Here is a 72,089-nt window from a genome sequence, read left to right on the forward strand (position 1 = left end):
AAAAAAAAAAAAACTTTCACATCAACTAGTTCTTGTTCATTACATGTATATACAAGTCCTTCTCAAAATATTAGCATATTGTGATAAAGTTCATTATTTTCCATAATGTCATGATGAAAATTTAACATTCATATATTTTAGATTCATTGCACACTAACTGAAATATTTCAGGTCTTTTATTGTCTTAATACGGATGATTGTGGCATACAGCTCATGAAAACCTAAAATTCCTATCTCACAAAATTAGCATATTTCATCCGACCAATAAAAGAAAAGTGTTTTTAATACAAAAAACGTCAACCTTCAAATAATCATGTACAGTTATGCACTCAATACTTGGTCGGGAATCCTTTGGCAGAAATGACTGCTTCAATGCGGCGTGGCATGGAGGCAATCAGCCTGTGGCACTGCTGAGGTCTTATGGAGGCCCAGGATGCTTCGATAGCAGCCTTTAGCTCATCCAGAGTGTTGGGTCTTGAGTCTCTCAACGTTCTCTTCACAATATCCCACAGATTCTCTATGGGGTTCAGGTCAGGAGAGTTGGCAGGCCAATTGAGCACAGTGATACCATGGCCAGTAAACCATTTACCAGTGGTTTTGGCACTGTGAGCAGGTGCCAGGTCGTGCTGAAAAATGAAATCTTCATCTCCATAAAGCTTTTCAGCAGATGGAAGCATGAAGTGCTCCAAAATCTCCTGATAGCTAGCTGCATTGACCCTGCCCTTGATAAAACACAGTGGACCAACACCAGCAGCTGACACGGCACCCCGGACCATCACTGACTGTGGGTACTTGACACTGGACTTCTGGCATTTTGGCATTTCCTTCTCCCAAGTCTTCCTACAGACTCTGGCACCTTGATTTCTGAATGACATGCAGAATTTGCTTTCATCCGAAAAAACTACTTTGGACCACTGAGCAACAGTCCAGTGCTGCTTCTCTGTAGCCCAGGTCAGGCGCTTCTGCCGCTGTTTCTGGTTCAAAAGTGGCTTGACCTGGGGAATGCGGCACCTGTAGCCCATTTCCTGCACACGCCTGTGCACGGTGGCTCTGGATGTTTCTACTCCAGAATCAGTCCAATGCTTCCGCAGGTCCCCCAAGGTCTGGAATCGGCCCTTCTCCACAATCTTCCTCAGGGTCCGGTCACCTCTTCTCGTTGTGCAGCGTTTTCTGCCACACCTTTTCCTTCCCACAGACTTCCCACTGAGGTGCCTTGATACAGCACTCTGGGAACAGCCTATTCGTACAGAAATTTCTTTCTGTGTCTTACCCTCTTGCTTGAGGGTGTCAATAGTGGCCTTCTGGACAGCAGTCAGGTCGGCAGTCTTACCCATGATTGGGGTTTTGAGTGATGAACCAGGCTGGGAGTTTTAAAGGCCTCAGGATTCTTTTGCAGGTGTTTAGAGTTAACTCGTTGATTCAGATGATTAGGTTCATAGCTCGTTTAGAGACCCTTTTAATGATATGCTAATTTTGTGAGATAGGAATTTTGGGTTTTCATGAGCTGTATGCCAAAATCATCCGTATTAAGACAATAAAAGACCTGAAATATTTCAGTTAGTATGCAATGAATCTAAAATATATGAATGTTAAATTTTCATCATGACATTATGGAAAATAATGAACTTCATCACAATATGCTAATATTTTGAGAAGGTCCTGTATGTATATATTTTTTAAATAAAACATAATATATATACACACACACACACACACGCTACTGGTCAAAAGATTTAGAATGCCTTTCTCACTTAATGGGTTTCTTTATTTTCATGATTATTGAAATTGTAGATTCTCACCAGAGACAACAATACTGTGACCAAACACACATGGAATTATGTAGTAAACAAAAAGTGTGAAATAACTCGAAATATTTTTATATTTTTGATTATTACACAATAGCCACACTTTGCTTTGATGACTGCTTTGATCTCTTGGCATTCTCTCCATGAGCTTCATGGGGTGGCCACCCCAAATGGTTTTCCAAAGAGTCTTGAAATCTTGAAAGAACTTCCCAGAGGTTCATTGAGAGACGGCCAGAGGTTAATATTTCAGTTATTGCAGCAAGGACTTTAATGATTCTAAAATATAACATATGTAAAGCTGTTTTACAATTTTTGGTTTGCTACATAATTGCATATTTGTTCATTTACTGATACAGAAAACGATTAAATGAACAAGCAGTCTAAAACTTTTGACCGGTAGTGTGTAGTGTCATTTTTTAATGACCAAAATCCTAAAAGAGCTGCTCTCATTCAAATATTTTATTGATTTTGTTAATAGAAAAGAAAATTGAAACTTTGACTGAATAGGGCTCTATTTAGACTATGTTTGTAACTGAGGTCACTTTTCCAACAAGCACAGACAGGATTTGATATACATTTTTGTTTTTTCCCTTTTACAACCTTAAACCTTTAGGATTCTTCTGACTAAGTATAATTTTTCTGTTGGGTTAAGGTGATATATCCGGCAATGGCAGAGAGCAGATGGATATAACACTTTATTGTTGCAAAAGATACTGATGGCATTTGTTACTAGTGTATTCCTAAACATCTGAATGTTCCTGCGAGAAATCTTCGGACTGGAAGTGGAAAATACATAATTTCATTCTAAAAATGCCACAACATGGTGTTCCTTATAATATTTTTGACAGAGTCCAAAGCGTAAGCGGAAGAGTTGTCCAAGAGCCAGAAAGCTTCAGAAAAATCTAAAATAAGCTGGTATAGTTTTTTATAAAACATGTGACAGCTAGAACTATAGGGTTTCTGCAGGGAGATGCATGTATCAATGTACTCCTCACTTGCGTCGGACAGTTTTGACGTGGAAATTGTTCTAATGATGAAAGATGTTTGTTTGCCTGCACTGTGTACAAATGCACCAATTGCTCTGCTGCTGTTGCACTAATAAAGTGGCTGTGAAAGGCCTTCTGTTACTAGGGGAGCCATTTATTCATTCAGTTTCCATTCCTGCTTTATTCTGTTCAGGGTTGTAGGAGGACTGAAGCCTTTCCCAGTTCCCATTGGGTTAGAGGCGGCATAAAATCTGGACTGATCAGTGGTCTATCCTGGGAAAAAGGCAAAACCAAACACCACAGATTTTTCCCTCATACTCAAAGATTGACTGACCAATTACCCTACATGCATGTGCTTGGACAAGAAAGAAAATGAAGCATTGGGAGAAAACCCATGCTGGTAATGAGAAATTGCAAACTCTACTTATTACCATTTTCAGATTTACAAATATCTGTGTAATTTGTTATAACAAAAATCATCTATTTGCCTGTTAGGTAATTCAACTGTTGAAGCAGTGCCACAGGACTGTTGCTTTTGGCTGTGAAAAGCAAAATTGTCTAATTTCCAACATTTGTCAGTGACACTGTTGTGAAATAAGACCACCATCCAATGTTGAGCAAGCGGGGAGAGATTATGGTGAGAGCAATGGTAAAATAATTCCCAAGTTACATTTTGAGCAACATGAAGCTACCAGTTAGCACCACATACTGGTGCCTTTTCAGTTAAAATGGACACTTTGTTGTACAGGTCCTTCTCAAAATATTAGCATATTGTGATAAAGTTCATTATTTTCCATAATGTCATGATGAAAATTTAACATTCATATATTTTAGATTCATTGCACACTAACTGAAATATTTCAGGTCTTTTATTGTCTTAATACGGATGATTGTGGCATACAGCTCATGAAAACCCAAAATTCCTATCTCACAAAATTAGCATATTTCATCCGACCAATAAAAGAAAAGTGTTTTTAATACAAAAAACGTCAACCTTCAAATAATCATGTACAGTTATGCACTCAATACTTGGTCGGGAATCCTTTTGCAGAAATGACTGCTTCAATGTGGCGTGGCATGGAGGCAATCAGCCTGTGGCACTGCTGAGGTCTTATGGAGGCCCAGGATGCTTTGATAGCGGCCTTTAGCTCATCCAGAGTGTTGGGTCTTGAGTCTCTCAACATTCTCTTCACAATATCCCACAGATTCTCTATGGGGTTCAGGTCAGGAGAGTTGGCAGGCCAATTGAGCACAGTGATACCATGGTCAGTAAACCATTTACCAGTGGTTTTGGCACTGTGAGCAGGTGCCAGGTCGTGCTGAAAAATGAAATCTTCATCTCCATAAAGCGTTTCAGCAGATGGAAGCATGAAGTGCTCCAAAATCTTCTGATAGCTAGCTGCATTGACCCTGCCCTTGATAAAACACAGTGGACCAACACCAGCAGCTGACACGGCACCCCAGACCATCACTGACTGTGGGTACTTGACACTGGACTTCTGGCATTTTGGCATTTCCTTCTCCCCAGTCTTCCTCCAGACTCTGGCACCTTGATTTCCGAATGACATGCAGAATTTGCTTTCATCCGAAAAAAGTACTTTGGACCACTGAGCAACAGTTCAGTGCTGCTTCTCTGTAGCCCAGGTTAGGCGCTTCTGCCGCTGTTTCTGGTTCAAAAGTGGCTTGACCTGGGGAATGCGGCACCTGTAGCCCATTTCCTGCGCATGCCTGTGCACGGTGGCTCTGGATGTTTCTACTCCAGACTCAGTCCACTGCTTCCGCAGGTCCCCCAAGGTCTGGAATCGGCCCTTCTCCACAATCTTCCTCAGGGTCCGGTTACCTCTTCTCGTTGTGCAGCGTTTTCTGCCACACTTTTTCCTTCCCACAGACTTTCCGCTGAGGTGCCTTGATACAGCACTCTGGGAACAGCCTATTCGTTCAGAAATTTCTTTCTGTGTCTTACCCTCTTGCTTGAGGGTGTCAATAGTGGCCTTCTGGACAGTAGTCAGGTCGGCAGTCTTACCCATGATTGCGGTTTTGAGTGATGAACCAGGCTGGGAGTTTTAAAGGCCTCAGGAATCTTTTGCAGGTGTTTAGAGTTAACTCGTTGATTCAGATGATTAGGTTCATAGCTCGTTTAGAGACCCTTTTAATGATATGCTAATTTTGTGAGATAGGAATTTTGGGTTTTCATGAGCTGTATGCCAAAATCATCCGTATTAAGACAATAAAAGACCTGAAATATTTCAGTTAGTGTGCAATGAATCTAAAATATATGAATGTTAAATTTTCATCATGACATTATGGAAAATAATGAACTTTATCACAATATGCTAATATTTTGAGAAGGACCTGTATGTGATCTGTTATAAGTAGCTTGTCAGCTAGAACAAAGAAAACAATGCAAGCAAAATCACAATGCAAGCAAAAATGCAAGCAAAAATGAATCATACAACATTGGATTTGTGAATATTGGGCCGGGTGTATTTTTTTTACCAAACTTTATTTCACTGTGTAGCGGTCAGTATTTTTTTAAAAAGGAGCATGTGTTTTTCAACAGGAGAAATTTAACAGTTAGGAAAAACAGATTTTCAAAGTTCCTCATATTCAGTAAAAAGATGACAGAGATATGATCGAAAAGCCTTGCTATTAAATTTATCATCCTCATTGGCTTGATGGTTTAACATTTGCATGAAAACATTTGCTGCATGAAATGGTAGACAATATTTATTTACCTCGTACCTTGTCGTCTTCCGCTTATCCGGGACCGGGTCGCGGGGGCAGCAGACTCAGCAGAGACACCCAGACGTCCCTCTCCCCAGACACCTCCTCCAGCTCCTCCGGGTGGAGCCCAAGGCGTTCCCAGGCCAGCCGAGAGACATGAATATTTATTTAGTCTTGAGATATTCAAATTTGCTTTTGCAACTATACAGGTACATTGAAATAATATAAATGTCATGAAAAATGTATTTGTTGTAACTTATTTCAGAAAGTGAACCTTATATATTAATTAATCACACATTGATTAAAATATTCCAAGCCTTTATTTTTTTCAATTTTGATGATAATGGCTTACTAATAATGAAAACCCGAAATTCAGTGTCTCAGGAAATTGAAACATGTCATAAGATCAATAAAGAAGGATATATTCCGACAGAAATGTCAGGCTTTTGAAAGGTATGTTCATTTCCATGCACTCAATACATGGTCCTCTTTTTGCATAAATTACTGCATCAGTGCTGCATGGCATGAAGGTGATCAGCTTGGGGGCAGTGCAGAGGTGTAATGGAAGGCCAGGTTGCTTTGATAGCAGCCTTCAGGTCATCCACATTGATAAGTCTGGTGTCTCTCATTTTCCTCTTGATAATACCACATAGTTTCTCTATGGGTTTCAGGTTAGGTAAGCCATGGTCAGTGAACCAGCTTTTGGTAACTTTGGCTGTGAGGGCAAGTGCTAAGTCCTGGTGGAAAATGAAGTCAGCATCTCCATAACACTCGTCAGCAGCAGAAAGCATAAAGTGCTCTAAGATTTCCTGGTAGGTAGCTGCAATGACAGTGGACTTCAGAAAACACAGTGGACCAACACCAGCAGATGACAATGCACCCAAACCATCACTGACTGTGGAAGCTTTACACTGGACTTTAAGCTACATGGATTCTGTGCCTCTTCACTCTTCTTCCAGATACTGGATACTGACTTCCAAAGAAAATTCAAACTAGACAAATTTGCATTTCCTGTGAAAATGCATTGTAAATGCTGTAAGCTGAATTATTTAGCTGAAAGCTGGCTGAAACAAGCTGAAATTGACTGCAGAAAATCTGCTGAAATTTAATGAATTAGAAGAAAACAGAAATGCTAAACTCCTGTAGAAAGCTGGCAGAAAGTGGCTAAGGTTGACAGCAGAATATCAGCTGAAATCTGCTAAATTAGTAGAAATAGCGGAAACATTAGCAAAGAAAAACTGTCATCTGATCCATTTTAGCAGGAAGACTATTAGCTATAAAACAGTGTAAAAGGTGAAGTTACCTCAAAACTACTTGTTGAAACAGTTGAAATGCAAGAACTGACAAAACTTTTAAAAAGCAGGAAGGAGCTGTCCATAGATGAGCTGAAAAAGCATAGACTGAAGCAAAAATATAGGCTAAGTTGAAGTCAGTGCTAAAATATATAAAAAATGTCAGAAAATTCAGAAAAAGAATGAACTAACAACAAATACGCTGAAGAAACACAAAAACAAACAAGAGATTGCCTAAAAAAGCAAAAGTGTTCTCCAGCTAAGAGAGAAGAGAGGAGAAAGAGAAGCTAAAATGCTAACACTGGCATATTGGCTATCACTAGCATGAAGGCTGATATTAATTTACCCCATCTACTATGCAAAAACTAATGTATAAGCTAAAATTAGCTAAAATGCTAATGCTTAATACAGCCTATATTCAAAGGTCTATGAAATTGCCCTTTAAAATTATTCACTCTTGTTCAGGTGTTGGAACAGCAGTAGCAGCTGTTTAGCTGGCATCAAATGGTCGCTGTTTTGATGAAAATGGTCTTATCATCATAAGTCACTTAGCAGTGGTTTCATTCTGGTTCTGATAGAGATTGGACCTGGTTCTGATGGAGGTTTCCTCCTGGATCTGATGAAGATTTGTACCTGGTTCTGATTGATGCTTGTACATGGTTCTGGTGTAGATTTGTTCAAGGTTCTTATGGAGATTTTTGCCAGGTTCTGGTGGAGTTGGGACCTGGTTTTGATTGAGGTTTCTTCCTGGTTCTGATAGAATTTGGACCTGGTTCTGATACAGGTTTGTCCCTGGTTTTGATACAAGTTTGTAGCTGGTTCTGATGAAGAATTGTAGAGATTTTTTCCTGGTACTGATGGAGTTTGGACCTGGTTCTGATGGAGATTTGTTACAGCTTCTGGGAGAGTTTGTTACAGCTTCTGGGAGTTTGGACCTGGTTCTGATGGAATTGTTTTTCCTGGTAATCGTTAGTGTGAGCTACTGCAGCATCTTCTCTCAAATGACTCCCACAGTTATGTGTGTCTGTGTATCAAATGTCAGTGAAATTCGACACCTGCTGTTTTTCTAATGAAGGACGTCACTCTGCCCTCTAACTGGCCGGCCTTTTTAACATGGAGTAGCATGCTCCCGAACTACTCCTAATATCTCGGAAACCGTAAGGTCTATCGATGTCATTCTTTGACCGTTTTTATCAGAACGGACAGGGGAAAGATAATGTCGATCTTTTTTTGTTGACAAAATATTATTAAAGGCACAACAATAGATGAAAATAAAGGGAAAAATTAAGAAAATTACAAAAATGCCTGAACATGCTCTCGGAACAACTTTGAATAACTCAGAAACTATAAGGGCTATCGATTTGATTAATGTACTGTATGAATCCGCACGCTTTGCTGAAGCTTTTCAGGTTTCTACAAAATCTGTGTAGGAGGTGTAACCCTGTAAAAAAGTGAATAATTTTGAACATTTTAACCTATGTGAAGGCAGATTTGTTACTCTGAAACAAACCTATATCACGGGAAAACGCTAAAGGGTATCAAAATAATTCCTTTACTGTGAGTGAGAGGATCCATTGAAGCAAAAAACTAACCTGGCTCATGTCTCTACATACTGCCATTTAAGAGATTGGGCAATTCAAAAACGACTCTTTTCACTGAAATTCGCAGTCTGAGAAAAGCTGAGAAAAGCTCTAGTGTGCTGTGTGACAATTGGAGAATTCCATCATTGGATTACATTGTAAAATTGAAATCTTGTGAAAAGTTGCATAAAACGTAAGTCGCGATTTTAGAAAAACCGTAAGAGACATCAAAAAGCTGAATCATTTTAAGATAGCTTAATGTCTTGTGACCCATTTAAACTTTGAATGAAGTTTCTAGCTGAAAGTATGTGGAAGTAGTTAGCTGTGAAAGAGCGCAAACTTTTAATTGAATTTTGCGGAATGTTTGATATTTTCCATTCATTTCAATGGGCTAAAAATCGACACAAAAAGCTGAATATTTTAAAAAGTATAAAAAATATTGATAAAAAAAAGTAATTGCCAGAATGTCCTAAATGAGTTGAACATTTTAAAAGTTGAATTGAAATAGCACAAAGTATGAAGGAGGAGATAGATGCCATAAAAAAGGTTAGATATATGGAATAATAATAATAATAAAGAGAATAAAGAGAAACAGGAACACTATTGTGTGAATGCTTTACAGCATTCACACAACTATATTTTCATCTAAAACGAAGGGATTTCCTTAGCCCAGCTAAAGAATTCTTTGCAGGTGTTTTGAATTATCTAGTTCACCATGAGTTTCCTATATATAACATGTTCATTAAATGTAAGCCATGATCATCAAAATGACAAGAAATTAAGGCTTCAAATATTTTGCAATTTTGTAATGAATACATGTTATATATACAAAAGTATCCATCAATCAATCAACCTTATTTTATAGAGCTCTTTACACACCTAAGTGACGAAAGCACCGTACAGGTCCAAAACTAAAAAGAAAAGAAAAACATAAAAACAAGAAAATGACACAAACACCAACAATACCACAAGTAAAGTTTGGGCCCTTGAGGAAAAGCAAACTAATAGTTTTGTCTACATTTATTGTAAGATTTGACTTATCAAATCCTGTTGCAACAGACTCTGAAATACTGTTAAAACACATGTCATGCTCAACCTACATATAAATAGTGTCATCAACATACATCTAGAAACCTGCATCAGAACATGAATTTGCCAAATAATTTATATATAAACTAAAAATAAGTGAACTAACATCCTCTAAGTGCCATAGTGTATCTAACACTATGTCTTCATCATCTTTGCCGATTTTACCCAAGCACTTTATGTCAAAATCTGTTTATTGCATTCAAGATTTATTACATACACAGGCCTTCTACATCCTAATTGGGACTTTGCTGCTCATTTAAAAGTTTTCTTCTGGGCAAATGTAGTAAATGCAGCCAGTTTGTAATAGCACATATGGTAGCGTGTTTCTTGGGTGCAGAAATTTCCACTTTGTTGCACATTTCCACAATGAGGTTGAAAAACGAGTACTTTGTGTTTGCGTTCAGTGTGAAAAAAAGCATAAACAGATTAAATAGAGGGGGCATAATTGGCTCTACATTAAATATGTTTTGTAATGCTAGATGATTTAAGATTACCCTGGTGTTTAAGCCCTTTTGTTATTGTAAAACCCTCCCATCTTCATTCTGTTAATGTTGACATGCCTTGAGGCAAACACAGTTTGGAATGGCACAGAGCCATATCCCACATTAAGGTTATGTCATCCATTTAATTGCAAATGATTCAAATTAAAATTATTTTAATACGTGTTTCCAAATGAACAATTTAATACAATAAAACTAAGGGGAGCTGGCAAAAACAGGCTGAGAAACTAGGCAATGAAAATGAGAAAAGGAAGAAATGAAAAAAGAAAGTTTTTGTTTTTTTTTGCAGGGCCAGCCAAGCAGTCATTGCTCTGCACAGTTGAGGAGTAGAGATAAGCCACAAAGCAGATGCCTGCATAACAAGTGCTTGCCTTAGTTGCCACATTTCCAAAAGCTGACTCACTCCTCTGATTTGCCATAGGACATGGCTAGATGGCTGTATATGTTTAATAAATTTGGTTTGGTTTTGTCCTTTATACACGTGTGGCTTTGTTTCTGAAGCTGTTCAAGACAAATGGATCCATCATCGAGTGGGTTATAATTTAGATACTAACTTCTCTCAGTTCTCTCAGTGAACAGGAAGGTATTGGAGATGCTTACAGACTAAGATTAGTAGTGTATTGTTGAAACTTTTTAAAAATTATTGAAATATTTGTGACTCTTTGATTTCTATAACAATATATATTTTTTTGATGTTAGGTTTTCCACTTTATTCAACTGCATCTCTTAACAGTGAGACCTGAGATGAGGATAACTCTAACAACTTCATTTACAATATAAAGCCTCACAGAACCATTCATAACTAATAAAGTTTGTCATATTTTTTGTTATGTTACATCCACAAATGTCAGGGTATTTTATGGAAATTATATGTGTTAAGCTGCAACAAAATAGTACATTAGTGTCAGGTGGGAGGAAATTATACAGGATTTTCTTTTTTTTTTTTTATCAAATTCAATTCTGAAAGGTGTGGATTCAATTATATGTATATAATCTAAATTCAGTGTACAACATTTTGTCAAGGCCTTAGAAGTTCTTTTGACAACATCAGAGAACAAACAGCATCATAAAGTCCAAGGAACATACCGGAGAAGTAAGCGATGAAGTTGTGAAGTTTAAAGCAAAGTTAGTGTTACTACTGTACTAGTGAGTGGAAAAAAAGGCATTGTAAAATTAAAAACACATCACCCTCAACACATTTAACTTGGAAAAAAATTGAAAAATATTTATCAATTTTACTTTGTCCTTCACAATAATGTTCTACTTTGTGTTGGTCTGTTCCATAAAATACCAATAAAATACAATGAAGTTTGCGGTTGCAATGGGACAAAATGTGAGAAATGTCCACGAGTTTTAATACTCTAAAGCACCGTAAACAAAATTTGTTTTTGAGATTAGTTTTTTGGTGGATTTAACTAAATACATTTTCTTTGCAAACATCCTGCAGAATATGTGTATTTCAGTTGTGGATTTTCAATATAATAATGACCAAATCCAAGTCTTAAACATCCAAGTGCAGACAGGCATATAAACGATTCATGTCTAATAAGGTAGTGACAGCAATCCATCCAGAAATTTGTCCAGCCCTTGTATGTTGGTGCTACTTGTACAAAGAAAATAAAAACCTAAATTGTAGTATTGAGAAAGGTTCTGGACAATGAACTGTTTTACAAGAAAATAAAGACATGGAAAATTCAGCACTTGAAAGCAAACAATGGGACAGCTCACCAGTGAAAGGTTCTCTACAGTAGAAACTGTCAGAGCAAAGATATTAGGTTAGCATTAGACCACATCTTTATAGCTGAATTGGACCTGACAGAGTTGTACAGTTTCAGTGATTTTTCTGTTACTATTTAGGAAAACACTAAGATGAATGTTGTGTGAACAACCGCTCATTGATTTTACCTATCAAGAGGAACACTCTCAGAGGGACAATGGAAACACTTCTGCTGCGCTGAAGCTGCAGAAAGATTTATCTTTAAAGGTCATTGGAGATGATACATGTTTTGTCTTCAGATATTTTAAAACATTACCAAAATTTGCAGATTCCAAAGCAGAAGATTAGGTCGTATAAACAGAAAGATAACGTTAGACTGTGAAATCACAGACTGGAGAATCTAGTCTGTGATTTCACTTGCTAATTTTAGAGATTTTGTTTTGTTGTACTTGTTCAAAGCTTAATTTTTTTACAATTTTCTAATCACTAGGGTTGTTTTTTTCCCTAATATCCTGCAGAGTGCTAACCTGCACCGATAAAGCATAACTTTATGACCACTGGGTGGCAAAGTAAACACTGATTATCTGCTCATAATGACACCTTGTAGCTCAGTGAGATAAATAAGGCATTTTGTTCTCAAAATTGATGTGAGTCATGGCTTGCTGATGAACAGGGAGTGAAGGCTGACCCACATGGTCTGAATCAAAAGGTGAGCTGCTGTAGCTCAAACTGCTAAAGAAGTCAAAGCTGACTCTTATGCAAAGATGTCCAAATACACAGTACACTATAGGTTGTGAAGTATGGGGCGGCATAGCCACTGAGCAGTCAGGGTGACCATAAAGTTATGCCTGTTCAGTGTAAAATAACATAAACAATTGAGCATTATGCAGGTATACATATCATATGTAATAGAAAAAAATATATGGTTCAGGAATTTTAGAACATCAAAAAAAGTAATTAAGCAACCCATGATTTCTCCTAGGATTTGATGTTTTTTTTCTGCTTTAGTTTGTAAAAGTTCTGTTCTTGTGTTTTTTTTTTGCTATCTAGATGTTTAATTTAATAATTTGTAAACCTTACAGTGATATTTAGATTTTTTTTTCAAGTAGGTTTCTTTGGAGTAGACATGAGCAGTCAACATCTCACCTGCAACAAATGACAGTCAGAGTGATCTGGGAGGAATTTTTAAAGAGTCAAACTAAAGGGTAGTCCAGGGATTAATGATATATATGAACAAAAATCCAAATGTTATCAGGCGTACCCATGGGCATTTTTTATAAATTTAATTTTAAATAACCAAAGTTTTTAAACCCTACATCGGAAATTACAAAATACAAATATAGTAGGAATTATTTTAGTTCTGGATTTAGTCAAGTGTTTACAGAGTGCTTTTTTGGAAAATGAGGCTTATCAGTGACCAATATTGAGGCAAGGTTGATGTACTGCTGTAAAGAACCATATCAATCAAGTAGGTATCTGTATGTAAATTCTAAGCCTCTAGACAGGCACATCAATCTTTTCATTTAAATGCTTATCAAAAATGCTGATTTGTTTTTATATACTGCTAAGTAGCTATACTTTTTAAAATTTGCTTAAAGTATACATCATATAAAGTCCAAAATAACATCTTCTGTTAGCTTAATAGTAGCTTCTTGCTATAAAAAGAAAAAAAGTATTTTTTTAAAGTAAATAACTTTAGGAAATGTCAGAATCATTGTTATAAAGTGTCAGCCTGAGATAAATATCACATTATTGTTTGTGTCCCTTCACTGTGGTTAATAATAAGTTTAGGTTGAAGATATATGAAGCAGCATATGGTGTACATCACTTTGACGTTATCTCTTGCTTTGATTTATTCACACATCAACAAGCAGGCAATTTGTGAACAAGTGAAGGCTGCATGGATTTTGCCATTTGATCTGACAGATTATTAAATGTATGACTCTAAGAAGATTTTTTTTATTGACATTGTGGTTTGTGGACAAACTGATAAATCATCACAGAGCTGGGTGGAGTCAACATCTAAAAGAGAAAAATGAGCAACATTACAAAATCAACTTCACAAATCAGAAACTGCAGATTGTCTCTGCGAGATTTCTGCAGTTGACTTAGGATCTGCTCACTCAAGAAGAAAAAGCAAAGATTTTGTTGATCTTTAAGACAGAGGATTAAGTAAAAACTACATTTTTTTAGGTTAAAGATTAGGTCTGATCCCTTATGTGTAATGTCTATTTGTATCGAGTCAGAGATTAACGCCCACATCATGAAAATAAAAAACAAACAACAAACACCATGAAAAGGAAGCACAAGAACAATGTTCCATGAATAAACATGCCATGTTATCATTGCAACACCTTTATTTTTGTACTCTGACTCAAAATAGATTCACATTGATCAGTGTAGCAAGAAAACCATTTATATTCTGTTTGTTTTTGACTTCACAATAACTGGCAACTCATTTACCCTTATCAGCTCCATTAACTCCCCACATTCAGCAGCCTTAATACCTATGCTGGAATGTGCTTTTTCTCTGTAAGTATAATTTGTTTCATAACTATCCATCTACAATGCTGAGCATATAGCATTTTGTTTTATTTTTGTTTTGGGGTATTACTTATTTTTGTCTTATGTGAAATGAGCTACATTGTAACAATGACATAGCATGTCACACACACAGGAAAAAAAAAATTCAAATGTAATTTCCTGATGCCGACTTTTTTTTCATACCCTCCCTTGTAGCTTTTTTGTGGATCCGATCTTAACTGACAAGCACCGGTGTTTTGCATGCAGAGCAGCAACGTTAAAGACTGAGTTAATCCTCTCTGATTTCCTGCTCCTGTCACTCACACAGTCTTAGTGAAAGCCTCTAAATGTTGCAGGATTGAATGACATAGCACTATTATTGAAAATGTCAGTGATTTTTAAAATAAAATGCACAAATAATCTATATATGAAGATGCATGAAATGTAGCTTTGATATTAAGCTAAAATCCATAATATTTCAAAGGCTGTCCTGACATGGCAAACTATTTGCATTAGACTTTAAATCTCAAGAGCGTAAACCTAATTAGCTTGCAAAATGTGTTTATTTTAATGACAGTGTTTACTAGGGAATTCACAATAGTATACTGATAGGTTATAACTTTAAGGGTTTTTAGATAAAGAAAAGCTACAAAAGAAGATAAAAGTAAGAAGTGGCATTTGCTTTCCAGCTCTTTCTGAGCCATATGGTAAGTGATCCACACACAGTATTTCACTAGATTACTATGTTGGTCATTAATCAGGTGATTAATCACTTAAAACCATGGGGAACAACCTCCAAATTATTTTGCCAGCAGCACTGTGTTGTAGCATAAATGTGTCATGTTCCATTTCCTTGCCAAATAAAACTAGGGGTAGCACTGTTGCCTTGCAGCAAGAAGGTCCTGGGTTCAACTCCCGGCCAGGGGTCTTTCTACATGGAGTTTGCATGTTCTCCCCGTGTATACGTGGGTTCTCACCGGGTACTCCAGCTTCCTCCCACAGTACAAAAACATGACTGTTGGTTAATTGGTCTCTCTAAATTGCACTTAGGAGTGAATGAGTTTGTGCATGGGTGTTTGTCTTGTTTGTCTCTGCCTTGCCCTGTGGTGGGTTGGCAACCTGTCCAGGGTGTACCCTGCCTCTCACCCGTAGACTGCTGGAGATAGACACCAGCTCCCCCGTGACCCACTATGGGATAAGCGGTATAGAAGATAAATTAATTAATAAATGTATTAACTGCTTAAATTAAAAGACATGAAAGCATATGTCAAAGAACAAAAGGTGAAAACAAACAGACATTAAATCCCTTGAAATAAAAAAGTAAAAAAAAAAAACAAGTGCAACAGTGTTTTTAAATGAGATTAAAAAACAAAGTGAATAAGTCTGCCTTTTGTACAAAGACATAGGAACACCAACAGAAACAGAAAAGGATCAAGGCTATTATTAAGACATTTAAAAACAAAGAAAACAATTTTAAATGAATTCAAAAAAGAACTGAAAGCCTTTGAAAGCAAGCCAAAGTTGGAGAAATGCGCTAATTTGTACCAATTCAAATTTGGCAGCATTTTGCACCAGATTCAGTCGAGCTATTGAATTCTGAACTATTCGTTACAATATTTGAGGCGTGAGAATAAGAGTGTGAATTACTCTCTCCAGGTTGCATTTGGCCAGAATAGGCTTGACCAATGACAGCTACAGCAATTTGAAAAGTAAACATTTTCCACGGAGTCTACCTAACTACCAGGTTTCAGGGTAGGATCCATTTTCAATCCAAAGTTTGTGATAAGGCTGGGTAAGCAACCTGCTGGTGTCATTACGTCGAACCAACATCAATGTTATTTTCATTGAATGTCTAAAAGTTCAGTGCCATCTACTTGCTAATATTAACAAGATAGATAGATAATGAGAGGCTGGACAGACCACCCACCAATGTGCTCAGGTGAAAAATACACCTAAGATTCCTCTAAATAAAATTGAAAGGACACACTATGTCTTCAAACGTAGCACCAAGTAGCAGCAAATACATTGAAATAAAGAGAGGTCTAACAACAGAGCCTTGTGGTAACCCCCATGGAATATCAGTTGAGGAAGACAAGCAAGTTAATGCAGACACGAGAGCTTTTATTTGAGAGATATGACCAAAATAACAGAACCTGTAATGGCCCCCCCCAACTGCTCCAGCCTGAAGATAAGAACCAAATGATCAACAGTGTCAAAGGCAGTTGTAAAATATAGCACAAATACAAACACATTTAACATTGTGTTGCCAAAAAATATTGTTACACATTCTCAACTAAGCAGACTTGGTACTGTGATTTTCTTTGAAGCTGGACTGGAACTGTTCCTAATTTAATGTTCACCAAGGAAAGGTATCAATTATCAGTAAACAAGTTAGCTTAACTCCAATTTCTCTGCATTCTGGATGTTCTCACATTAAAAAGGAGCATCCTGAGACATCCAATCCTATCTTGTCAGCTGCCTTGACCATTTTCAACTTGTAATTAATATTTCTTGTTACAAAATGATAGACTCCAGGAGTAGGACTTTTTTTTGGGTGTTCCCCTTTTCAGGGGTCGTGACAGAAAGTAAGTACGCCTTTCACGCAGATTTGAGATTTTACGTCGGATGCCCTTTCATGAGGCATCCGAGAACCAAAAAACCAGGCCCCCATACCAAAGACACAGGCTTACCCCCCGACCACAAAAGGACTAAAATGATTCAATTCAATTCAATTCAAAAATACTTTATTAATCCCAAAGGGAAATTAAATGTTGTTGTAGCTCATTATGAAGGTTTCTTCAAAGAGCCGTTGTAGATGCTGATGGCTGTGGGTAGGAAGGATCTCCTGTAGTGCTCCGTCTTACAGCAGATCTGAAGAAGCCTCTGACTGAAGACACTCTGTTGTTGTAGGACAGTCTCATGAAGAGGATGCTCAGGGTTCTCCATAATGTTCTTCATTTTATGAAGAATCTGTCTTTCCACAATGATCTCCAGAGGTTCCAGAGGAGTCCCCAGAACAGAGCCAGCCTTTTCTATCAGCTTGTTGAGCTTTTTTAAGTCCCTGGCTCTGATGCTGCTTCTCCAGCAGATGATGGTAGAAGAGATCACACTCTCCACAACAGACTTATAGAAGATATGCAGCATCTTGCTGCAAACACCAAAGGACCTAAGCTCAAGAAGTACAGTCTCCTCTGTCCCTTCTTGTAGACGGCTTCACAGTTGCATCTCCACTCTAGTCTGTTGTCCAGGTGAACACCGAGGTATTTATACTCCTCCACCACCTCCACTTCTCCCATGATAGAAATAGTTTTTGACTTATTCCTGTTTCTCTTAAAATCTACAATCATCTCCTTTGTTTTAGTCACGTTCAAAATGAGATGATTGTTTCCACACCATGCCACAAAGCGGTCCACCACCTTCCTGTACTCAGCTTCTTGTCCATCTCTGATCCACCCCACAACTGCAGAATCATCCGAGTATTTCTGCAGATGACAGGAGTCTGTCTTGTACTGGAAGTCTGAGGTGTACAGAGTGAAAAGGAATGGTGAGAGTACAGTCCCCTGTGGTGCTCCTGTGCTGCTGACTACCTGGTTAGACTCACAACCCTTCAGTCTCTCAAACTGTGGTCCGTTTGTCAGGTAGTCTTTAATCCAGGAGATTGTTGAGGCCTCCACCTGAGTCTTCTGGAGTTTCTGACAAAGCAAATCAGGTTGGACTCCAAACTGGTTTTTAATGTATTCTTAACTTTTCTGGAACAGCAATTGCTTCTTTACACTAATTGTTGATGTCTGCTTCTTGGCATTGAGTCAACACACATCTGAATGCTCAACTGCCAGGAAGCATGTTTTTATAAAAGGCACTCACACTTTCTGAATAACATTTAATTGAGTTTAAATAATTAACAGAGTCTGTGAGCTGCTTATTCTGCTTATTTCAAAAAACCTGTTAAGGTTTTGCTGAATTTTTAACATTTCCACATTTTGGATAATTTCTGTGTCAATAGTCAGATAGTGTTTTCACCTTGTAAGGACCAGATGCTCTTTTGATTATGTTCTAATGCATAAAACCTTGGAAAAAATGTTACTTCCCAACATTTACCTCTTTTTACCCTCACAGCGTTACTCTAAATACTGAACCCTCTTCCTACTCTGAGACTGAGCTGCACTGAACCAAGAAAGTCATAGCTTTTTAGGGCTGCTTAGTCTCTAATTGTATAAAAGAGGTTGAATTTAAAGCATCTGTTTCTCTAATGCAATGCATCAAAGTACTCGACTATGTTTAGAATGTTGATGTATTTAATTATGGACTGAAATCCTGTTGAGGGAGTACCCAACCTATTGCCTTCTGAAATTTAAACAACATCCAAAAGGTGTTGGGAAAATGTTGAGGCCTGCTGCACCAGCAACTTACATCATATGCTAAAGATTATCAGCAAGCAGCAGATCTTTTGATTAAAAAAAAGTAAAAAAAAACTTGGACAGATTTCACACATCCATAGCCAATCCTGTGCTTGCAAAAATTAATTGTCCCTGTACTTTGCTGAGTATGAGTTGCTTTAAACCTATACAATTTCACCTTCACTGTGTTTGCCCTTTTGAGGATAATGACTTGAGCCAAAGCTTACATCATCCGTAGATAATTTCATCATTGTTAGAGTTGTGGGAAAGAAACAGTTTTTTTTTTCTGTTTTCCATTGTTATTTTTATCTTTTTTGGTCCCTTTTCAATTAGTCTGTACAGCAATTACATTAAGACTTCAGGTTAAATTTTGCACAATAAAACAGATGTAAAGTAGGTGGCTAGGAAATAAATCAACATTGTCTGTATAGAGAAATGGTTGGTCGGACTTGATTGATTAGCCATCAAATATTGGATTTAACAAAAAGCAGCATCGTTTTCAGACGTTTTTCTTTTACCATTAACACTAATGTTTATTTCTACTATGATACTGTCCCCACTCTGAACTCTCGCTTCTTACCTAGGACTTGATCAGGAAATCATCTGTGTTTTTTTCTAGCTTTGCCTTTGACAGCATCTGTTAGTGGCTGGCTTTCAGAGAAGTAAACAGAAATCTGGATTAATACCAACATCTGAGTGCATGTTCAATGCACTCACCTTTGCTGACACTGAATGTAGGCACAATAGAAAGCAAACAAAAAGATAGATTGCCTCTCTGTATTTGTTTTATTTCTTATGCCGTATACATCTATGTTTATTTCAATTACATTTGCAACACAAATGTATCCAACAAACATAAGGCATGCAGGCCCCAGGAATGTGTCTGTTGACCAGAGATCCTGTTAAGTCAGATGCAAATATTTATGGATAACTCCCACATAAACCTCTTAGTGGAAATCTGTTAAAACCACATGAGAGAGACATGAATAACATAACGCATTTGTATTCAGAAAGGTTTTGGCAGAATATATTTATTGATAGCTCATATATTTTATACTTTGCTTCTAAAAACAAATTTTTTTGGTAAGCAAAACAACAGAAATTAAAATAGTTAAAGAGGGCATTTAACTATGGTAATGGTAATGGTGGTAATTCATAAGGGCAGTGGATGTTGGTTTAGATTTATTGAGATGTTGAGATTGTTCACAGAAACCTTTGAGGACCAAAGTGTGATTGCTAAACCTTAAGAACAATTGAGGGTGTGTTTCAGTTTTAAGAGGATAAGGTTTTAGAGAAAAAAGGCCAATGATAAATTAAGCAACTGAAATAATGCCTCGTGTAAAGCACTAGATTAATGGGACTCAACAATGCAGATTTAAATTTATTGCGGAATTAAACTCCAGTCGGCACTAAGGAATTGGATCACATCTCTTTGGTTCGATACAGATTGATGACGAGGCACAAAACACCAGCTTTATGGTCAGTTCCAGGCATTTCTTGTAGTTTAAAATCTTTTAAAGAAAGGATTTTAAGTTACTTTTACAGCTTATATTTATTCAGTGATCTTTAAAGCATTTTTCACCGTTTCAGCTGCAGTTTTGTTCATGTTTTATACATTATTATTATTTATTTAATTAATTTTATAAATTGGTCACATATTAAACATTTGAACATGGAGTGTTTAAAGAAAAACCACATCACTGTGGTGGTTAGAATGAGATAAACTAGACCTTTACATAATTAAAATTCATAATGTAATCACATTTTGTCTTTTGTTGTTTTCCATTCTATGGCTGTGTCTCTCTATGTTAATAAAAATAAGAAATTTCCAGTAACTCCTTGGAACTGTAGTGACTTTTAACAGCTCTAATGGTCGGTCACAGATAGACATGGACATATTAATATATTCATCATCAGTGGGCAACATATTCAAAACAAGGGGTCCCAGAAACATAGTAATGACACATGTTTACCCACAGTAATATAATGCCTTTAAATTACTATGTTAAGTTTGAAAAAAAAAATACAACAATTTACTTGTTATTCATCAAATCAGAAATATTTATGACAATTAAACTATTTAGAATATTGTTGGGACATGTAATGCTGTCGAAAGTCTGTTAACGTTTCTAAGTGATGTTTGCCACAAGCCATATAGCAGAAAAAGGAGACATGTGGACAATGGTCTTTTGGTCAAATGACACCAACATTTTAACATTGGCCTACATGTAAAGTACAATGTGTAGTGGAAAACTAACACTACAAATCACACTGAACACACCATCCCCATGTTGAGACAGTGGGGAGGCAGCATCATGCTGTGTTTTTTTCTTTCCTTCAATTAGGAGAGGGAAGCTGATAAAAGTTGATGGGAGAATTGAAAGAGCTAAATACAGGAAAACATATTCATATGCAAGATAGTTTAGTCAAAGTCCAAAACCAAATTTAATTTTTCTACAATTATGTTTGCAAGGCACTGTACCTTTAAAATGAAGAATACTGAGAGACTGCAAGATAATTAAGTTTATTTATACTATTACATACAAGCAGTTTAAACAGATTTGTGCCTGATTATGCTAAAACCATTTAAATAATTCTTAGTTAGGATAATAATTCTTTATGTACTTCTTCATCCTTAGAGTATATTTAGTTTATTAAAATAGTTTTGATAAAAACAAAAGTAAAAGATCCCCATGAGGTTTTACCACTGTGGATGTGTGCTATTGAGAACTTTTCTGGAAGTAACACAAGCAGGCCTCAGGATAGAGAATTTAGCAGCATCTCTGCTCTCAGTCACCATCTCCAGCAACTCCCATAAAAATAAAAAAAAATAGTGTTGGTTTCATGCAGCGATGAATCCTGACACTCATCTCCGGGGCTTCATAAAATGCTGCAAAAACTTCCAGTCGCTTGCAATTACTGAATGATACATATTGAGTGCTCAGGGCAACAGGTTGGAGCGACACAAGCCGTGTGTAATTTGTAGTGTGTTAACCACACTGAGTGTGTAAAAATCTTCAGCCAGCAAGCTGGATAGATTTGTATATTGTTATAATCCACGGCTTTGGGAAAGTGCCGTCAGCAGTGACAGTACTGCAGTGATTTCTGTAATCACTTTCAGGTAATTATGCTGGAATGCGCTGAGTGCGGTCCTTGGAGTGGGGAGCCGAATACTTTCTGCAGTGTGTCTGTCTGATCACAGATCCCCAGTGTCACCCACCAAGATCTGCAGCATCTCTCTGTCACTGAAAAGCTCCAACTTGACACATAAATATGGGCACTGAGGGATGCTCTGCATATAATATTTCACACTTTGGAGTTTGCTTTGTGCTTGTCTCCCAAACTGTTGTCTTTAGAGTCAGAAGACTGACTTCATGCAGTTGTTACAGCCTGAGGTTTGAAGGTTGATCCAATTAAACATATAACATTAATCTCAGTGATACCAACACAAGCAAAACATTAGCATCTAAAGTATTTTCAAGCATTAAAAGTGGGAAGGCTTAGGTTGGGTTTTACTTTTTTGGGCAAAAAAAATTATAATTAAACCATCCAGGTCATTAATTTATGACAAAAACATTAAATTGTTCAGAAATAGCTTGAAACCTTTTGAAAAATTAAAAACGGATTGTGTGGAAAGAAGCTGTGATTTTAGACTCCTGTTAAACTTGACATTAAAGTAGCAAAGACCTCTCAACTGCATTAGCCAACAAAATTATCATCATATTGCAAACTAACAAAATCCCTTGCACTATCCCTTCACCATACACTACAACACATGGACAAAATTGGTGGAGCATACACACATATAAACTTCCTGGATTACAGCTCCTCCTTTAACACAATCCTGCTTGAGAAGCTAGCAGGTCTCTGAGTTCCAACCCAAATCTGTCACTGGATTTTGGACTTCCTGACAGACAGACCACAGGTGGTGAGGATGGGGGACAGAAGGTCTGCTTAGCTCACCATCAGCATAGGAACACCCCAAGGATGCTGCTTCAGCCCAAAACTGTGTGCTATATAACCATGACTGTGTTTTCACAATGGAGAAGAACTTCATCAAGTACTGAGATGACATCACCATCCTCAGCCTCATCAGGGGAGGGGACGAAAGAGAATACAAGGAACAGGAGAGAAGAGTCATGCAATTTGGGGAGGATAACGACCTTGTCCTCAACAGGAGCTTAGAGTGGTCTATAGGAAGAGAACCCCTCTATCCTGCAGCCTATCATCGAACAAGGAACTGATGTACAGTGCATCCATAAAGTATTCACAGCGCTGAACTTTTTCCACATTTAGTCACAATGCCAAATGGTATCAAATTAATCTCTTTCCTCAAAATTATACACAGAATACCTCATTATGACAATGTGTACGAAGTTTGTTTGAGATGATAATTTATTGCAAATCGAAAACTAAGAAATCAAATTTACGTAACTATTCACAGCCTTTGCCATAAAGCTCAGAATTAAGCTTAGGTGCATACTGTTTCCACTTCATCATCCTTGAGATGTTTTACAGCTTAAATAGAGTCCACCTGTGGTAAATTCAGTTGATTGGACATGATTAAGAAAGGGACACACTGGTCTATATAAGGTCCCACAGTTGACAGTGCATATCAGAGGGCAAGCACCAAGCATGAAGACAAAGAATGTAGAACTTCGACACAGGATTGTCTTGAAGAATAAATCTGGCGAAGGATTCAGAAACAATTCTGCCGCTTTGAAGGTCCCAAAGAGCACAGTGGCCTCCAGCATTCGGAAATTGACTCTTCCTAGAGCTGGCCGGCTGTCTAAACTGGGCGATCGGGCAAGAAGGGTCTTAGTCAGCGAGGTGAACAAGAACCCCGTGGTTGCTCTGTCAGGGCACCAGCGTTCCTCTGTGGATAGGGGAGAACCTTACAAAAGGACAACCATCTCTGCAGCAATCTACCAATCAAGCCTGTGTGGTAGAGTGACCAAATGAAAGTTCCTCCTTAATAAAAAGGGACATAGCAGCCTGTCCGGAGTTTGCCAAAAGGCACCTGAAGGACTCTCGGACCATGGGAAACACAATTCTCTGGTCTGATGAGACAAAGATTGAACTCTTTGGTGTGAAAGGAAACCAGGCACTGCTCATCACCAGGCCAATACCATCGGTACAACAAAGCATGGTGGTGGCAGCATCGTGCTATGGGGATGTTTTTCAGAAGCTGGAACTGGCAGATTAGTCAGGATAGAGGGAAAGATGAATGCAGCAATGACATCCTGGATGAAAACCTGGTTCAGATCAAATCTGGATAAACAAGGTACTACGCAAAAGCTATAAATACTTACTGTATGTGAATGTGATTTCTGAGTTTTCATATTGGTAATAAATACTTCACATTGTCATAATGGGGTACTGTGTGCAGAATTTTTAGGAAAGAGATTAATTTGATATCATTTGGAATAAGGTTGTAACATAACTAAATGTGGAAAAAGTGCAGTGCTGTAAATTCTTTCCGCATGCAATGTAGGGCCGACCGCAGCAAGTCTCTGAACCTTCACCTCTACAACAGGTGGACTAAACAGACTACTACAACTGTGAAGAAAGCTCAGAGGTGCGTGCACTTCGTACAGCTGCTGAGTAAGGCAGGGCTCAGGTGGCAACCTCTCACTGTAGCGTACAGAGGGCCGGTTAAAGTATCCTCACCATTGGCATCACAGTTTGGTATGGAAACACTACCCAGACTGAGAGGAGGGCCCTGCAGCAAGTCATAAGAGCTGCAGAGAAAAAAAAAAAAACACAGGGCTGTAGGGGGAGGATACGCAGCATCATAAAGGACCACAAACATCCAGCACACACACTGTTCAGATGGAGAGAGTCTGTATGCTATCAGAGATACCACAAACCAGAGAGCATTTTTACAAGCACACCACACGCTTCCCAACTACAGTTAGACTGATAGCTGAGGACATTAACCAGGGACAAACCTCATATTACTTAAATCTTGAAGGCCAATATGTTTAAGCAAACTAATTGCAGTAATGTTACACAGCACTTGCTCTCAATTTCTTACTCCCTCCAGTTACTACTCTAGTTCAGTCATTTCTTGTTGATATACTTATCTGTTTGTGTTTCTTTGTTATTATCAATTTTTTATTCTGTTTTATTTTATCTGTTCCTTTCCCTTGTTCTTTTTGAGAAACGGACACAGCATATACGGACACACTGCTCAAGAAATTCCAATGTACTCCGCTGCAAATGACAAATTAAAAACTCTCGAACTCTTGAAATATATTTTATATTATTTTTGCAGCAACAGGGAACCTAACGTTGAAAGGGTTTCAGCGCTTTCATAATTGCATCTCTAATTGTCATGGACGGCTCTTGGAATGGCACCCAAATGCAGACAGGCAGGAGGCAGCGTGGCTTAGTGAGTAGCAAGGCTTAATTTAAGAAAAACTTACAGGCAGGCATGTGGAAGCAGTTGCAGGCATGGACGTGGACAGGCTTTTCTTGGCAAGGTAAACCAGCATAGACAGACATGGACAACAGACTAGGCATTAATGGAGGAGAACAGAATAAACCAGCAAGGAACAAACAGAAATGAGGAGTATATGTGGAGCATGGCACAGGAGATGCAAGGAGACTGATTGACAAAGTGCAGCTGATTGCAAGTTGACTGTGGCAGGGAGTAAACAAGACATGCCTAGAACTAAACAGCAACACAGGGACACAGTCAAACCTAAGGAACTTCTTACAGATAAAGCAGAACGTAAACCAAAATGCTCTATAAACAGAATACAAGAGTCATATTAAACCAAACCTAAGGAAAGAACTAAAGCACCACCTGGAAAACAATCAGTAGCAAGATCCAAAACACAACCAGAAAAACATAATCAGAATCAGACAAAAACCCAAAACAAAACTCAAACACCTTTAAATCATGACACTAATTGAATAATCAATATTTTGTTGATTGTTTCTGTATATTTTTTTATGCAAAATATTTTTAACTGGATGCTGTCATTTTGTTTGCAATAGATGTGACCCACATACATAGAACACTCCGGAGAAACAGAATATGTAAAGGATGTTTATTGTGACAAAGATAATCAGGAAGGGATGATTTTCCAACTGTATGGGAAGAAGGGAAGATAACTGGTGAAAATAGGGAACTGAATGATATCGAACTAAGAACAATGAATTAATGCAATCAAGAGAACAGCTTACTAAATAGGTGATGTCAGGTCGCCAGGGGAAGAGGCATTTAGGATCCAGGTTTGTAGAAGGTTCTTTAGGTGCTGTTCAGTGTGAGCTCGAAGCAAACAGGAATGAGTTTGGTGTGCAGATGTTTACATTGGAGGGTGGACAGGGTACGCTTATGGCTTGTTCCAGGAGATGAAGGTAGCAGGAAAATTGCCAGCTAGATGCGAATCCAAACAAAGACGGTAGAAAAGAGGTGAAATCCTCAGAACGTAGATAGTCTTGATCCTCCAGAAAGAATTCCGGACACATAGTCAGTATTCAGTGACATAAATCCTGGGTTCAGGTTTACTTAGCCTGCGAAGGAGCATAAACAAAGTTACACAAGGTCAAAGAACAATACATAGATTTAATGTTTGGTTTGAGCTTGTTACCACTGTGGGCAAAACACTCTGGCATTGAAGTGCTGGCAGCCTCCTGCTTAAGTACTCCTCAATGTAATCAGTAGAATAAGTCTCACCTATCACCCGGCACACCTGAGAACTCCAGCACCGTCTGAAAACACTGAACACATGTAGCAAGCACAAAACACAAACAAAAACACGACCCAGATCCTGACAGATGCACCAGAATTTGTAATGTAATAAAATACATTTACTACAGTGCTGTATATGAGATCCAAGTTTTTTTTGTAATTCTCCTTTTTTGTTCTGGAAAAAATTCTGCAGTAATTCCAAAAAAATGTGGTAAGGTATCTAAAATCTCAATAAAAATTGTATTGATTGTAAATCTCAAAAGACAATGAAACAAAAATCTTTAATGAATATGTGGATTGGATGTGTGAATTTGACAACATGTCTTAGTTGTCAACTACTGCTCAAGCATTCAGCATTTGTGGGTCATGGTTTGCTTTTCAAAATGTGAAATTTGTTTTCCTTTTGTGAGGGTCCTGATAACAGGTAGACCTGTTCAGACATGGACTCTCCTTTGCTTTTGTAGCAGATACAATATACAGTTTGAGGGAAACATTATCTAAATATTTTGGAGAACATTTTCTTCAAACTTTTCAGCATTGATGATTTTGCCTTTAATTATGTGAAATGTTGCCCTAAAGTAAGGTAGAAAGGCAGATGTATAATCCCAAAAACGTTTGCGCACAAAGGTTTCCCCTGGTTTTCTAAACCTTTTGACAACATTTTCAATATAAATGAGATGATTGGTTAATAAATGTACTCTTATTTTTTATATTTAGGAACACTTGTTTCACAGTTTGTAGAAGCAGTTCTTGGCTGATTGCTGAACCTGTGTCCACCTTTACTCAAAAAGCCTCTCTCAGAGACTCCTTTAAACCCTTGTACTGATCTGTTGCATTGACTTTTCAGGTCTTTATTTCTTTTATTACCACTTGCTTTCTCAGTCTTAGGTTCCCCCTGCTACAATGTTTTGGGGAATTCATGATGAGCAAATATATTGAAAAAAAGATAATTAAAATTCCCATTTAGAGCCACTGATACGGTGCCTGAGGGGGAATCATCTCATGCAAAGAAATAACTGTTTTTAACAAAATCTCTGGCACTCCTGCAGACAACAGTTTGAACTATTCATCTTTGCAAATAGTTTAGCACTTGTTCTTTTCCTACAACATTTTAAAAGACGGGAGCAATGAAATGTTTGAATAACTCAAGAAGCATTTTGGATGAAAGGTTTTAAAAAAAAAAAAGAGATATCCAGCTGTCTTCATCTTAAGCAGTTAGGACTGTTATGTCCTGGATTACTGAAAATCAGCACCACCATATTTTAGCAATGAACTTAATCATAAAAAAAAAAAATGATAATAGCCTTTAGTTACAGTTCACATTTAAAAGTATGCTAAAGATATAACTTTATCACAACCATATCCGAACAATAATGTAACATCAGGGTTTTGCATAATTATCTGAAAAAGACAAACGATCTTTTAGTCAATGAGTAGTGTGGTATTGTTCCTTTCCCTGTTTGGCCTTAATAATTTTATCTAAGAAATGGAACAGAGCACTTTCCTCTCATAGGCATTTTCATCTAATAGTCATTATTTTTTTCTGCTGAAAAAGCTTTTATATGGATCTAATTTAAAATACACCAAAACTGTTATAAAAATCATTGTTGCAAAGGTTGCTATGATTCTCTGCATTCTCACTGTCTTGGATTGGCCATAGTACCTGGGCTTCATTCACCTACAGTATAGTCTTTCCTGACTGAACCTTTAGATTTAGATTCAAAACACACATGGTGTTTTGAAGGAGAGGTTATTGTATAATGGTTGAGTAATTTATCACTTTATTTACTAAGTTAATGTTGTTAAAAGCTTTACAAGATATTGCCAAGTTCATTTCTTTTACTAATTTAATTGGCAAAGTGGTAGGGTACACCATGGACACGTCACCAATCCATCATAGGGCAAAACAGAGACAAACAGGACAAACAACCATGTACTCACATCTAAGGGGAAGTTAGAAAGTAATATACCTAAAAGTCATGTTTTTGGACTGTAGGAGGAAGTTGGCGTACCAGGTGAGAACCCACCCAAGCACGGGGAAAACATGTAACTGGACTCCATGCAGAAAGACCCCAGTTCATCATTCCAACCCGGGCCCTTCTTACTTCAAGGTAAAAGTGCTTACTACTGTGCCACAATGCAGCCCCAGAACATCATATGAGACAAGTAAAAAAACTATTTTTAATACAGAAATGTTATGTAAAGGTCAAGCAGAGGTATGTGGAGTATCTAAGAATTGTACTCAAGTAAGAGCAGCATTACTTCAACACATTTCTACTTAGGATTCTACTTAAGTAGAAGTAAAAATTTACTTGCTACAAAGGCTGCGAGAGTCTGATTTAATATTTAGAAACTGTGTAACCAGACAGACAAAACAATTTATTTATTCAAGCGGAAGTCAAATGTATGCTGCAGTAAACCTAGAAGTAAAAGCTGCAGAAGCACTTTTTTTCAGAAAGTTACTCAAGTAAATGTAACTAGGTACTAACCACCTCTGTGGCTATGCAATGACTAATACAATAAGGGGGACTGTGGTTTGATCACCCTCACACTGCCGATGTGAAACGTTTCAGGAAAGACACTCTGTTGACACAGACTCTGCCAAACAGAGAAGGAGTTTATATCTATCAGACCCATATAAAAAAACAGATCTGGGGAAATTCTACGTTAAAGTAGGATTCCTCTCGAACTATGACGAAAGCTCCTGATGCGGTGAACTTATGCAGTAATTCACACAAATGCAGTTCCGAGCAAGTGTTGAAAGACATTTTTGGATATACTTTTCAGTAAATCCATATTTCTGTATTAAATATCCTTTTTATTGGTATTTTGTAATATTCTCATTTTCCGAGGAGGTGTATATTCAATTGTCATTTGTCAGTCATAATTATAAAATTTAACTGAAATAAATTTAGAAATCATCTTGCTGTGTATATTGAATCTATATAATATGAGTTTCTCTTTAAAAACTTGAGTTACTGAAATAAATTAACGTTTTGCTCACATTTTAATTTATTGAGATACACCTGTGCATGATTAGTAACAAACGTTGAGATCGTTGAGAATAAATGGCAACAGGTAACTAAATAAGAAACTTATTAATTTAAGTAATATTATATGCCGAAACAGCACCAATCCTTCAAACTGGGTGCAGGGATTAGTAAATATCTAAAAATGAATGTGAAGCATGGGATTCGCCCTGCATTACAACATCTACATTACTAAAACGAATCATGACAGAATAAATATAATAAATGCTTGCTGACAGGGCTTGATGGCACTTTTCAAGCATATGTGACAAATGGTTTCCACTCAGTAAGCAGAGGTGATTTAGAGATGAGGGCTGACTGTTCCACTCAAGCTGTCACATGCAGGCTGGAAGCATCAGTTCCACTGACACCTCTGAAATTGGCTTCGCTCTACCTGCATGTGAACATCAAGATCCAGGGCGACCTTTGGCGGCCTAATCAGCGAGAAGAAAGGGTAAAGTTGGAAAGGACATGAAGGAAGAAATGGTGTTGCCTACAGGAGCATGTTTTGTCACATCAAGAAAGACATTGTAATGATTTATTAATCATGTCATTTCATCAGGAGAAATGTTTATGCTGAGAAACAGAGATGATCATTCTGCCCCACATTGGTTAGTATCTACATGCAACAGCATGCGTTTCTCCTCTTCAAGCATTTTTTTTATATGTGTTGCAATCTTCCATCTTTTTCTCTCATGTGCTTTCAACAAAATCCCCACAGAGCTCATCTGCATATGCTGGAAGGCTGCCTTGAATACCTTAGTCACAGTTAAGCTCCCTCTGTTTATCATGGTTCAAACACTTTCCTTCCCCTTTTATTTTTCACACATTTCCATTAAAGATTTTCTTCTAAAAAAACTCTAATTGGCAGTGATAGTGCTCACTAGTTAAAATTCAGATAATAAATCAGATGCCTTGAAGTGCGCATGGTTACCATCCCCCTTGCAGAGGCTTAAGTGCTTGGGCTTCTTCAATCAAACGCCTTTATAGCACCTAATTTGATTTTCCCTGCTTGGGTGTTCGCTGCAGCTCATACATGATTCTCTGAGAAAGTGTGATACTGTATATTCCCAAGGGCATTTTTTTAACTGCTGTTGTTCTTAAAATGCTCTAAATAACACGCAGCTCCTGGGTTGTGCTATTGCGTTGTCCACCTATGTATTGATATACCAAGTGATATCATAACTGCAAATTGCAGGTATATTAGGATTTTATGTAAAGGACCAAATGCAAGGTGGTACATTTTTTTTTTTTTTTTTTGTATTTAAAGACACAAATCTATTCAAATACAACAATTTAAAAAAATTGAATTTTGTGAAAAAGTTCAATATTTTTTACATTTATTTCAGAAATTTAAACTTTCATGACATGAGTGAAATATTTAAAGACCTAATTTCTTGTCATTTTGGTGATTATGGCTTACAGATACTTAAAGCCAAAAATCCAGTGTCTCAGCAGAGTATACAGAAAAAATTACAGCATATTCAAAGAAAGTTGTGTGGAAGGAAAAAGTGGTAGAAAAATGGGTTTCAGGAATAGGGTTAACTCCAACATTGAGAGGTTTGCCAAGCAAAACATTCAACAACTTGGGTTAACTTTACAAGGAGTGAACTGAAGCTGGAGCAAGAGCATCAGAAGCCACAATGCACAGACTCTACACATGGGCTACAAATGTATTCTTTGTGTAAAGCCACTCTGGAACCAAATGTCTTACCTGGGCTAAGGAGAAAAATAACTGAACTGTCGCTCAGTGGTCCAAAGTCCTCTTTTCAAATGAAAGTAAAGTTTGCATTTCATTTGGAAATCTTCCCATAGTCTGGAGGAAGAGTGGCAATGCACAGAATCCATGTTGCATAAAGTCCAGTGTGAAGTTTCCACAGTCAGTGATGATTTTGCTGTGCCATGTCATCTACTTGTGTTGGTCCAATGAGTTTTCTAAAGTCCACAGTCAGTGCAGCTTCCTCCTAGGACGTTTTAGAGCACTTCATGCTTTCTTCTGTTGATAAGCTTTATGGAGATGCTGATATGGAGTTTAAACGAAAATTCAACATGGAAGACTCACCACCCCCGCCACGTCCAACCACTCCTTGTAAAGGACCTTACTGCTATGTTCTGTAGTTTTAAACTGGTTTATAAGTGTTTATTATTTTGCTGCAGCAGTAACGCAGCCAATGCTTTTATTTTTAAAAGCTCAGAACAGCAAGGTGTCGTAAATCGATTGCCGCAAACGGTACAGTAGCAACGGCGCGGATTCCTGTGTGCACAGAGAAGGTGTGCCCCACGGTTGAATAGGAGAAGGATATTGCTAAGGTTTGATTCCAAGCTGCAAATTGTTTCTTAGCACCTGGTCGAGGAGGGAACAAGGTTGGTATTGGCGTTTAGTGGTGAAAATGTGTATTTAGTTATATTTCACAGAGCATACAGGTTGTTACTAAGTGTAGCACTTACATCTTTTCCCAATAGAGGGTGCTCATGTTCTTCATTAAGTTATGCTTAGCAATTTAAAGGTCAGTCAGTCATTTTCTACCGCTTATTCCATAGTGGGTCACAGGGGAGCTGGTGCCTATCTCCAGCAGTCTATGGGCAAGAGGCAGGGTACACCCTGGACAGATCACCAGTCCATCGCAGGGCAACACACAAACAACCATGCACACACTCATTCATACACCTAAGGTCAATTTAGAGTGACCAATTAACCTAACAGGCATGTCTTTGGACTGTGGGAGGAAGCCGGAGTACCCGGTGAGAACCCACGCATGCATGGGGAGAACATGCAAACTCCATGCAGAAAGACCCCAGGCCGGGAATCGAACCCAGGACCTTCTTGCTGCAAGGCAACAGTGCTACCAACTGCGCCACCGTGCAGCTACAATTTAAAGGTTTCAATGTTATATGCTGTGTAAAGTCACAGGCGGTTGCAACATGGTGTATCTTGTTTTATTTCACAGTACAGTGAAATATAGAAGGCAATATTAAAGGGTTAAAGGCACATACTGTTTGAGTTATTAATAGTATATTTATTTTGTATGTTTATAGCTCTTACGGTGTGTTCACAAGCAAGGCTGCACAATAAAAGGATTGTGAAACATCAGTTTGAGAGACCATCATTTCGACCGGGACGCTACAGTAAGAGCTTGACCCAAGCTGAGAAGATCTTCATTACAAGCTGAGAAGAAGCTCATCCCACGCTCAGCACCAAGGTTCCAGTTCCACGGCTCTAACCAAGGTCTTCTTGGATCCGATGGTCAACTATATCGCCCTGTCGTCAGCATGGAAGCATCTGAAAAGGAAACCGAGTACACAGAGGACCTCCAGGTCAACGAGGAAGAGGAGCCTTCATGCTCTGTTCGTCAAAGGAGGCCTATAGAAAAAATGCAAGCATATCAGGAGGAGGAGGCCCATAAAAAAGCAAAACGACTTCTCAAAGTTTGTGATCAATGGAAAAAACAAGTACGTAGAACACAAGACCAACTAAAGGGAGACATAACAAACAATCAAATGATTTCACTCATGGATATCGTAGAGAAAGAAAGAGACAGTGTCATAAAGTTATATACAGAAATTAGAGAAAGCGTTACTCCCTCTAGTGACACAAGGCGACTTATAGATGCATGTGAAGCAGTCTCCAAAGATATTATCAAGGTTGCACATGAAAGACTCTCAGGCATAGATGACTATGACAGCGGCAAAGTGAAGACACGCTTACGTGAGCTTCTTAACCCAGAGTATGCTCAATCTATTTACAGCTCTTCGGTCACACGCTCAAGTAACCACTCATCTGCTAGTAAGTCAAACTCTGGAAGCTCAGTAGTAGCTGTAAAGAGAGCAGAGGCTGCAGCAGAATTAGCAGCCAAGGAAGCAGAGTATGAAGTGTTGATAGAAGAAGGAAAACAAAAGGAAAGGATTCAACTTTTGGAAGAGAGGCAGAGAAGGGAGCTTGAATCTGAAAAACGTGATTTGGGGAGAATAAAGGCTGAAAGGGAGTTAAAGGCCACACGAGCTAGGCTAATAACTTATGATCAGGAGATAAAGAATGAGAGCAGTGTTCATGTTGACTGTAGCTCAGAGGGATCCCACAGTTTCTTCTCCCATTCCAGTCCCTAACACTAATGTTGTGTCCACCACACCTCCACAAGTAGACATCCTTTACTTAGCCCAAGCCTTACAGGACAGTGTTACCATGAACAGATTGCCATTGCCAGAACCCTCCACATTGACAGGTGACCCAATACAGTTCATTGAGTGGAAAGCTTCATTTGCTGCACTCATTGATAAAAGGAACATCTCACCTGCGGACAAGCTGCACTACTTGAAAAAATATGTAGGAGGTTCAGCTCGAACAACGCTTGATGGCATCTTCTACATAAATGACAGTGAGGCATACCAGGATGCTTGGGATCGCCTCTACCTAAGGTATGGACATCCATTTGTTGTACAGAAAGCGTTCAGAGAAAGGCTGGCAAAATGGCCGAAGATACAAACAAATGACTGTATAGGATTCAGAGCTTTCGCTGATTTCATTCAGACATGTCATGAAGCTTTGCCCCACATAGAAGGTTTAAACATTCTCAATGATTGTGAGGAGAACCAAAAACTTGTTCAAAAATTACCAAACTGGGCAGCCGCAAGGTGGAATCGTCAAGCTACTCAGTATATGAAAGAAAATAGGAAGTTTCCAGGTTTAAGGCACTTTGCTGAGTTCATGTCTTCTGAAGCAGAGATCATGTGCAATCCATTCACTTCATTTCAGGCTCTCCACTCTACAGACTTGACGAAAATCACTAGTAAAGGTTACCAAAAGGAAAAACGGCCCAACTCCAGTGTTCTCCACACACAGGTGGTAGCAGAGACTGAGAACACTAAGCAAAGGTCAAATGTTAAACCACCATGCATACTGTGTCAAGACAATGGACACAAACTTTACAGTTTCCCCCAGTTCAAAGGCAAATCACTTGAGGAACGAAGGAAATACATAAAGGATAAAAGGCTCTGTTACGGACCTGGACACAGTGCAAAGGACTGTCGTTACAGACTCGTATGCGAAATGTGTACCAAAAAACACCCTACCTGTTTGCACAACTTCAACTATGACAACAATAAGTCAGCCACGAACTCAATTCAGACCAACACAGAACAGGTTGCAACTGCCCTGTCTCTAAATGCAGAAACCAACGAACAATGTGTAAGCACTTCCATGATCGTACCAGTATGGGTTTCTTCAGAGCAACAACCAGGTAAAGAAAGACTTGTTTATGTACTCTTAGACACCCAAAGTGACACAGTCTTCATCAACCAAGATGTGTCTAACGATATCAAAGCTAAGTCTACCTCAATAAGGTTAAGGCTCACTACAATGCTTGGTAAAGATGCAGTTGTGGCAAGTGAACGTGTCTCAGGTCTCAAGGTGAGAGGCTACAACTCAGAAATTATTGAACTTCCTCCTGCTTACACTAAAACTGTATACCAGTTAACCGCTCCCACGTTCCTTCCTGTAAAACGGCAAAGCAATGGAATCATCTCAGGGTAATTGTGAATGAGATTCCTACAAGGCTAGAATGTGAAGTTGGGCTTTTAATTGGCTACAACTGCTCCAAGGCAGTAGCTCCAAAGCAGGTCATTCTAGGAGGAGAGAACGGACCCTACGCTGTCCGCACAGCATTAGGCTGGAGTATTGTAGGCCCTACATCATTTCATAATGGCTCCTTTAGCATGTCTGTGTGTCACAGAGTCACAGTCAAAGAGCTCCCTTTAATGACTCCAGCTGATGCTCTCAAGGTTCTCGAGTCAGACTTTAAGGACAATAACAAGGATAACAGATCAGTGTCTCAAGAGGACATTCTCTTTCTGAATACATTAAAGGAAAGTATTTACAAAAACAATGAAGGACATTATGAAATGCCACTACCATTTAAGGAGAGACCTTTCTTACCAGATAATAAGCAAATGGCCACTGTGCGACTTCAAAGCCTCAAAAACAAACTGTCGAAAGACCAAGGGTACAAGGAGCAATATGTAAAGTTTATGCATGAAATCATAGAAAAAGGTGATGCAAAGGAAGTGCACGGTGAAGCAAAGGAAGGAGAAAGGTGGTATATTCCCCACCACGGGATATATCATCCCCAAAATCCACACAAACTCAGAGTAGTCTTCGACGCCTCAGCAAAATACAAAGGTAACAGTCTCAATAACCATTTGCTGTCAGGCCCAGATTTGCTGAACAGTTAAATGGTGTTCTTATCAGATTCAGACAGTATCAGGTTGCACTGTTATGTGACATTGAAAACATTTTCCACCAATTTCATGTGTACGAAGCAGATAGAGACTATTTGAGATTTTTATGGTGGAAAAATGGCAACCTGGACACTGAGCCCCAATACTTTAGAATGAAGGTGCACCTTTTTGGCGCCACATCCTCTCCAGGGTGCGCCAATTATGGTCTAAAACATCTTGCGAAAGAAAACGAGACACAGTTTCCCCTTGCATCTCAGTTCATAATGAAAGATTTCTATGTGGACAATGGTGAAACAAGTACTGCAAGCATCAAGGAAGCTATTCAGCTCACTCAGGAGGCTCAGACTGTCATGATGTAGGGTTGTTTGGTGTTTGGTTTTGGGTTTCTTATGTTTTTCACAGTTGAGGTTTTGACTCATGCTTTTGTTTTGTCATCTTGTTCATATTTTGTCAAGTTTGGTTTTCGGATCTGGTTATGCTTTTGCTTCATGTTTTTCTAGTTTGTGTTCAAGAGTCTCTGTTTTGCTCCAGTCACGTTTTGTTCTGTCAATTAAGTTAATTCGGTTCACCTGCACCATGTTAATCAGTTTTGTTGCTCCACCTGTACCATGCTCCATTTATACACACTTGTTCTGTTTAGTCTTCACGGAAACATTTTTCACTTTCATGCTCATGTCAAGTTTTGATGCTCATGTCAAGTTTTGATGCTCAAGTCTTATTTTCGGATCATGCCATGCCTGTCTCGCCTGCCCGTTGTTTTGTTCCTGCCTCCTGCTGTGAGTGAGTTTTTGTTTTTTGTCATTAAAACCTTTTCACTTAAAATCAGGCTACCTGCTCGTCTGCATTCTGAGGTCCAATTCCAAGTAAACCGTTACACAGACACTCTGTGCCTCAGACTGCACAAATTTGTAAGCAATGACAAAACAGTGTTAGAAAGCATTCCAGCATCTGAACGTGCCTCTCCACAGCAAGCATGTGATCTAGCCTTTAATGACTCTAGACTTGAAAGAGCGTTAGGCATTCATTGGCACATTGACTCAGACACACTCAGGTTTCGCTTTCGTCCCAACGATCAACCTACTACAAGACGTGGGATCCTCTCTATGGTCGCATCTCTTTACGATCCATTGGGATTCATCTCCCCCTTCATAATCACAGGCAAAAGAGTGCTTCAAGAGACATGCAAACAAGGCACTGGCCTTCAAAGTGAACGAAGGCCAGTGTGGGATAACTGGAAAGATGATTTGAAGAACCTGGAGAAAATCACAATACCACGCTGTTATGTTCCTAACGGCTTTGGCCAAATAGCAAAAACAGAGTTGCATCATTTTTCTGATGGAAGCTCATATGGTTATGGTCAGTGTTCATATTTAAGACATGTAAACAAAGATGATAAAGTGCATTGTGCTTTGGTTACAGCAAAGACCAGAGTTGCTCCCATTAAAGTAATAACAATACCAAGACTCGAACTGACAGCTGCTGTTGTCTCCATTACTGCAAGCAACATGTTAAAGGATGAGCTTGGATTGACACAGATTGACGAGTATTTCTGGACGGACTCTAAAGTAGTTTTAGGCTACATCAATAACGAAGCACGCCATTTTCATACATTTGTCTCCAATAGAGTTAAAAAAATAAGGCTCAACAGCACTCCCCAGCAGTGGAGATATGTTTCTTCTGAGCAAAATCCAGCGGATATTGCCTCCAGAGGTTCAAGTGCAAGTGACCTCATTTCATCAGATTGGTTCAAAGGGCCACAATTTCTGTGGAATAAAGAAATTCCTCCAGCTGCAGAGATTGATATGAATGTGCCACTCGGAGATCCAGAGGTGAAAAGGGTACAAGTTCTGAACACTCTCATAACAGAGAAGAAGGGTTTATCAGATAAGTTGAGAAAGTTTTCCTCGTGGTACAAAGTCACTCAAGCCATAGCTCGACTAATTCACTGTGCCAAGAGAGATAAAACAACAGGCCATAGTACAGTCCAAGAAAGACAAATCGCACAATGTGTTATTCTAAGAGACGTACAAGCAAGTGAATATGCAGAGGAGATAAAGACGCTCAAGCATGGAAAGGCAATCCCTCGCAAAAGCAAACTGTTCAAAATGGACACTTTTCTTGATAATGATGGACTCCTTAAGGTGGGACGAAGGCTCAAAGATGCTTTATACTCCTCCGCAATGAAACATCCAGTATTAGTTCCAAATGGTCAACACATCACTCAGCTAATAATAGCTCATTTCCACAGTAAAGTGCAACATCAAGGTAAAGGACTGACAATCAATGAGATCAGGTCAAATGGAATTTGGATTCCAGGCATCAACAAGGCTGTGACAAACTTTATACACCAATGTGTAAAGTGTCGCAGACTCAGAAGAGGCACAGAGGAACAGAAAATGTCGGATCTCCCAACACAGCGCTTAGATCCATCTCCACCCTTTACATTTTGTGGAATGGACTGTTTTGGTCCCTTTCTGACCAAGCGAGCTCGCAAAGTGCACAAGCGTTATGGACTTCTTTTTACATGTCTTTGTTGCAGAGCAGTGCACATAGAAATGTTAGACGACATGACTACAGACGCCTTTATCAATGGACTCCGCTGTTTTATAGCCATAACAGGAGCAGTCAGTGAGATAAGGTGCGATCAAGGAAGCAACTTTTTTGGAGCTAAAAACGAACTGCAGGAAGCTTTAAAGCAAGTCGATCCTAACCGCATTATCACATTTCTTGCCGACAAACAACGTGACTTCAAAATGCATACTCCTCATTCAAGCCATACAGGAGGTGTATGGGGAAGACAAATCAGGACAGTTTGAAACGTTCTGTGCTCAACAGCTTCGCTTTCGTCAGGCAGAATGGATGACGCATCATTAAGGACATTCTTCTATGAGGCGATGACCATTGTGAACAGCAGACCTCTTACAGTGGACAACTTAAGTGACCCAAACAGCCCAGAGCCGCTGACCCCAAATCACCTGCTTACTATGAAGTCTAAGGCAGCCCTGCCACCACCAGGTAAATTCATCAAAGAGGATATATATGCACGGAAAAGGTGGCGGCAGGTTCAGTACCTAGCAGAACAGTTTTGGTCACGTTGGAAGAGAGAGTATCTATCCAACATCGCAATAAGGCAGAAATGGCATACTCCAAGGAGAAACTTAAAGGTTGGAGATGTTGTCATGGAGAAGATGGGCTATTTACCTCGCAATGAATGGACATTAGCACATGTAATAGACACAGGGACTGACAAAGATGGACTTGTAAGGAAAGTAAAGCTTCGCTTTGGAGACAAGAAGATGGAGAAAGGACAATATTCCAGCAAACCTTCTATAGTAGAGCGCCCTGTACAGAAACTGGTTCTTCTATTTGAGGCTGTTTAACTACATTCTGCAATTTAAGGTTCATCCTTTTTTATGGACTGTGTTTTTGTTTACTTTAAAGGTTACAGGTCATTCCTTCATTAGGAAATCATTAACGCTCCTTTGTTTGCCTGTTAAGCTCTAATGATTTGGTGGGAGTGTAAAGGACCTTACTAATATGTTCTGTATTTTTAAACTGGTTCATAAGTGTTTATTATTTTGCTGCAGCAGTAACGCAGCCAATGCTTTTATTTTTAAAAGCTCAGAACAGCAAGGTGTCGTAAATCGATTGCCGCAAACGGTACAATAGCAACGGCACGGATTCCTGTGTGCACAGAGAAGGTGTGCCCCACGGTTGAATAGGAGAAGGATATTGCTAAGGTTTAATTCCAAGCTGCAAATTGTTTCTTAGCACCTGGTCGAGGAGGGAACAAGGTTGGTATTGGCGTTTAGTGGTGAAAATGTGTATTTAGTTATATTTCACAGAGCATACAGGTTGTTACTAAGTGTAGCACTTACATCTTTTCCCAATAGAGGGTGCTCATGTTCTTCGTTAAGTTATGCTTAGCAATTTAAAGGTTTCAATGTTATATGCTGTGTAAAGTCACAGGCGGTTGCAACATGGTGTATCTTGTTTTATTTCACAGTACAGTGAAATATAGAAGGCAATATTAAAGGGTTAAAGGCACATACTGTTTGAGTTATTAATAGTATATTTATTTTGTATGTTTATAGCTCTTACGGTGTGTTCACAAGCAAGGCTGCACAATAAAAGGATTGTGAAACATCAGTTTGAGAGACCATCATTTCGACCGGGACGCCACACTCCTCACTGTCTGCTCCAATCAACGGCAGTCATCCTCAGCCAATCATCTCCCAGGGCATCACTTTTAAAGACCCTCTGCATGGAAAACACCGCTCTTCTGCTGAGCTTCGACGATCAGCTGTGACATGTCCGACTAGTTTCTGGCGACTTAACGGTTCCTCGTACTGTTTGTGACGAATTCCGCCCTCCTTCCTCCTCCTCCGCTTGTAGGAGCGCTTGACTGGCCTCCTGCCTAATGGCTCCTTTTCCCCTCGTCTCAGCTCCGGGCATGTGGAAAGCACCTTAAGGACTCCTCCAATCCATCTACTAAGTATTGCTGAAGTCGCCCTGCCATCACCGCGGCTCCCGCCGCTGTGTCACCCGGCCCGGCTTCTCCAGTGGTTCTCCTCCGATCTCGTCTCTCAAACCGATCTTCCCGCTTCCCAGGCTCCGACGTCTTCTTCTACGCCGGTCATCCCACAATCTTCCCTGCTTCATTCATCTTGTCCATGAATTCTCTCCAGAGTTTCATATCTTCTTTACTCAGCTCCTCTGGGAGTTCGCCTCCAATTCTGCCACATCAGCATTTCCTTCTCGCTCCGACAATGTACAACTCGCTCCTGGCTCATCCCACTGACATTCAGCATCGCAACGCTCTTATCGTCGACCTTCTTTTCAAACATGGCTTCCAGATTTTTCTATCCTATTACAAATCCTTCTCTGCCAAAGCTGCGTCCAAACTCGCTCAATCAGGAGCTGCCTAGACTGGTTTATTCTCACCACTGAATTTTGTCATGATGTAAGCTACCTCTGATTCTTGCGGCTCAGTTTGTCTCGTTTCAGTTCTTTACGGTCCATACCATCTCAGTTAAAAGTGATGGTCTCTCAAGCGGATGGTTCTCAATCCTCTCGTTGTCAGAGCCTTGCATGTGAACACATCATTATTGCTAAAAAATCTACTAAACGTAAATACCTTAAGTAACTCTATCAATATGCTGCTTTGAATGTTTTGCTTTATTATTTACCATGAATTTTACCTTAAATATTTACAACCCCGTTTATCCTTGACAGTCTTTTTCTTGAGTGCTTTTACCACGTATATTAAATTTGTAACCATCGCCTTCTATATTTTCTCCGTACAATAAATTAAATGCAATGCAAATTATTTTAATCGTCTGCGACTTTACTTGGCTTATTATATTAAAACTAGTAAACCTTCGTATTAGCTCTCTCTAGTGGGGGGATGTACTTTTAAAAGCAACCTGTTTGCTCCATAGAACATTTAAATATTCATTTACACATTCGAACATTTATACCAATCTTTTTCCTTTATTAATCAGGCGCTAAGAAACCATTTACTTTTTAATATACATCTTATCTATATTTTATCCCATTAAATCGTGGAGCACACTTTCTTTCTGCATATTGGGTTGGCGCTGCGTTGTTCAGTTTGAGTCAACTGATTTACAGCACCTTCCTGGTTTAAGTGTTTTCAAATTTGAGCAATAACTGCATTGCTGCCGCAGCAAAATAACAAACTCTTACTAAACAATCCATGAACTGTCAATATTAGCGAATCCTGGCTGGCTGTAACTCATAACTCCATCATTTCTGCCAGTCATGTTCCAAGTTTCTAATCCAGTACTCATGCCCTGTCTCATTTTAAATTTTCAGGTCTTCCGCCGTCTCTGTCCATCAGCCTACTTTTACCCTACTCCGATTATTCCTCTCTCCTTCCTCTTTCGCAATTTGCCAAACACTGCTGTTTCTCAGGTCTATCTCTTTCAACTCTAAAACCTTATTTTTTGGCCTGGCAAACATTGAAAAATTTTGAGCATTGGTTTACATTCAGTCCTAGCTTCATCACTCATTGCTTGAACTTCACCGTTTTAAGCCACCCTACAGCCGCAGCTCTTTTAGCAGGCATCAGTTTTCATTGAAAGATCATCTTTCTGAGCTCACTCCAAGCCTTTTCTCTCATTACGCTTAACTTCTCCTCAAATACATCTCAAAACATTGTATACCGCAATGCATAAAATTCACCATGTCGCTCCTTTATTTCTCGCCCTCTGAATCTGGTTAATTCTGTCCCCTTTCCGCTAGATTTGGTTTCTTTAGTCAAGTTTGCCGCTCTGACCTGTTTTTCTGGTCTGTTCTGTTCTGCAGAACCGTAATGGTGTATCTTTCTTTTATGATGATGTCGTCACGTCAGCAGACTCCATTCAGTTTTGCACGGACGCAGCTTCGTCCTTGGGTTTTGGAGGATTTCTTCAGGGTCCATGGTTCGTTGCCATCTGGCCACTTTCTTTCCCCAATCCGAACCATCAGCCTTTATGAGATAATCTCCATCTCTTTTGCATGCTGTGCCTGGGGCAACTAATGGAAGGAACGCATAACCGCTTTATGTGACAATGCAGCCGTAGTCGAAGTAAATAAAGACCGCTCCTCTTCTAAGTCAATCATGCCAGATACCACCTTGAAGACCTGATACTCGACTGATTCATCCCTCATTCCTCTATTCTAGTCATCTAATTATTATTGTAATTCAGGCTTGGCTCCCTCCGCTCAAATCTGATTCCTTCGCTTTGCAAATTTTTTCAAACTTTTGCATTGCTCATAATACTCCTCTTTACCCCGTTTGCATTCCTACCTTCTTAGCTTTTATTACTTATTGCTTCGATGTCCGGCATTTCAAACTCCCTTACTTTAAGAGTTTATTAGCCGGCATAAACATCTCTTCTAAGGGCCACTTTTCGAACCCATTCCAAGCCTTTTCTCAAATCATTTCATTAAACCTTTACTCTAAGGTCTATGAAATCATAGCATTTACTACCCCATCAAGCTCATCCGATTCTGCTAGAGTCCTAACTACTCCTCATCCAAAGTTCTATCCCGATTATTTTAAAATGTATCTTAAACATTTCTAAAGAAAGGTCCTTGCTTTTATCTTCATTGCTCGTTTTAACGGTCCATCCTGCCCTTTTCATGTCATGCTAAATTCGCCATCAAACGGCACAAACTCATTTCGAATCTGAACGGTCACTTCAGCTGCTTCACCAGGAGTTTCGATTTCTTCACTTCAACAACTCGGCCGCTGGTCTCCTCAGCGTTCTCTTCGTATGTCTGTCCTTACCTCCAATCTGTCTTATCCACTCAACGATGTATCAGTTCTTGGGTAACAACTCTCACAATTACTGGTGGTGGTCGGCCTTATCCAATCCTTTCCTCTGGCTAGATCAATTATTAATCTTCCTTCTCTATTCCTGGTTCTCTTATCTAACCATCTTAAATTTGCATATTTTATTCTCCTATTTCAATTCATGTACCATGTTTTTAGACAGTTTTATTAGACAGCCTCGTCATGCTCCTCATTCAGCCTCTTCAGGCTCATCACTATCTACGCCATTGGCAGGCGTTTCATGCAGCCGTCGGGCTCAATCGCCATTGGCAGGCATTTCATGCAGCCGTCGGGCTCTCACACGCCATTGGCAAGCATTTACAAACATGCCTTGGCAAACATCTCAATCCTAAGCCTTGTCAGGCGTTCATCTAACCACCTTGATACTGCCAGGTGCAGCCCATCTTCACCCGACCTGGCATCGGCCATCCACGCATCTTCAGTCATAACTTAGGGTAAGCCCATTCGAGACTAATCATTATAAAATTTTGGTCTGCGTTTTACTCCCCGTTCATCTCAGATAATCAATAACTAATCTCCGTCAGTTTAGCCTCAGCCTGGCCTCGGCCCTTTTGGGGGAAGACGTACCTAATCATAATCCTATGATGTTTATTCAAACCTACTTCATCCTCAGCGTTTACGTCTCCCTCAAGGGTTCGAGCGCCAAAGGAATAATCTTTCATTAATAAATTCTTTAACCGTCTTCTTGTTGTTTCTCCATTATGTGAGTCTTTCCAGGTTGAATTAATTTTTTTGCAGGATTTGGCACCTAACCCCACTTCAAAAGGTACCAAAAGATTGCTCAGTGACCATGTTGTTTTTGTGCTTGATTAGTCAGCAAACTGTGGGGTATTGTCAAGAAGAAAATGAGACACCAGACCCAACTATACAGATGACCTGACGGACGTTATCAAAGCAACTTGGGCTTCCATTACACCTCGTCGGAGCCACAGACCTTGCCTCCATGCCATACAGCATTGATGCAATACTTCATGCAAAAGGAGGCCAAACCAAATATTCAGAGCATAAAAATGAACATACTTTTTAGAAGTCTGACATTTCTATTTAAAACGTCATTCTTTATTGATCTTATTTAAAAAAATACTTTGAGATTATGAAGAAGCAATCTTGTGGATTGTTGGAAAAATGTATATAAGTTATTATTGTTTAGTTTCAATCATGTTTATGTCTGAAGTTCTGCTCTAGTTAAGATGATTACTGTGATTATTTTTTAGTGTGAAAAAGTGTTTGTGGAAGGTTAAGGAATTTCAGTCTGGAGTGGATCACTCTCTGGACATGACATGCTTATACCATATATGGGAATGACTACTCTGTTAAGTTGAAATCCCTGTAAGAATTGGCTGAATCAATTCCCACTTTTTGCTTGTTGGAATGTGAGTTGTAAATAAAAAGGCTGGTGCAAGGATTTCTCCCTTTGTGAGAAGGGAGTCGCTGTTCTGGCAGAGGACTGTCTCACCCTTGCAAGTCAAACTTACTTGGTTCACTTGTGCCTTATTTTACACTTGTCTGTGTTTACCAGGTTTCTAACTCAAACATGGATCCTGGGCACTTCTCGGACTGAGGTAAATTCAGTGAAGTATTTATCACTTGGCAAGAGGCTGAACCACGGCGGGTTTTCCAGGAAGCGGGTTTGCTGAGAGTCGACAGGGTAAGAGCCAGAACCACGGAGGGTTTTTCTAGGACAGGGTTTCACTGGCAGCAACCTTCAAAAAGGAACAGAGCTGGGGTTAGCAAAGGCAGGAAGCACAGAGGCCAGCACAGAGCAGGGTTGTTGGTCTGATTACCACTTGGCAGAGTAAACAATCCAACGCCTCCTCCAAAATCCCAGCTGCTTAAGTCTCCTCACTGATTGCTAGCTCCGTGGCTTGGCAATCTCCAGTTAATACCAGAATTATTCAAAAATGATTTTTGTGAATAAAATGTAAATAAAAACACTAATTATTTATTGTTATCAAAATTGATGGTGTTAAAATGTTTTATTATCTTTTGAAAAATGCTTGTCTCATTTGCTATCCTAAGTAAACTTCATAGTTGAATGAACATAATTAAAAATCTAACTCAATATGAGTAATTTACTTATTTACTGACTTCCTTATTAGGTGACTTCTAAGGGCAACTGATTGCAATCGACTTTATTTAGGGGTATCTGAGTAAATCAAAAATAAAGAGAAATGCAGGCCAGACTTTTTAAATTTGGATTTGAAGAAAACCCTGTATGCTTTCTCTTCCGTTTTACAATTGTGTAAACATCCATGAGATATGCAATTTATAAATTGTGCAGAACATTTGAGATGTAAATTTTGATTTAGAATTTATAGTGCCAATTCACTGTAATTAATCTAATTACACTTTACACAAAACACAAAGTTCAAATTTAGATCAGTTAATATACAAGTCAATTCAAACATCTTAATTCCCTGTAATATCACTTATTCTAACACCACCCTATAAAATTCAGCCCAAGGCAGTCATTCTCAAATTGAAAGGATCCATTTAAACCTTTCCTGTTTTAGGAGTTTTGGTTTCTTGTTCTGTTGATGTTGTATTTTCTTGCAATTATGTATATTTATATTGTTGGTTATGTTGTTCAGTTGTTATTTCAATTTTATATAAGGTTCTTTATTGTGCTTAGAAGTTCTGTTTTTCCCCTGGACAGATGAGCAGGGATATGTGTTCATTAGCCTCCCTCCTTCAGTTTTCAGTTGCCCTACATTCTCCCTCTCACCAGTTGCCCCATATTTCACATGATTAGCCCCTCTAGTTCATTGGTCAATCCTCTAACCTACCTATGTATTTATACCCTCTGGTTTTTATTGCCCACCACTTGTTACAACTGGCTACTGCCTGCTCCACAGGTACAGGTCAACATTTTATTGATATTAATAAAGTTAGTCTCATGCAACTTCCATTTACATGCAACAGAGACAACAAATCTTTAGCCGATGCTTTCAGGTTTTTGTATTTTTTTTTTATCTAAATCTAGGAGAACCGTGACAGGTGGCATTAGCAGCATAAAACCTATGCAGTAGAAGGACACACATTGTGATATGTATTAGTTTTACATCAGCAAAAACCTCAGATAGAACCTCCTTGAAAGAGATGTGTCTCTTGTGCTTCTAAAGGATCACATTTCACACAAGGTACCCTGCAGTGTCGCTGGAACAACTGAAATGGATCGGAGCATCCAGAGAGAGAAATGCACCGCTGGCAAAAAGCACAGGGACGTTGATGAATGTTGTCCCCTGAGTGTTAGTTAATATTCTCTGATGCGATGGGGTGTATGTTGCTGCTCCCAAGGTTGTGAATACTGTAAAAAGTGATGACGTGAGGGTTTGGAAGCAAGCCAGTGTGGAGTGGCAACACCGGGTTGACGGATAGGAGAAGATGGACACAAATGGATGTTTTCAGAGATGAGAAAGAAACGTTTCTGTTTTCACAGGTAAATAGAACTTGGAGTTCGGAGTGATACATTAACGTACAATTTAAAAAAGGGTTTTATAAGCTGTCAATCAACATTTGCCTTCATTGCCAACGACGCTGGTTTACCTGTGCAACGTCCCAATATTGCTCCCACCTCACAAATTAGAGCCTGGTCCTGTGTGAAGACCAAAGTCACATCAGCATGGAGCTTCAGAAACAGTAGTCACATTAAACAGGTATGAACACTAGCATTCAATTGGCTAGTACTTTAAAAAAGAAAGTTTAGACATGGGGTTGATGTAGTTTTTTTTACTGTATGTTCAGGTGCTTCGCTTGATTGCTGACCAAGAAAGAAACTTACTTTATTAAAACTGCAACTACGTTTTGTTTTTTAATATGGTATTTTTTATACAAATACAAGAAGGACTTAAAAATGCCTGCAGAGTTCAGTGTTTAATATATTTTTTAGTAGACCTACACACACACTGCACTTCTGTTTTTAGAATTCTATTGTTGTAAAAGGTATATTTTTAATAAAAATTAAATTAAATTCAAAAGTTTATTAGCTGTGTGATCTTTTGTGGCTCCAGACTGTTTTTCTTTGGTGGAAGAGGGAGCAAAATGGCTCTTTTGGAAATCAAGGTTGCCGACCCCTGTTCTAGAGCAACAACAGGTGAAGAACCTATAGTGGTCTTACACTAGGCTCTCTTAGCACTACACTACCTTCATTCAGGAAAGCAACACCCAAAAACCGGTTCACTCAAAACATAAAACGCCCAAACACAAGCTCAGGGGTGTGGTATATGTAGTCCAGTGCAGCGATGACTGTTCAGATGTCTGCAATAGTTAGACAAATGGATGGCCCAAGACATAAGAGCAAACTCATTGGGTCAACATTCATAGGTTCATTTAGTTTCACCAGAGAAGGGACACTCGTTTAACACTTGCACATTTTGGACAGATAAGACAGGTGGTTTGATAGAGGAGTGAAGAAGCTAACAACTGTTTGGTAAACATTTCCATAACTTTATATGACAGTTATTTTAGTGTCATATTACATAGTCCTATGATAAAGCACAGTTGTTAGAGCATTGTGGAAAAGTCAGTGTTAGTTAGAGAGAGGTGGTACTTGGAAGCAATTCCAAACACTGGCCCATTGCAAGCCTGGACAGGAAACTCGATGAAGGAGGATGGACAGCAAGATGTACAGGCATAAGAGACACTTGCCTGGACAAGGACAACAATACAAAGTTGTGTTGGCTGTAAAACATGTAATTTGTCCCTTCCCTTCTTGTATTTACAATGTTACTCACACTACATATCAGTCTGAAGAAAGAGGAAAGTGTAACTGCAATCATCAAATGTTTAGAAATGTACAAATAAAAAGGAAAGTCATATGATAAAATTCGAGTCATATAAAGTCATATACAGGGGTAGGACAATGAAACTGAAACACCTGTCATTTTAGTGTGGGAGGTTTCATGGCTAAATTGGACCAGCCTGGTTGCCAGTCTTCACTGATTGCACATTGCACCAGTAAGAGCAGAGTGTGAAAGTTAAATTAGCAGGGTAAGAGCACAGTTTTTCTCAAAATATTGAAATGCACACAACATTATGGGTGACATACCAGAGTTCAAAAGAGGACAAATTGTTGGTGCACGTCTTGCTGGCACATCTGTGACCAAGACAGCAAGTCTTTGTGATGTATCAAGAGCCACAGTATCCAGGGTATTGTCAGCATACCACCAAGAAGGACGAACCACATCCAACAGGATTAACTGTGGACGCAAGAGGAAGCTGTCTGAAAGGGATGTTCGGGTGCTAACCCAGATTGTATCCAAAAAACATAAAACCACGGCTGCCCAAATCACAGCAGAATTAAATGTCCACCTCAACTCTCCTGTTTCCACCAGAACTGTCCGTCGGGAGCTCCACAGGGTCAATATACACGGCCGGGCTGCTATAGCCAAACCTTTGGTCACTCATGCCAATGCCAAACGTTGGTTTCATTGGTGCAAGGAGCGCAAATCTTGGGCTGTGGACAATGTGAAACATGTATTGTTCTCTGATTAGTCCACCTTTACTGTTTTCCCCACATCCGGGAGAGTTACGGTGTGGAGAAGCCCCAAAGAAGCGTACCACCCAGACTGTTGCATGCTCAGAGTGAAGCATGGGGGTGAATCAGTGATGGTCTGGGCTGCCATATCATGGCATTCCCTTGGCCCAATACTTGTGCTAGATGGGCGCGTCACTGCCAAGGACTACTGAACCATTCTTGAGGACCATGTGCATCCAATGGTTCAAACATTGTATCCTGAAGGCGGTGCCGTGTATCAGGATGACAATGCACCAATACACACAGCAAGACTGGTGAAAGATTGGTTTGATGAACATGAAAGTGAAGTTGAACATCTCCCATGGCCTGCACAGTCACCAAATCTAAATATTATTGAGCCACTTTGGGGTGTTTTGGAGGAGAGAGTCAGGAAACGTTTTCCTCCACCAGTATCATGTAGTGACCGGACCATTATCCTGCAAGAAGAATGGCTTAAAATCCCTCTGACCACTTTGCAGGACTTGTATATGTCATTCCCAAGACGAATTGACGCTATATTGGCCGCCAAAGGAGGCCCAACACCATACTAATAAATTATTGTGGTCTGAAACCAGGTGTTTCAGTTTCATTGTCCAACCCCTGTATGTGTGAGGAGATGGGAAAAATATGAGGAAAGAGTTAAGGGGTTGGCAGGGTTTAATTATTTTATGAATAGGTTAGAATGATAAAATGTCAGTACTTCCCAGTCTTCTGAGATGTGTGGATAGAGAATACATCTAGAAAAAAAACATTGTTAATATTGGAGGACATAAACTCACCACATTGTACTTTGTGTTTTTCACAGCATTAAGTGATCATACATTACCTTGATTGTCTAGTAAGATGTCTATGAGAGCATGCAAGAGAATTTAAGTACACCCTTTCATCAAACATTTTGACAGGTGGGCGGGACCTCCGGTGAGGGCGGGACTTCCGGTGAGGGCCATGTGGTTGCCATGTGGGCAGGAGGTCACGTGGTCAAGCAGGGGGGGGTGTCCAAGGGGTCGTAACAGTGGATGCTGATTGGTTGTCGTTATTAGGGGCGATACCTTAAATGAGTCAATTAAAACACAGGGGTGTGTTTAAGGGTGTTACGGGGAAGGCCTTAAATGAGCCAATTAAAACACACAGGGGTGTGTTTAAGGGTGTTATTAATAATCTGTATGTTTTTTCAGGCGTTAATACATCTAAAAAACAAAAAAAAAGACATGCATCCTTTTATATTTTAAAGGTATAATCAACATAATGTTGACCTATCACATGAAATCCTAATAAATGAACTGTTTAACCTGACAGAATTGTAAGTTCATTTTGCTTTACAGCAGGACCTATTTGTTGAATATATGAGCCAGTCTAAATCAGTTCAAAATAGAAAAGACCTAAAAAGTAAATTAAAAGATTGTGCTTCACTACATCGATGGAACGAGAAAAACCTTCAGCTTCTGCGTCAACATACTGGAAAAGCAGCTGAAAGAGGTAAGACGAATATGAGATTAACAGAAAAAAAAAAGAACTTCAGTATACTGTTTCCAAGTTACAAATTGACTCTAGCAATGATGTGTTTGTTATTGAATCATGAGAGACTCCATTTTAGGAAAAAGGAATGATAATTTTAGTTACTTGTAGCTTTTCTAAAACATTTACTTTTTCATCTTAGAGTAAAAGGTTATTCAGGGGGAGTTACAGTTATACCATATCCAACTGTTAGGGGCGATGTCAGGAAGAGGCAGTTACGTCTGTTTCTTAGATAACCATATCACCTTTGAACTCAAGAAGGGTTTTGGTCTTAAAAACATAGTCTTTGCAGTTGAGATAACACTGTCATGTTCTGGTATAAATACTGTGTGTAAAATGTTGTTCGGGGGCTGTTTCATTGGCTAACCTCAGTGTCAGGGTCTTCAAATGCTGAATGTCTTTGAACCATAACACTTGTTACATTGAAAATACCAGTACTGACAAGACAAAATGTCGGTAAATATTTCAGGAAACCCGGAAATTGTGGCTTCTACTTCTGATAATTCACAAAAGCACAATGACATCTTTAAACGTAAGTAAGTAAGTAAGTATTCATTTTTAAGAAATCATTAAATGCATGTGAATGTTCTCTAATTTTGTTTATATATATTGTTTATATATATATATATATATATATATATATATATATATATATATATTTGTTTCTTTGTCATAGAACCCACCGCTGATGACCTTGATGATTTCATCTTGACACAATCAGATTATGGTAAGTAAATGTTAAATGCAATAAAAAAAAAATATATATATATATATATATATATATATATATATATATATTATAGTTAACCCTTGACAATGTTTCAATTTATAGATTTGATGAGAGAGGTAAACCCGAATGATCAAGTTGGAGGGTTCAGTGGCTGGAATCGACAGTCAAAATTGAGAAGGCGAATTATTTCCAAACAAGAGAAACCCGCAACAACAACAACTGAACTTTCTTTTAACACAGAAATTAAAACTGATTCTTTGAATACTCCCCCGTCAATTATCATCATTTCCCCTGAAGACACACCGGATAAGTTACCGGCACCACCAGAAAGTAAGTAAGTCCTGAGAACTATCTATTTTTCTTTGAGAGTGAATGTATTTTAAACCTTAGATAAAAACTGTTTACAGATTCGACTGAGAGCTCTGTGGAAGACACAGCTGTCGAGCAGCAGCAGCAGCAGCAGCAGGGTAGAAAAAATAAATAAAAATTAAATAAAAACAATATATATGTATTTTAAGCATAGTTCAATAAAATGTCATATAAACCTGTTTACAGATACATCCAAAGATGCCACATTGAATCCGCCCACCAGAAGGTCGCTTTTCAAAGATCAAGACAGCTTTCAGCAGAGAGGCACCGTTTCAGTTCAACAAGAAGTTAAATCTGGAGGTTTTACCGCAAAGAATCGGAGTAAGATTTAAAAAAAAAAATTGTGTATTTTAAAAACTATTTTCCGTTTTATTTATGAACGCTGTGCTGCGCAGCGTAAGATAACTTTTATTGTCTTCTGTTTTTTACAGAATATTTAACCCCGGCCAAAAGACAGCGACTCTCTGCGCTACAAAGCAGAGCAACGCTAGTGAGTGGATTAATGAACGGTACGTTTTAATTCATACATACATACTGAATTAATTTGAATTCCTTTGTTTTTTTTCCAGCTTTAATGTGATTATTTCAATATATATATATATATATTTATTTATTTATTTATTTTTTGTTCATTCTCCTTACAGAGGTAACGTTGATGGTAGGACAGATTGGCTACAGAAACGGACAGCGCAGGAAGACAGTCTCTACAGCCTCACGGAATCTTCGTAATAAGGCCTCATTGTTAACGCTTCTGGCAGCATGTCAGATTCTGTTAAAGAAGCATTTTGGTGACATCAAGGTGATTTTAAACTGAACTGATCACTGTGTTTTGTTTTTGTTTTTTGTTTTTTTCTGTAGGTTAGTTTTATTTTATTTTTTTTCTTATGTTCATAGAAATGGATAACTGAATCAGACTTGCCCTGGATGAAATAAGAAATTTAGTTAATGAACTTAACGAAATTCCCGTTAATGCAGAAGTAGCAGATAACATCGTTTTAAATGCATCTCCTGCTAACAGTGAAAATGTAATAAATGAACATCAGCACGGTGACGTTTTAAACGTAATCAATCAGGCTCTTTACGATTTAAATAGCGCATTTTGTCCACTCGGTATTGAGCAAAATGATCCACCTGACACTCATCAGAATCCTTCTACGTCACGTGCCGCAGATCAGCATGGGGGTCATTTCAATACGGACGTAGCAGTTAGTTCTGATCAAATAATCAGACTTGCCCTGGATGAAATAAGAAATTTAGTTAATGAACTTAAAGAAATTCCCGTTAATGCAGAAGTAGCAGATAACATCGTTTTAAATGCATCTCCTGCTAACAGTGAAAATGTAATAAATGAACATCAGCACGGTGACTTTTTAAACGTAATCAATCAGGCTCTTTACGATTTAAATAGCGCATTTTGTCCACTCAGTATTGAGCAAAATGATCCACCTGACACTCATCAGAATCCTTCTACGTCACGCCCCGCGGATCAGCACGGGGGTCATTTCAATACGGACGTAGCAGTTAGTTCTGATCAAATAGAGCGAGATCCTCCAGCGGTGGTTGAACGTGAACATTTTAATAACCATGAAATAAGGAGACCTTTTACCATACCGCCGCCCTGTCCAAGTAACGTTCCAGATTTAGCAGCATTCTATACAGACATCATGCGTATTATCATTGAATTAGCCGATGCTGCGAGATCGTTAACCAGACGTAACGACGTTGTGCAGCTGGAATTAGTGGGTGAAAATCTCAATCGTCACATCACATTTACTGTTACAGATGATGGAAATATGATCCTGCCTGCTTTTGAAAACTTCCTCGACGATTTAGTACAATCGAATGCAAATATACCTGTAGATAATAACATGGAATTTGTTCTTCAGGTTGTTAATGACCCAGCAGGAGGTTCTAAGCGTAAAGCTGCAGGAACGTTAGACTGTGAACTGCTTAATAAGAAAATGCGTCATTTGTATATTATAAACAATACCGGTAATCAGTTATGTTTTGCAATCAGCCTCGCACTCGTCTCTGATCCTGAGCTCACGGATCACCGTGCTGTAGAACTGGGGAGGAGATGGCAGCATCAGGCAGGCCTTGACGAGCAAACAGCAGTTACTTTTAGTGATATTGGTAAATTTGAAACCATTCTGAAGAGAAAAATTGTAGTGTTTCACAGAACCACGGGCTCTACTGCTCTGTGTAAATTTGAGACCAGTTTCCCTGATCGTTCAAAACCTCTGTTTTTGCTGTTATTTCAAGGTCATTACTATGGGATAAAAAATCTCAAAGGTTTTATGGGGTGCAGATATATTTGTAATTACTGTTACACCAGCTATGATAATGCAAATACACACCATTGTGAAGGTTATTGTCCAGTGTGTCGAACATATAAATGTATGCAAGAGATTAGCAATCCTGTAAGCTGTGCAGGCTGTCTAAGAATCTGTCGTAATTCCTCATGTTTCAGTAGACACAGGGAACCGCGCATCAGAAATAGTGCTGAAAGGCCTATGAGTGACTGTGAGTTGGTAAAACTGTGTAAAGTATGCAAACGGATATACGTTATTCCAATCAGTAAACCGAATAAACCACACGTGTGTAATGTAAAATGCAGTATTTGCGGTGAAAATGTACCTCCCGGCCTAGACATTACATGCGATGATCATAAGTGTTACATTCAGCCTTGCAGTGCAATTAATCAGCTTGATGATAAACTGATTTTTTATGATTTCGAATGCCTCGTCAATGAGAGCGGCGTGCATACCCCCTTTGTGGTCTGTGCTAAAACGTTGAAAGGTGATGAATGGTACGCTTATGGACTGAATTGCACCCAAAAATTTATCCTGCATTTCAGGAGGCCGAAGTACAGAGGCTTCACCTTAATAGCGCACAATGCGCGGGGGTATGATGGTTACCTGATTCTCACAGCAATGCTGCAGTTAGGGATTAAACATCATCTCGTCATGGTAGGGAGTAAACTTCTCTGTTTAACCGACCCTGATTACAGGTTAAAATACATTGATAGCCTGTCCTTCATGTGCATGAAGCTTAGTGCCATGCCGAAAGCGTTAGGCTTTACTGATCAAAGCAAGGGTTTTTTTCCCCACCTATTTTCCTCTGAACAACATCTCCAGTATGTGGGGGCTTTTCCTCCTCCATCCTGCTACGCTGTAGAACGCATGAGTCTTCAAGAACAACAGGTGTTTAACAGCTGGTACAGAGAAGCGAGCAAAGAGGTCTTTGACTTTAAGAAAGAAGCTATTCGTTATTGTAAAAATGACGTTGAAATTCTTTTTCAAGGATGCTTAAAATTCAGAGACGAGTTCTTTAAGGAGACAAGTGTGGATCCGTTTAAAAGTATCACAATAGCATCAGCCTGCATGAAGGTTTTTGTAACCAATTTCCTTCCTCCTCAAACCTTAGCCATTCCATCACCTCTGGACTACAGACGTAGCAGTAAAACGTTCTCCAGCGCGTCCATTCAATGGCTCGGCTGGATTGCAGACAGCAGAGCCATATTTATCGAGCATGCATTAAATAGGGGTGAAAAGAAAATCGGGCCATATTCAGTGGATGGGTATGCAGAGATTAACGGTGTTAAAGTTGCGTTTGAATTTTACGGCTATTTTTTCCACGGCTGTAAAAAGTGTTACATGCCTCATGACAAGTGTCCGTTGAGAGGGGTCACATTTGAACAGTTTTACGCAGCCACTGTTGAGAGAAGCAAGGTGTTACAAACTGTGTACGGCCTTCGTCTCGAAGTCATATGGGAGCATGAGTGGATTGAAATGAAAAAATCAGACCCAGGGGTGATCAGCTTTCTTGAGAAAGTTAATGTACCCGAACCGCTATCCCCCGGGGATGCGCTGTATGGTGGACGCACCTGTCCTATGAAGTTGAGGTACACAGCGGAACCGGATGAAACTGTACACTATGTGGATTACACATCTCTGTACCCTTATGTAAACGCCAACTGCATTTTTCCCCTCGGACACCGCACCATCATTTACAAAGATTTTGATGACCCCAGCAGCTACTTCGGTATAATCAAAGCTGTGGTCTACCCACCACGTAACCTGTTGTTCCCTGTTTTACCTTACAGAACATCCCAAGGTAAACTTGTGTTCACTCTCTGCCGCACATGCGCTGAAATAAATTACCAGTCAGGTCCCTGCATGCATAATGATCAGGACAGAGCTCTGACGGGAGTTTGGGTGAGTGTAGAACTCTGTAAAGCGTTGGAGTGTAGTTATCGTCTTGCTAAAATCACAGAGGTGTGGCATTTTGAAAAGAGAAGTGATACAATTTTTAAAGGTTACATTCATTGCTTTTTAAAGGGTAAGCAGGAGGCTTCAGGCTATCCGTCTGAAGCAGTGGATCAGGAGAGTAAGTCAAAGTATATAAGCGACTACAAACAGCATCAGGGCATCCAATTAGACCCTGAGAAAATCGAGATGAATCCTGCCAAAAGGCAGGTTGCAAAATTGTGTTTAAACAGTTTTTGGGGGAAATTTGCGCAAAGAAGTGATCTGTCTCAGACCACAGTCATCACTAACCCTGAAGACTTTTTCAGCTTCATGTTCTCGAGTAAATACAGGGTTAACTATTTTCATTTTTTCAACCCTGAAATGTGTGTAGTGCAGTGGAACTACAGCAAACGTGTCATATATCCACCAAGTAAGACAAATAATGTGTTTATAGCAGCATTCACCACCGCTTATGCACGTTTAAAACTTCTCAGCAGGATGGAGAAGTTACAGGACAGATTGATTTATATTGACACGGACAGTTTGATTTATGTGACAAAAAGTGGTGAAACTCCTCTGGAATTGGGGAATTATCTGGGTGATCTTACTGACGAGTTAGATGGTGACAGCATTTCAGAGTTTGCTTCCGTTTAAAAAATCTGGAGCATCACAAACCCGAGGATGGTCTGATTTTCTACACTCCATGTCAGAAGTAAACATCGCTATATCTTCAGTCATTAACCCTTATGCTCGTGAAGAATATAGACGTTTCAAAACAGAGGGTACATCGATTGAAAATGGGGGTACACCCCCCAGCGTTAAGCAGAGAAGAAAAAGAAGAAGAAGGCAGATCACTCATTTTCCCTACTGGTCGAGATCTGAGCTGGAAGATCCAAAAAATGCTGATGGGAGATCAAAAAGGTCTCTTCGTAAGATGACACTACCACCCCGATGGATTACATTTTCACCATAAACCGTTATAAGAAAATGAAACATGTAGTCTATTTCTTTTATTCAATAAAATATTTATTGATTATATTTTTCAAGTCTAACTTCGTTCTCTACTTCACACACTAACATATGATATCATTACACAAATATTAAATCATAAGAAAAAAAACAAAACAAAAAAAACAATGAAAAAAAAAAAAAAGACAATTTAAATTCCATAACAATCCAGAAACATCTCCAAAGAGCATGTTCCGTGAGTATAAAATGTACAACTTTGATTAATGACACATTTCTGATATTTTTTCACAAAGTTAGATACCATTAAATCATTCTTAATCACATCTCCGGTGTATTTCGACAACACTTGCTGCATTGATAATCCGCATGCTCTATGACATAGATAAAAAATGCAATGGTGACCGCACACAGTGGACAGAGTGTTTTGAAGCTGATTATTATGATACAATATTTTTGAGGATCTGTCTTCTAAAAATGTTACGATGCTTGACGGGTAGAACTCGAAATCTGGAGAGAATCCATAAGAGTCAAAAAAGCTGGATTGACCATTCTCATCCAATGTCAGAGCTAGCCAGTGTTCTCCAGGCATGTGTGAAGGATGTGTATTCACAATAAAGTAGGCCGGCCCTGGGAATTTGTCAGCAAGCAGCGGCAGCTGGTCGCACGGCCACACACCACAAAACAAATCTCCCAGCAGATGACGCATCAGGCTCTCAATTTCATGATTATTCATGCCTGATTAGATTAATAATAATCCACCAGCACACGCCTCTTTGAATCAATCTCTAAAATAGAATCATAACAAGCGTAGATGATCAACGTGGTATGAGGCAACGGGTTTCTGAAGCGCATTTCCAATCTTAAATTCCCACTGGAAACTGGAGATAGAGCATCTGTGTCCTCGCCCGGGTTAAGATTAAATGTGAATAGAGAGTATCCTTGATTAAATTTCTGAGGTGTTATACTCAGTGGAAGATCTTTTAGATGTCGTCCTGTAGCCGTAAACAAGTTGTAATACTCTCTCACTGAATGACCTTGGTTAAAATTGGGCTGGAAGGCTTTAGCAGGAATTTGTCTGCCATCCTTACACAAAGCTAAATATTCCATATCAAAATGATTAAAGTCAAACGGATTGAGATTGAGTGTTCCTGTAAAAGCATCATGATCCAGTAACGCAATCACCACATACTTGGGAAAGACGCCTAAGAAAAGATTCTCTTGGTTGCATACCCTTGAATTTTCAGGGATGGAATATGTTTTTACATTCACACGTGAAAGTGGATACAGAGCATTTGCTTTCATTAAAGCTGAAGCGTGCCCCAGTCGTACAGCTGGAGAGACAGTAACTTTTTTGATAAAAAGAGATGCTCCTAATATTCTGAGTTTGTAAGTGGAGTCTCTTGCTGCCATGAGACAAAAGGCATCGTTGGCTCTTGTAAGTTTAATTTTAAGGTCAACAGAGTTTAAAAGAAGTCTCTCGCAGAAAAATATGTCTGCATGCAGGGGGCTTAGGAGATGTACCTCCCTGGAATTTGCCGTAAAGCCTGCTCTGCTGTTAAGACCTTGGTTAGGGCCGTTAGTTGTAACAATAGAGTTCAGAGCACCTGCAGTGTCTTTATAAAAAAGACCAGAGCTAAACTGGGTTTTTAAAGAATCCTCAGAAAAGTTTAACAATGTCTCAATCATGGCTCTATATGGATGTGTAGCGCTGGATTGTGAAATCATTCGATCTCCGAGAGTGACGTCACACTGACTGAAGATGGTGTTTAACGGGTAGTTGATGAGCCCTACAGGTTCATCATCTGGCAGGTTTGTTCCATTCTCGTTAGTAATTTTCACTCTGAGATGCAACAGCGTATCGTTGAGATCCAGATACTTTTCTCCGTCTCCCGGAATGAAAAACTCGATCGGCCCTCCATCAGTGATTGCTGATAAAGGCTGGATCTCGGTGTAAATTTTATCTTCAATCGATAGCTGTGTCATCGGGGCAGAAAATAAGTCCAACTCTGCCAGCGTGCACTCTGATGATTTGTTATGTAAAAGAGCCATTATTTAAATATATCAAAACTTGCGGATGACTTCCTTCCTCTTCGTTTGTCAGCTGCGACTGATCTCCTTTTTCGCGTTTGTCGTTGTTTTTTAACCGTCCTTAAACGATCACCAGGGGGTCTTGTTCTGGGTCTTTTGGATAAAACCATAATTCCTGATCCTTCTTGACCGTCGGTGTGTGTAGAACCACTCATTTTACTCACGGCTCTACCGATGACATCCGAAGCGATATTTGATGCAGCCGTTTTAAGATGGGGTTTTGCAATTGCAAATCCTTTTTTAACCAGAGGGGATACGAAGCGGAATAATTTTGAAAATAATGATCCAATTCCGCGTCCGTACATGACCGGGGCCCCATAAAACCCTGGCAGATTACCGCCTGATTGACTTACATAGTAATTTACAAAGTGATTTGGATCACGTCTCAGACTTAGTTGTGCCATGTTCTCTCTTGCCTGCTTGATGCAGTGTTGAATGACCATCGTAATATGAATGATAACCAATCAATCTTAGAGGTTATATACATATCTCTGGAATAGTTTATACAAATAAAATTCATCTCAGGCTACGTTGTGATATCACCGGTCTGAAGTGTAGTCTTATGACGGTCTTTCCATAGACGAAATATCTATATTGATATTTTCAATATGTCTTCTGGAGACTGGAACGTAGTGGGCGGGGTTAAACGTCTGAGTAATCATATCACTGAAGTCGCCTTGTACTTTGACGGTCCGCAGTAAAGGTGCAAAAGTGTCGCCTACTATTTGAGGGCTGACCACGTCGCTGTAACAGTATAGGTGATAGAAACCAGCCTTTATATCCGCCGGAAAAGGAGCCAGTTTTGGTTCAGAAACATGAATCCATTCCCCTGGTTTCCCGCCCATCATATAAGCTAGAGTGTTGAAGAAGCGTATTTCATACGGACTGTTTGCTTGAAATGCAAATCTCTTTTGAACTTTGCTGAATTTAATGCGTAAACCCGATTTCAATTTTTTGAAAAACATTTCCATCTCTGTCTCGAGTTGAATAACGCTGTTATAGTAGCCACTTCTGATCCTTTGCGTATTGATCTCCACATCACCAACCTTCCTCCATTCAAAGTAGGCATCATAATCCGGTAAATTATGCCATGTATGAGGATATGAAATCTCGGCTAATGCAACCATCCATTGGCCTTCTAAATCAATATGTTGAGCTAAATTTACACGGAAACTTGAACTGGTATTATTTTTAAACACTTCCATGCTAGCATTAGATGGAAGAGTAACGTAAAAGCCATCATCCTCTACCTGACGGTTCATGATGCTGTGTCAACTGTGAGGTTTAGTGCAAACCTTTTTTATACGTTTCGAAGTTCATCAAACTTGATCCAACTGTTGAATTTCTCAGGCCAGTTTTTCCAGCTTACAAAAACCTGTTTGACTCCCTTGACCGTACGTCGTTTTAATATTTTTTCCACTTGATACATCTTGTCGTTAAATATTTTTACTTTTTGAAGTTCCTCAGCGTAAAAGGAACCCTCGATAGGTTCTCCATCCAAATCTTTGAGTTTGTATACAGGAGGAGAACGGGGTATCCGGTCATACACTGTAAACACTTCATCCGTAAAACTCTGTTCGTATTTTTTGTCAAACACTCCACGGACCTTGGATATTCTGACAAGATCCCCCTTGTTTAAACGTTGTCACTGAGTCCTTGCAATATCTGTTGGACTTGACATCATACAGATTCTGAAACACTTGAAAGGCATTTTCTGGGGTCACTTCCATAGGGCTCATTTTAATGCTGGAGTGGTAGGAATGGTTGTAGCTTCTAGCTAGGTTTTGCAGTACATCGACGTACCGCCGGGTATTGTTAGCTGTAAAATATCTCCACATCCTTGTTTTTAATGTGCGGTTAAATCTCTCGACCACTGAAGCTTTTGCTTCACTCGCTGTGGCAAAATGTTCAATACCGTGTTTCTCCATTAAAACCTTAAATTTCTTGTTAAAAAATTCTTTACCGGCATCAGTCTGAAGTTTTTTGGGGGTCTGACTTTCTGTAAAAACTGATTCGAATGCCTTTACCACCTCAGCGGCTGTTTTCCTCTTCAAAACTCGTACATACGCCCTTTTTGAAAAGATGTCAATGACTGTTAATAAATAATTATAACCATCATTTTCCATGGCCAGAGCTTGCATGTCACAGAGATCAGCCTAGAACTGCCTCAATGGTCTGGTGACAAAAACTCTGTTTCTCAGGAACTTTATTCTTGCAGGTTTATGTAGAGTATAGGTATCTTCTCCTGATAAAAAATATTTAACTTTTTCAACCGCAACCTTCTTTCCCGTTTCATCTTGCATAACCCTCCTCAGCCTATCTACACCCCCAAAACTTCCCGGATTTGAAGGGCTATAATATACTTTCTTCATCAGCCGTCTTCCTGCCAACTCTGCCTTATGCTCACTCTGCCGATTACTTGTTAAATAATGAGAAAAAACACACAGGAGGGTAGATTTATCCTTATTTTTTTTATTTTTGTATTTAATATAAACAAAAAACAACCAGAAAACAAAATCAGATAAAATGCAGATGAATTCAAACACTACTAGCTTTTAAACAACACTTTGGGGAAAGGTTACTATGTTCCTACTTTAATTGTATTTAATAGTAAAAAGAAAAAAGAAGAAAAATCATATAATGCAGATTAACTAAAGTACTGGAATACTAAAAAAAAAATGATACAACAACAAGTCATCAAACATGTGAGATCAGTTTGTCAGTCCATAGCACTCTGAAACAGAGTTAAGTTGTTTGAGATGTTTCTCATTGACCATGCGATCATAAACGTGCGCTATTGCACTGTGGATGCCTTGTACCGATTTCAGTTCATATAAAACCGTCTTGGCAATCGTCTTCACTCTGAAGTCATCCGCTTGTATGCGTCGAAGTACCAGAAGATTCTGAATAGCAGGAACGAGTTTGGGGGTTACGAGTCGTCGTACGATGCGTTGAAAGTTGACTTGGTAATAATCCTCCCCCAGTACCTCCAGGCAATGGTGTTGACGCTGGCTCGGGTGGTTCGTTATACATCCATAGCAGGTTTCTCTGAGATAGTTCAAAGAGGTTATGTTGAATAAATGAAGTATCACTGTTTTCACCGTATTGATGAGGGTAGTTGAGAACCAACCGTCAATTTCGTCCTCCTGGTTACTCTCATCCTCTGCTGAAGGCTGAGGGTCCTCCATCGGTCCCAGGGTTTGTGTAGGGGCTTCGGTAGAGGGTGAGTAGCCAGTGGCTACCTCCTCCTCCACGACCACCTTCATGTCTTCAGGCAGGACATTCGCGTCTACAGACTCAGCCATGAATAACGGTGATGGTGAGCAGAGGTCTGGAGAAAGCGGTAGATATTTCATGTTGTATCCTGTAGGTGATGCAGGACTGAAGTGGTTCTCTGAGAATGAGGATGTTGAGGTGGATGGTGAGAAGAGGTCAGGGGAAGGCGGATGATATGGTCCAATGTTGAAGCTTTCATCGTGCTCAGGAGAGAAGTGGATCTCTGCTCGGTGGTTGTAGAGATCCCTGTATGGTGTCGGTCCACTCATTCTCATGATACGATTCTCAGTGTCTGTGAGCTTGCAGTTATCCCCCCCGTATATATATCATAGGAAGGGGTGTGTCCTCAGAAGAGGGTTTGTTCTAAACGTAAAACAGGAAACGTCAGCGTTTTTTTCACTGACATGACATCGATCCAACTTCGTGACTTTTGGAAAAGGTCGGAAAGACGATGTCCAATTTCACTCATCTTCTCTGCTCAAGCTTCAAACGGCAGAGCCAGCATTGTCTTGAATACGCCGCAGTCTTGATTGAAAGCATCCAACACAAACAGATCTGAGGGACTCCTCCGGTTGTTCCTGCGTCTGCTTGCCCGAAAAGACCAGCGGCCATTTGCTGTGGTTTTTGACCCCCACACTGCGCTAAAGAGAGGTTCTCTCTCAGCTATTTCAACATCGGATGGTATATGAAACATTCTCGCCCGTTTTACAGGTCGAGGAGACAGTTCATTTTCTTCTTCTTCTTCCTCCCTCTCCTGCCTTGAGACTGTTTCAGGGCTATCATTAAGGTGCGGGATTGCAAGCTTTAACACAGCCCAGTCGCTTTGGGTGAGTGTACACAGAGCCAGTGATCCATTAAATACTTCATCTTGATCCAATTGATACAGGCAAAGCTCTCCTATTTCATACATGAAAATATAACCCCAGCTGCCAACCAGGCCATATGGCTCCAAAGACCATTCTTCCTGCAGAGTGTCGAACGGGGGTCTTTGTACCCTGCAGATGTAGTATGTTGATTTCTTAGGAGCATTCAATTCACGGGATGAATACTGGTAGACGGTCACTGGGGTTTCGCACAGAACTGACATACCTCTTGGCCGAACCGAGGTCTGATTTTCAACCATGGTTGTTGAAGTTGATGTTGGATCCTCATCATCGGTAGAGTATGTCATGACGGGAATTCCGATAGGTATCTCCGTTGAGGAAGTATATGATGCAGTTGCTTGTTCATCATCGATAGGTATCTCCGTTGAGGAAGTATATGATGCAGTTGCTTGTTCATCATCATCATCTTGGCACGCGTTGCGTTTCTCCTCCGCTTGACGATAAACTCTCTTAAGTCTAGCCATTGTTGAACGGGTGTTCTTTTTTCCAACGAATGCTGCATGTAAAGTGCAGAGTTTTATCTCTGTATTTAAAGTAAACACTAAAGCACGCCCTATTGTTTTCATTGGGTTATTCAAGGTTTAACGATGCTTACAAACACACCCCCTCTATTTTTAATTGGTGCTGATGCCAAACAGTTTCCGATAATACCATATTTGTCTTGTTCTATTTATAACAAACACACCCCTGTGTTTTAATTGACTCATTTAAGGTATTGCCCCTAATGACAACAACCAATCAGCATCCACGGTTACGCCCCCTTGGACACACCACCTGCTTGACCACGTGACCTCCTGCCCACATGGCAACCACATGGCGCCAACCGGAAATCCCGCCCTCACCGGAAATCCCGCCCACCTGTCAAAATGTTTGATGAAAGGGTGTACTTAAATTCTCTCATGCAAACTCCATGCAAAACCCCAGGCTGTGAATCAAACCCACTTGCTTCAAGGCAACAGTACTACCAACTGCTCCACCATGTCTTTCTCCTTACCTTCACAATTTGGTGCTACTTTATGTTGCTCTATTTCCTATTTCAATAAAATACACTGAACTTTGTGGTCAAAAAAAACAAAACTTGAAGAAACTTGAAGTGTTTCCAAGACATTGCAGTCAGTTACTAACTTAGCTGCATAACCAACTAAAATAAGTTAAAATACGTGATGGAGTTGTGGACTGCATCATTTATTAATTTCAGAATAAATGACCAAATAGTGTTTTATTTAGTTTTAACCTCATTGCTAAATTAATGGGACTTGTCATGGGGCTTGTTAGGCTCAACAAACCCGTGATGAGTTTGTTAAGCATGACAAGCTTATACATTATAACAAGCTTTGAGAAAGCTATTGCAGTTAAAAGCTAATATATTACTTGCAAACCAAAATTATTTAATCAAAGATTAGTCAGAGTCAAAGGGGAAGACATTTTTTATCTTATTAAGGAAAAATCCAAGATTTTGGTTTATATTCTAGATAACTTAGCAGATCATACTGAATTCTCATAAAATCATTGTTCCTCCCGGCAAGATGTGAAGAATCACAAGGTGTTTCAGTGCCTTCTTGTGGCCACTTTAAACGTATTTCCATGAAACATGATGGTGAGCACTCAACAGTCAACATAAATCACAATTCAAGTCACAAAAACCTTTACAATGCTTAACATGCAGATCCAGTGATTTTCTTTTTAGTGCTTTATGATCAAATGGAAAGGCTCTTATTAAAATGTAAATTTCAGAGAAATGCAGCTATATTTACAGCATGTCACTCTTAGAAAACATGGACAATAACTGTTTGACAACATGATACTTACACCTCTTTATTGCCACATGGACACTCACATGTAAGTAAAAAATATATGAGAACTATACATCCTACTTAGAAGAGATTGAGCAATCATGTAGTGTGAAGACATGCCAAACAGTATGAGTTTAGTAGCATGAAACATGCAAATGAGGATCTCTCATCCTACCACATCAGAGAGGGGGGTTCTGCAGAACTTGTGCAACCTGCTCTCATTAGTCACAAGTGTTGGTCATTATTTAACAAAAAGCCTCAGGGATTGTTCCTCAGAGAAACAACATCCATCAGTCCTGGGCAGATCAGACACACTCAATCATGGAATGGGCAAGATAATAAAAGAAATCCATTTGATTAAGATAGTAGAGTAATGAAGTGAGGTGTAAAATAATTGACCTTTCAAAATTAATTCCAGTTCAATAGACATGAGTTAATAAGGTTCCCAAAAAAGTTACTACTATAACTTTCTTTATTTTTACAGAAATTTATTACCAATGTGCACACATACACAGGCACATATACAACAGTTACAAAGCTCCTGGTTTTAAGGCGAGACCGTTTTCTTCAGCATAAAGTAGCTAACTTTTGCTCAAAGAAAAACTCTTTACATATCTGTTCACTATTGAAACTATTGAGCCTCATTTCAGTCTGATCTAGCAGAGTTGAGACTGAAAGCTAGTATCGTAAAAACAGTCTCATTGAGTTCAAAGTCCTCCAAAAAGGTTCAGGTCAGTCATTAACATCCTCATTTAAATGTGCTTGGCTATGACACTGACAGTGTTTATAGCTAGCAATGTTTTTTGCTAGCATCTCGACCTATAAAAAAATTATGTTCTTCTTTTATGCTTATGTAATCTACAGGAACACTTCAGTGTTGTGTCAACCAAAATGCAGTATGGAGCAAGGGCATTTAAAACATGTCTAAACAGGGGTCAAAAACAATAGAATTTCAAGCACCCTGAAAGAACTTGTTAGGCTTTACCTCTGGTTTTAGCTGTTTATGAATTGGAAATAGATTGTGTTCTCCAGAAGAAAAGGTAAGGTAACTTTTACCTTTATACTGTGCTGGTGTTGCTTTGTATATGGGTCCATCCAAGGGTAAGTAGGAATTACACAAACAACTTAATTGTCCTTATAGGTGTGAAATAAAAAGAGTATTTCCTAAATCAGAAAATGGCAACAAAATTGTACCCTATGACTGCTAAACTACATTTTGAGAAGGAAGAACTGATGGCATCTCTAAAACCTTTTTTGATGGCATTGCTATGACTATTTATGATTTGACAGTAAAAAGCATATTTTCAACCACTTAGTGCCCTGGTTTTACAATATGCTTTTATTTTCAGAACAGGATATACCCTATGCACTGGTTAGTATGTAATACCTTTGGGATTAGTTAAACTTGTGAATAAAAATCACTCAGCATAGTTCATCAAAAAGGCTTATATACAAAACAGGAATAATGTTGCATATTTAAATGATCTTTTTATTAGCTCTTGGACATTCCTGATTTACTCTTTACTGCTTTTTTCTGCTTTTATACTCATCAGATCCCAAATACTGCAGCAGTGAGTGACACCTCAAATACAATATGCAATTTAGTTCTAGATGTTCAAAATTCCTTAGCCTTAAAACACCCGTTGCCATGCTGCCATGAGTCTGTGTTTGTATTTTGATTTATTTCCTGGTCTGGTCAATGTTTTCCCACCGTTTATCACACCTGTTCCTAATCTTCCGTGATTGTCTGGTCTCATCTCTCATTGGCTCCCCCTACTGTTCTGTTTTGTATAAATACATTTTTGCTTTCATTGTTCCCCACTGGATCCTCATCATAGATGTCCTTGTCTTATCATCGTCATTATCCTCGTTTCCGGTTCATGTCTGGTGACTCTCTGTTCTGGTCTGGTTTGGTTTTGTATGTTCCTGGTTTCCCTGTCTGGCTCAGTGAGTAAGGGAATATTAAAATCTGCACTTACCTTCATTCGTCGTCTCCTGGCATCCTTTACTGCACATTGGTCCTACCTCCAAAACCCGCTCCATGACACCTGTATCACAGAGAGCTGGTAGCACAGATTAGTATAACTGTTTAGTTCTGCTAATTATGTGATGGCTAATGGTTAATAAGCTCAGATGTATTCAATGAGCTTTCTCGTCATTGTTATACCAGAATCTCATCAATTTAATTCTAAATGAACAGTTTTATGCACCTTGTGATATACTTAAAATGTCATATAACAGTAGTGATGGAATCTTTTAGCTGCTGAGAAAAACTAGTAGGCAAAAGTTTAAAAGAAACACTATCAGCAAAGAAGACTGCTTTACTTCGTATATTATTTGTTGTTGCAACTGCTGTACGTGCATTGAAATATCATCCTGGCCACAGTGAGTGCCATCTGCTTTAATAGGTGTCAAGCATGGGAGATCTCATTAAAATGTAATCATCAAATACCACATTGGTTTGTTTCAACCTGTGCAAAAGATTACTTTTATTGTTCTACAGGAGACATCCTTATAATTGTTTTTTAACCAATGAGCTGCTGAATGGTAAAGATAAATGTTATGATATCCATTTTTATTTGTGGATGTTACTGATTTCCAGCAGGACATACAATGCCATTAAAAAAACATTGCAGCTTACATTGTTCTTCTGTGTTTGCTTTTTGTCACACTTAAATGTTTTAGATGATGAAACAAATTTTAATATCAGACAAAGATTAAAGAAGAAAATAAAAAATGTTTTCAAATGATTATTTCAATCATTAAAGGAAAAAAGCTGTGCAAAATTGTATGTGAAAAACAAATGGCCCATAGAACGTGTTTTGCGACACTTGACAGCAAAAACTGCCATAAAGTATTTCACAATAACTGGCAATCGCCGTGGAGGCTGGCTCTTCTTTGCAGAATTATTTTTATTTAGCCTCACTGGGGGGTTTTGAAGCCTTATATGAACCATTCAGAGGTGGACTTGCTGGTCTTACAGGGTTATGTGTGATTGACATATGTTCCATCAGTCAACAAAATATTTTCCCAAAAGCCTTGAAAATCATTAATATGTCTTTTGGTAAATATTAAGTGGGCCTAGTGGACCTTTGTGATTGCAGTGGTGTTGGCCTTGGAACTCTCTCAAGGATGCAACATTTACCCAGTCTCTTTATTATTGTTGAATCATGAACACTGACCTTAACTGAGGCAAGTGAAGGCTTCTGTGCTTTGGATGTTGTTCTAATGTTGTTAGTGACCATATAAATGAATCGTTTATGTGCTCCTGCAGTAAATTTGGAAGCCCAGCCATTCCTGGGAATGTTTGCCACTGTTCCAAGTTTTCATCATCTGTGGATAACTGCTCTCACTGCAAAGACTTTGAAGTGGATTTGTATTCCTCTTCAGACTGAGATGTCTGTCATTGTCTGTGTTTCTCATATGTTTTTGCATTTCCTTAGAATGAATGATTTGAGATTTAAATTATTTCTTGATTCTACAGGGTGACAGTTTTCAGATATGGGTATGGTCCCTCAAATTGAACCAAAAATGTGGTTAATTTATGATTTAACAACGGAGGGCAATGGAAATCACTCATAGGGCTCGATTGGTTTGGATAGCGTTTTTCACTTAATAAATGAACATTTGAAAATGATCATCACTAAAATATATCTGATGATCTGTCACATTTGTTACAAAAAACAAAAAAAACTGAGTAAATCTGTAAGAGAGAAAATTCTATCTCACAGCACTGTATGAATCAGAAAAGTGCTGCTTTCAAGATATTTCATACATTTACAACACAGAGGACACCTATGGCTCTAATCCAGCTATGTTTCACTTTTCATTTCTGCCTGAACCAGAGATGGGAAGGGAGAACTTAGTGTGCTGTTTTACAAAACCAAGGCCCGTTCCTTATTATGCGTTCTTGTGTTCTTGCTCTGCCCATTTTGTTGAGGATGCATCGATACATCCTTTTGCAGACTTTGGAAAGCTAGGTTTCCCAAGATGCATTGTGCCACCAGCAGCAGGAAATGGAGAAGGTGAGTTCATCTATGCAGTCAGTTCATCAAAAATCTGCGGTGGCTGCAGGCTCAGCAGTCATGTGTTTTCCCCACTAACTGCAGCCTGATCTCAGCACGTTACCCTGTCCTTTTCCACTACTTGTTATTTGTTTATGCCAGCTGAAAGTGAGGTATAAAGGATTTAGTATATGTGGTGAACAACTGCAAGTACCAGAAAGTAAAATATATATTTTTTTTCTTTTGAAATGTTTGACATTTTATGTTAATGTAGATATTTTATAAACTGTGTCACCACAGCTTTTCCTTACCATAGCAATTAATTTATTTGTCTTTCTAGGAATTTTTTAGCATGTAAATTCAATATCTCTACACTTTCACTTGTACATAAAAAAATATGCATTTCCACATAGAGAGACCACAGTTTCAGGTTTGGATGCAGTTTCCCAAAAGCTCCCAGTGATCCTCTTCATCCTCATGTCCTGCCATCATCTACTCCACTGTGTCTACGCATTGTCTTTTTCATTCATGCATTCATGACTTGGCATACTGTGGATATCTGATATGAGTTTACCTGAATATAAAAATTAAAAAGAAAAATAAGAGTGTTAAAATCAATTCAATTCAATTCAAAGATACTTTATTGATCCCTGAGGGGAAATTAGAATTCCAGTACAACCCATCCAAACATACATCATGACACAAGACAAGGGGGGACGGGTCACCGAGGCTTTGCTGCCCACTCACAGGCGCTGCCCTTGCTAGATGAGAAATGAGGCCACATTAGGTAAGTAGAGGGAAAAAAATCATATTTCACACTTTATCCTTAGCAGGATACAGTTTGAGATTGCAAAAAACCTCAGCACAAAGAAGCAACAAGTTGACAAAACAACAAGCCGGGAACGGTGAAGGTGGTGTGAGGGGGAGCATATGTTTATATTGAGCATGTGTGTGTGTGCAAGTAAGTCCATGAAGCACTGTCACAGAGGCCATTGTCCTTGATGGTTCGTTGGAATGTACATCAACTGGCCACAAAGTTCTGAGCAGCTCCACAGATGTCCTCAGGGAAGGGAGGGGGCAGAGGGAGCAGAGCGTCATGTTTACATAACTTCCAGGAGAAGTTGAAGATAGCCAGCCATCAAGGCCGTGCAGGGGAGCCAGATTCAGAAAAACAATAATTATTTGGGTTAGGCTGACTCTTAATTTTCCATCAGTCTTGAGAGTCTCGCTGGTGCTTCTCAAAGGCGAATCCAAACAGCCAAATTCCTGATCTTTTTGCCAGATCCGAGCGAACAACTTTCTCCAAGATTTATCCCAATTCACCCCTGAGTCCAGGAACCGCAACCTGCCTGCGATCCTGTGTAAGGATCGCATCCAGTCTGCGATTCAGCTCACGTAACATCTCAGTCTGAGTGTTGATCGCTCTGAAGATCCCATCATACATGCCAGGCAGCCTTACAATGGCCAGAACAGCTGCTGACATTCTCCAAATTTCTCGATATGCCAGGTAACCGCTGACTCCAAAAAGCAGAAATCCTGATATCAAACATCCAATTATATACACATCTTCGACATCCTCGACTGACATTATCAACAGACACACAATCCTCCACTTCTGCCAGGAGTCCATCGTGTATCCGGAGAAAAACGTCCCGTCCGGGCAAGTGGGCTCTCCCGACCACTGTCTTCTCGTCGAGAAAATTTGATCAATTGCATTGAGAGACCAGCTGACCAAATCCATATTTTGGAAGAATTTGGAAGATATGCAAAAAGAGGATCCAAAAAAGACAAGACACAGAGCTGAAGCAGGGCAGATATGGGAGGGGTGCAGGAGACAGAGAAAAAGCGTCCACCTCCACCGAGAGCAGGAAAAGAAAGAAAGTGTGTAGTACTTATTGTAAATAAATCATGCAATTGTAAAGCAACAACTCTGGGCTGATGTAGGCAAACTTAAAGAATGATGAAATTAATTAATTAACTGTAAATCTCTAAGCTGGTCATCTTCTACTATTTGTCAGTTGAGACAAAAATTATTTATAAGCCAAGTCTTTTGAATGGAGTAAAGGTTATAATTGTTTAGGACAAAATCATGCTTAAACCACCATTATTTTCTCAATAAAGATTTTTATGACCAAGAAATGAAAACCTTTGCTCATTATTTTAAAATGTTTCAACTTAGTACTGACACTTCTTTCTAAGGAGCTATGTATATTTGATATTTGTCAAATTAACATTTTTTCTTAATTTTGCTATCCGTTATCAGTATGAAAGCAATGACATTCCCAAGTAAAACAGAACTATTTACTGAAACTCTGGGAAAGATCTAGCTGAGCTGTGACATCACAAAGTATGCACTGTTCCAATTGCAGAACCACCATGCTGCCTCCTTGCATTCTCTGTAAGAATGCAAACAAGTACTTACCAACTGTACATACTTGCCAAGCACAGAAGAACATACTTGTGTACTTGGGTACTGAGAAAGGGCCCAAGTCAGACAACAGAATAGAATAGAATAGAATAGAAAAGAATAGAATAGAATTGTATTCATGCAAAGAAAAACAGTTTAGCAGCACTCATATGGCAGTGGGAATATCACACAGATATACAAAAAATAGTACACACTACAAGGTCAGCTCTACTCAGGATATTAACTACATTCTGTACATATGATGTCTTCCAAGTGATAGAGGTGATTGATTGGACCGCTTGGGGATTAAAACAGTTTATGAGTCTGTTGATTTTGGTCCTGAACATTTTCCAAATGGAAATGAAGAGAACAGAATCTGTCCAGAGTGATTGGAGTCCATTGTAAAGAGGCTTTCTTTCAGAGTCTGCTTTGCAAATGTCTGTCAGGGAGGGCATCTGTAATTTAAAAACAATGTGAATGTCCCAATTGGCATGTTGACATCTTCACAAACCTAACAAGCAACATGTCATTATGACAAATATATATCCAGTGTCAAAAATGCAGTCTTGAAGACTTTAGTAAACTTAAATCTGTGCAAAAAGGTTATACAGTCTAAAATAATCATACATGCAAATGTATTTCAATATTAGACATACCTGTTTGTTCACCATGTTCCCATATATACTAAACCCATACAAACACATAATGAAGGTGGCTTTCTCAGTTTAAAACCCTGTCTGTGTTTTTGTCTGTACCTCTGTCTCTCTTGGTCTTTCTTCTGCCTTCCTTCTTAATAGAGGTTCTGATCAATAGCATTTGCCTCAGGCACAGACCTTTGCACTGATGCCAATTGTTCCAAGAGCTCGCAGAGCCCAGACAATTTTCTGTGAAGTTCACAGAACACACCGCATTTAACATTTGATTTAGCTTGGTAGAAAACATGTTTATTCGACTCAGTGTCACAGTCTTGTCTTGAATATACAACGCCTGGAATAAAACAAAACTAAGCCCAGCAAAAATAGATTATTATGTATGCTAAAAATATAATACATACAATGTTACATAGGTAAAGAGTAGGCTTTTATTTATTTATTTACATTTTTGCACAAAACAAGCAAGATTGTGTGCTTTTACAGTCACACCCAAGATGATTATGGTCCTTCTGGTCAGCAATGTAAGGAAATAATCATACAAATAATACCAACTACTGTTTGTAATTTCCAGTAGTGTACAGTGGACGTTACGGTAAAGTGGTTAATTTCATTATAGCTAATCATAAGATGTGACCTGAATTTTTCAAGAGACTGGTTTGCATTTTAGCTACATTTCTTTTTATATCTATTTCAATAAT

The sequence above is a fragment of the Girardinichthys multiradiatus genome, chromosome 21 (assembly GCF_021462225.1).
Source record: "Girardinichthys multiradiatus isolate DD_20200921_A chromosome 21, DD_fGirMul_XY1, whole genome shotgun sequence".
In the NCBI taxonomy this organism is placed as follows: domain Eukaryota; kingdom Metazoa; phylum Chordata; class Actinopteri; order Cyprinodontiformes; family Goodeidae; genus Girardinichthys; species Girardinichthys multiradiatus.